We start from the raw sequence: 66,091 nt of genomic DNA, 5'->3' as shown, positions 1-66,091 counted from the left end.
ACGGATGTAGGTACGGTTCGAGGCGATTGAGCGGGTTGCCACGCGAGAGACGGCCTGTTTAAGGATGGTGTTGATGAAAAGTCAACGGCTCCGGCCGTAGCCGCCCTCTTGGCGCCTGCTGGATTCCACCAATCGCTGTCCTTTGCACCGTCTAAGCCTTCGCTCCCATCGATGCGCTCTAGGATCTCGCCCATCATCTTTCCTCTTCCGGTCCCTCACACCCGTAAAGAATCCTGCATCATCAGACATGCTCAGAAAGATCATCCAGTCGTGTCCGTTGAGATGAGATGCACCAGATTCCCGGGACTTCCCCGGACTCGCCTGCGTCCGGCATCCATCGCTTGGTCGGCTGATGGATACAATAATCAACCACAGAACTGCGACGATTCATCAAAAAGATGGCGCAAGTTGCTTCACTGCACGCACGATGACCAGGAGGGAGGTATGAGCAGCTCAGTAATATTTCACTACAGAAAAGAAGTTGAAAAGGTTTTTACAGGTTCAAAATCAAAAGGCTCTGCTCGAGCAACCAATGGAGTTTTCAGAGACCAATCCCCCGTAAGTTCACGACGGACGGCGGCTCGCGGGCTGTGTGTTCTGGCGCTTGGAGCGAGGCGCTTAGCAAGAAGCACCGTCGGGGACACCCTCGCACTCGGTCGAGGCCTCGCCACCGGTGACGTCGGCCGACCACGTCCAGTCGCTGCAGGCACCGTCGGCGCAGAGGATGTAGACCGGGACCGCGTCGTCCTCAACGGAGCCGGTGACGCCGTCGATGGTGAGGCCGGTGATGGGGACACCGTCGGTGGGCTCGCCCGTGGGCGAGCCGTTCTCGTAGTCCTGCTCGATGACGATGCCGTACTTGGTGATGCCCGAGAGGGTGATGTCCGAGTAGGTGACGTCCGAGACGGAGCCGGTGGCGTCGTAGACGGTCTTGATGCGGACGCCGTTCTGCGAGTTCTTGACCGTCATGCCCGAGATGGTGACGTTCTTGACGTCGTTGTCGTCACGGCCACCAACGGAGCCGATGGACAGACCGTGGCCGCCCGAGCAGGAGCCGTCGGTCATGGAGATGGACTCGCTGGGATGCAGTCAGCAATGTGAACAGGAATGTGAACAGGGAAAGAGGAGGGGCAGACTCACCCAGAGTTGATGGCAAGGCAGTCATCCTGGTTCTGGACGTTGGCACCGGAGATGTAGACGCCGGTCGAGGAGCCGACGTCGAAGGCATCCGTGTTGTGGCCAAGGGCGTCGCCGTCGTCGTTGGTGGCATCGCCGTCGGTGTTGTCGATGGTGATGTCCTGGACGTAGAGCTCCTCGGCGCCGTTGATGGACATGCACTGGACGGGCGTGTTCTTGATGTTCAGGCCCTTGATGGTCGACTGCTTGAGCGAGTGGGCGTAGAAGAACTTGGGCTTGGTGACGCCGCCGTTGGAGCCCTCGCCGTCCCACCACTTGGCACCGTTGCCGTCGAGCACGTGGCCCGAGGCGCCGGTGATGGTGATGCCGGTGCCGGAGAAGGAGACGAGCGGGCCCTCCCACTCGTCGTACTCGAAGGTGGTGGTGCCCTGGAACTCGACGTACGTGTTGTCCTCGAGGTCGGTCATGTCGAGCGTCTCGCCGGCCGGCACGGTGATGTCGCTGAGGATGATGGTGGCGCAGGAGGCCTTGGACGCGCTGGCGGCCGAGGCATCGGTGAAGGTGCACGAGTCGGCGCGCTTGCCAATCTGGGCATCCTTGAGGTTGGGGGCAGCGGTGGGGGCCGGGGCGGGAGCAGCAGCAACAAGGGCGCCAGCGCCGACGATGATGCCCGCGAGGGCGTTGTTGAGTTGAACCATGTTGGCGGAAAAGAGGGAGGTTGCGGGTGCGGTTGCGGGTGAGGCAGCGAGCTTGAGATGGAGAGCGAGAGCAAGAGCGAAGAACGAAGGACAAGGCAGTCAATGCCTGAAGAGGTGTAGTGAAGAATGAGAGGAGCTGATGGTTGCTGGCTAAGAAAACCAAGCTTTGTTGGCGTCTTGGGACTTATATAGCCGGGCTGACGACTGCATGTTCGCGGTGAAACGAGCAGCGGAGAAACGGGCGGTGATGGCAGCCGGGTGAGGTGTGAGGCGCAAACACAGTGCAACGGCGACTATACTGGTGATTGGTGCGGGCGGGCGCACTGGCCGGAGCTTGTCTGTCTTGGCTGGCTGCCGAGATGAGAGGGCGTTTCGAATACAGAGCCGAGCCCCCGCCGCCTCGCCGCCGCCCATATGTAAACACCCTGCCTGCCGCTCCCATGCGGTAGCTGACGCGTCTATCACTCTCCAGGAACCCTCGAACCCCCCGTCCCCGTCGCCTGCACGGCACGCCTGAACGGGACAAGACGTGCCCAGCACGCTTGACTTGGCCTGCGCCTGCTTCATTCGCACACTGCCAGCCTGCACAGCTTGGCTGCGGCACGAACGGCACCGGGATGCTTGCGTCAATCGCTTGGCCGCTGGAACAGACGGCATCGACGGCACGACGGTATTGACAGCATTGACAGCATCAACGCCATCACCGCCATCAACGACAGGCCTCGTCGCGCTCGGGACCGCAGTGCCGACACCGCTCCACGGCCGCCGCCCCTTTCCTCCGTCTCGAGGCGCTGTGCCTGACGCAGCAGTCAATCAATATTCAACAGGGTACGGCACTTCAACGGGAGCATCTATTTCCGTCCAATCGCCGCAGATGGGGCGGGGAGTGAGCGGGGCGGCTTTCTCAAACGTGTTTCTCTTGCGCCATCATTTCACCCAGGACGGCACTACTTTCTCCCCACCACGGCCTGTTTCCAAAACAAAGTCGGCACGACCCGTTTGGGTCGAGACTCGAGACATCCCCTGAGACGTTGGCTATGCCCGAGCTTGCTCCCGACCACCGGCTTCTGCATCGGAAAACCCTCGCTGCCTTTTTCCGATGGCTGGCACGATAAGACTGCCCTCCGCCCCCCTTGTGCTCCCCTCAACCCTACTCATGCGTTCCCTCACTATCGCTTGAAACACCGGAACTTGCCGCGGATTGGCGGAACCGGCTCTCAATGCAAAAGCCGCCAACCAAGGCTTTCAACTACTGGGATAGAGGTGAGCTCGTCGCAATACGAACCCCGGACGTCACACCCTCGTCTCGCCAAGACCATGCAATACTGCTGATCATCGCACGGCAAAGCTTGGGAGTTTCTCCGGAAAGCTTGATATCCAAGCGCCAAATCGTGCTTCTTGTGTTACCTTCCTGAATTGCTTCACCCGGCCAGAACACCATGTTTCTCCAGCGAAGATATGGCCCAGGGTGAATATTGGATGGTGATCGTCTAGCGAACGCGTCCTAATGCATGTACTATGTAAGCTACAGGGGTTGGGTTTACTCCATCGTCACTCACATCGCCAGCCGCCAACATCAACCTCCAAGTGTAGCCGAGCATTGACCTTTTGGCCTTACTTGAAACAATACGATGGCAACAACAAACGCCGCGTTGACTTTAGACATCTACAGCACGTCTTCACCAATTAGCCCCCACGGTAACGTTCCACAAGTCATGGCTCACGCCGTGGCGTGCCACGACTGCCTGGAGGCCCGTGCGTGCAGCCGTCTGACAATTGGCATGCGACTTCACTTCCTGCACATCGTCACTCTATTCTTTGCACCTCTGCTCGCGTATTGATATCTACCCCAGCCGTAATTTACAGGAAGGAGCACTAGCCGCCTCACTCAGCCTTGACGTCTGCCCCCCAGCTCCATGGAGAATCCATTCACACTCGTCGAGTATTCAAGGGAAGAACTGTGCCCAGCATGCAGAGACCTGCCGCCGGTCAAGCATCTCCCAAGCTACGAGCATGTGCTTCATGACAACTTCAATTCGTTTCTTTCGTGTCCCTGTCTGTTCTGTGTCTGGCTTCAGAAGGCCCAAAAGGCCGACCTGACATCCCGTGACCGCGACCGTCTGATCAAGGAGAACCCGGCCGTGTGTTTGTTCGGGAATCTCCACGCCACCCCGCAAACCATCAACCTGGGAAATCAGCTGTCTGATTTGCCCGAAGTGTACCTTCACCTCTTTGCCGATCCCCGTAGGTTGCCCAAAGCAGTGCGTGGAGGCCCCGACTAAAAGGCAGACAAGGCGACCCATGTGCAAAGCCCATACAGGGCAGGGATCCCTTCCCTGACACTCGGTCGGATCAAGCATTCGAGGCCATCAACGGCTGGATCGAGAATTGTGCTTGCAACCACGAGTCATGCAAGCCACCCGATGATACACTCCTGCCCTCGTACATTGTTGATGTCGGTTCGTCTGGGCACGGCTGCTGCCGCCTCCTCGTGACAGGCGGGCAACAGAAGGGACGCTACGCAGCTCTGAGCTACGTCTGGGGCGTCTCGCTGCAGGACCAGCCCGTCTACTTGAGCAAAGAGAGCCAGCCGAGGCTCACGCACGAAATCCCCGAAGACAAGCTGCCCCCGACGATCAAGGACGCGGTTTTGGCCACACGGAAGCTCGGGATCCGGTATCTCTGGATCGACGCGCTCTGCATCCCCCAGGATGACGAGGCCGTCAAGACGGCCGAAATCGCCAAGATGCACCGCATCTTTGGCGATGCCTTTGTGACCATACAGGCAGCTCGCGCCAAGTCGGTCAAAGAAGGTTTCTTGCACCAGATGCCACCGCCGTCAGACCTCCCTCACCAGAAACTACGCTACGACGGAGTCGACGACCCGGACCCTGGATTCGTTTACATGAGAGCCGCGCCGGTCTCGACCCAGGAGGGGCCGGTCGGCACGCGCGCCTGGTGCTTCGAGGAAGGCGTGCTGTCGAGACGCGTCCTGCAGTACGCCAAAGAGAGGATCACCTACGAATGCCTTGCGGGGAGGAAGTCCGACGACGGGAGTTGGAGGCCGAGAGGGACCTACACTGCCTCCGGGCCCGGCTTCTTCAGCCCGGCCTCGTGGCATCAGGGATCGCCCATTTCCAACGACAAAAAGGTCAAAGATCCCCGGTTGGACGTGCTTAGGGCGTGGTACATGTGTCTGGACAACTGGTACACGCCCAGGTTCCTCACCAAGAAACGGGACCGCTTACCTGCGATTGCGGGTGTAGCACGCCGTATTCAAGACCGCGTTGGTGGCGGATTTCTGGCCGGGTTGTGGGAATCGGACATGATCTGGGGTCTCTTATGGTCCTCGCGCCGCCTGATTGGGGTCAAGTTTTTGAACAAAGATATTGAGAAGGAGTGGAAGGAGAGATGGGGGGCTCAAACGCTTATGGTGCGTCCTCAAGGCGATGCTCGCGCACCTTCGTGGTCGTGGGCTTCTTTGGACGGGCCAACGTTCCATCCCACACCTAGACGATGGAGTGGAAAGCATTGGTCTGTTGCAGAGATATTGCATTATCCAGTAGCAGCCGTTGGAAATACCCTAGGGAAGTTGGATGATGACAGACTTATACTCTCCGCGCCCGTTCGACGGGGACATGTTGTCCTGGATGGAGAGCGGAACACGGAGTTGCAGCTCCAGGTCAGATCATCTCCACAACAGGAAATCAAGGCCCTGCTGGATGAAGCCAGCGAATCGTTCATCGCTCTCGGGAAATTCGACATTGAAAAGAATCTTCCGCAGACCGTCTGGTGTATTCTCATTCTCAACTCCATGGGTCTCATCCTTGTGCCGCACGGTGGCAATGAAAGAACTTTTAGGCGAGTTGGTACTTTCGACCCAGTGGTTCCCTGGGAGACTGAGAGCAAGATGGAAATATGCATTCGATGAGCATACCCGTCTCAAAATCCCATGGATGTCTCATTATACGCTGCTACTACGTGGTGTTCGTATAGGTGAACGAAAGAAGGGGTACCCAACAAGGGTGTTGTATAAGATAACACGTTGCTAAAGGTTACCCTGTTGGGTTGATGATGACGATGAGCCTCGACGCTATTGAATATACGTGATGTCCAACAGGTTTCCATGTCAAATTCGAAAGTCGGGCGTGCCTTGTTTTCCGCTGAAAGAGACTGGCGCAAGTTAGGTCGGTCATTTCCACTCTACGGGGTGCGAAAATGCATTGTTGTCCTCCTTGTCTCGTAATTCCTCTTATGGTGAGGTTTTCCGCCACATCGTCATTGGCATTTAACTCTGGCTGAGCAGCCGACCGACTCCTTGCCATGATCTTCGCAGCTGTCCTTTTTACCGTCATCATCACCACCCTCTCTGGTGGAGTCTTCAACTGCCCTGTGCAGTAAGTGTGGTGTCTTTAGCGGGCCACGAAAGAGCAGAATCATCTGCAGCCCACAGTGCACGCGGCACCTATCTGCCACCAGAAAGAGCGGGTCTGCCAGCGAGAAAGGGGACACTGCGTTGAGTGTAGCGTTGAGGAAGTGAAAAAGTCTCAGCGAAGTTCTTCGCGGAACAGTTGAGGTCACGGACATGGCTTTCTATCCATCTGCCAACGGAGCTCGGAGAACGAAATAAAGTTTGGGCATGCTCGGGGTCGATTCTTGCGCCCAAATCGCGCAGAGGCGTTGGGTCCGGGCGCTCGGCCGGCCACCGGGAGGGACCCGGGCGACTTGGCCACGCTCTCTGTGGCCGGTGAATCGACGGAAGCATCAGGTGATCGCCATCCGTGCGGCGCGAGCACTGTCCGGCGCGGGACCACGGCGTTTTGGGCGTGAGTTGTGAGATGGCCGGTGTCGTCGTGGTGCTCGGCCGATCAGACCCTGGCCGTGAGCGAATTAACCTGGTGGATTCGCACCATGCGCGCTCGGTCCGTACAACGAGCTGCAGACTGGCCGACAGGTGAGCACTTGAGGTAGCACCTGACCAGATCGGGACGGCTGAGTCGTGGGCTACCGGAACATAATCCACTAACCGTATCCGGTATGTGCAACTAGTCATGTCCAACATCTCCCGTGGAACACATATGAAGATGTACCGCTACGATTGAAAATTGGCTGAGTATTTGCCTCTAGCTTAGCAGGGACGTAATCTCTGCAATGTCGCCTACTTCAGGCAGTCTCCACAAGGCCTCCGAAGCTTCTTTGGCCTTTGCATCCCCAAGGACTGGAGTGCATTGATCCAGGAACTTGTCCTTGAGCTGGGAGTTTGTCATTTTCACCTCGAGACTTCCGACAGCATGCTCAATATGCTTCTCCTGTACTGAGCCGTCGTTGAACTCAACCCTCACATGAGCCTCGTCAGGACGGAGACCATTGTCGATTGTTGCATTGACCTTGTCCCGCAACTCCACCACGACCGGGTCCTGCACGACGGCATCCTCGTACTGAGCTGGAGTTGCTTTCCCATAGAGTAGTCCTACGGCAGCGCCATGGAAGACGCTGAACTTGGCTTCGAGGCCCGTTCTTGGCCATTTCTTTCCGGTAAGCTCCAACACGAGGGGATGGACGGAAACCTCAGTTTTACGGATGTTCGAGACATCTTTTGCCATGTCCTTGGAGAAGTCTTGCCTCACTTGAATGCAGCCATCAATAATGGGATGGATGACGATGCCTGATCAGCAGTCAGTGGCTACAACCGGAAAGGCTTGGCGTACCATCATCATGCAAATAGATGAAGTAAAACGAGCACTCACCACAGGGGAAGGGTTTGAACGAGTTCTTCTCGATCTCCCACGTCTTGCCCAGGCCCTGCATCAGAGCGTCAACATCGTTGGAGGCGCTCACCACGTTGACCCAGCCGCGCTTGGCCTCCAAGGACTGCAGCGAGCTGTCGTATCCGTTGGACGCAAGCACAGCTGCCAGAAGGCCGTTCTGAGCAGCGCGGCCAGGATGGAAGGACTTGGTCATGCTGCCAAACTGCTCTCTCAGGCCGGTGACTTGGGTGGCAGCAATGCCTACCGCCCACTGCATCTGCTCGACGCCAAGGCCCAGGAGCTTCCCGACGGCCACGGCAGCGCCAATGGAGCCCGCGGTGCTCGTGATATGCCAGCCGATATCGTAGTGGTCCGGCCACACAGCGAGCCCGGCTTTGCATTCCGCTTCGATGCCGGCCACCAGGGCCAGGACGAAGTCGCGGCCCGCCACGGGCCTCTTCCACTCGGCGGCAGCTAGCAGAGCGGACGCCACAGGACCAGACGGATGGATGATGGTATCAAGGTGGGTGTCGTCGTAGTCATGGACGTGGCTGCTGACTCCGTTGAAGAGGGCGGCTGACTGAGCATCGGCACGCTCTTGGCAGCCAAGAACCGACGATGTCGGGGCGCCAGCGAAGGGCGCCAGCGAGCGGCGGGCAATGGCTGCGGCGGGGTGGTGGGCGCCGCCAATGGCGCAGCCCGCCCAGTTGTAAAAGCTTCGCACCGCAGCATCGACGACGGGCAGCGGCAGGCCGTCGTACCGCAGGGCCTGGGCCCAGGCAGCCAGCTGCTTGGTGGCCATGTCGAGTTAGATGAGGCTCGGAAACGAGATTATTAGAGTACAGGGCCGAGCTGAGCGGTTCGCGGTGACGCCAGGCGCTCCCGGCTGTGTGAGACCAGGCCGCTTGCGACCACTGCGCAGCGGCGGCGCGTGGTGATGTCGAAGGCTGCTGGACGTTGAGCCGTCGTGGATGACGCAGTGGCAAAGATTCGGCCCCTACGGCAGAGTGAGAGCGCAGGCGGGTGCAAGGCGCGTGAGGTCGCGGTGCCCCTGACAGCAGCCCGACCGGCGACGGCACATCGCGCATGCCGGCTGCTGCAATTTGCCCGCCGCCTCCGCCTCCACCGCGCGCTTCTTTTTCTACCCAAGCAACCACCACGAGAGCCCGCTCCAGCAGCTCCAGTCCGGCTGTCCGCACCCTTCTCCCGCACCCAATTGACGCCGGAGCGGTCGCGCAGCCAGCCCCAGCCCGAGCAGCGCCCCGCCTCAACCAGCAGCCAGCAGCCAGCAGCCGGCAGCCAGCCGCGGCGCGTCGCAGCAGGGCCGTGGACGAGCGGTTGCCCCGACGCCCACTCGCAGCCATCGGCCGCACCTCTCCCGCGCATCCGCAGACAGACTCCTGCACGGTTGCTGCACGCCGAAGGTGAGTGTTCCCTTCCCTGTGATACCCGCTTGTTCTCCGGCGCATCCGGCCGAAGCGCGTTTTGTGCCGCCCGCCCCTTCGCCGCCGCCGTCCCGCATTCCCTCGCGCCGAAGCCCTGCTGACCGCACCCTCTCCTCCCCCAGACTCTCCACCCAAGCAGCCCTCTCTCGCACCGCTCCGTCCGACTGCCTGCGCGCCTCGCCCACGCCCTCCAGCGCAGAGCTCGACCGCCCCCTCCCATCACCTACCGGTCGCCGATAGATTAGAATCATTTGCAATGCCTGCTCGATCGATAAACCCTTTCGCCAACAACTCCTCCATCTCCACCTCGCTCGACGAGAAGGCCTCGCGCCGCTCCTCCTTCTCCAAGGCGAACAGCAAGTTCTCCTCGCTCTTCTCCACCTCGCCCAAGCCGTCCGCTCCCGACGCCATCGCCGCGCTCCGCAAGGCCGTCGTTGCCCAGCAGCAAGCTCTTCTGGACAACCCTTCACCGCCCCCCGGCCAGCCGGTCAATTCGCCCTCGCTGTCGCTGCCGACCATCTCGCTGTCGACCGCGACCGGCGAGAAGTACAACAAGATGGAGGACTCCACCGCCACTACCACAACCCTCTTCCAGCCACCCTCCCAAGACGAGAAGCGCCGCCTCGCCAAGCAGCATGCCGAGTTCGGTCCTCTGGGATCCAAGTCGCATCTGTACTCGAGCAAGTTCCTGGACGACAAGTTCCCTGATCCCATCGAAGACGAGCCGCCGTACTACTTCCTCCTCACCACCTACATCAGCTACCTCGTCCTGATCATATTCGGCCATGTGCGTGACTTCTTCGGCAAGCGGTTCAAGCAGAACAACTACAAGCATCTGAGAGCGCAGGATGGCTACGCGCCTCTGAATAGTGATTTTGACAACTTCTACGTGAGGCGGCTGAAGATGCGCATCAATGACTGCTTTGCGAGGCCTACCACCGGCGTCCCTGGCCGCTACATCACCCTCCTGGACCGCAAGTCTGACGACTACAACCTGTCCTTCAAGATGACTGGCACCACCTCGGAGACCTTGAACATGAGCTCTTACAACTACCTCGGATTCGCTCAATCAGAAGGTCCGTGTGCCGACGCTGTGGAGGAGGGCATCAAGAAGCACGGCATCAGTGTTTGCAGCACTCGCGCTGATGTTGGAACTACTATCCTGCACACCGAAGTGGAGGATCTCGTTGCCAAGTTTGTTGGGAAGCCTGCCTCGATGGTTTTCTCCATGGGTTTCGTCACGAACGCCACCACCTTCCCTGCTCTGGTCGGCAAGGGCTGCTTGCTAATTTCTGACGAACTCAACCACTCTTCGATTCGTTTTGGCGCTCGTCTGTCTGGCGCCATGATTGAGATGTTCAAGCACAACGATATGCGTGATCTGGAACGCGTGCTTCGCGAGGTCATCGCCAACGGTCAGCCTCGAACCCACCGCCCGTGGAAGAAGATCCTCATTGCTGTTGAGGGTCTTTACTCGATGGAGGGCACCATTTGCAACCTTCCCGCTCTTCTTGCGCTGAAGCGGAAGTACAAGTTTCATCTGTTCATTGATGAGGCGCACTCGGTTGGCGCGCTCGGACCCAATGGCCGTGGAGTTTGCGATTACTTTGGCGTCAACCCTGCTGAAGTTGATATTCTTATGGGCACTCTTACCAAATCTTTTGGAGCCAACGGTGGTTACGTGGCGGCCGACAAGGCCATCATTGATAAGCTGCGCGTCACCAATGCTTGCAACATCTTTGGCGAGTCGCCCGCTCCTCCGGTCCTTGTTCAGATTCAGAGCTCTCTCAAGTTGATCATTGGAGACCTTTCGCCCGGTCAAGGTGAAGAGCGTCTGCAGCGTCTCGCGTTCAACTCCCGCTATCTCCGTCTCGGACTCAAGCGCCTGGGATTCATTGTCTATGGTCACGACGATTCGCCCATCATCCCGGTCTTGCTGTACAACCCTGCCAAGATGCCCGCCTTTTCCCACGAGATGCTGAAGCGCAAGATTTCGGTCGTTGTCGTCGGCTACCCAGCAACCCCGCTTGTCTCGTCTCGCGCTCGTTTCTGCGTTTCTGCGGCTCACACCAAGGATGATCTGGACCGGTTGCTTGCTGCTTGCGACGAGATTGGCGATATCCTGCAGCTCAAGTTCTCCAGCGGCATCGCGGGCGGTGCCGAGCCCCTGCCTGAGGGCCTTACGAACCACATGGAGCAGGAGTACAGGAAAGAAATGGAGATGACCGGGAAGCTGCCGCAGGTCACACCGCCCAGGTGGAAGCTTGCGGACGTTCTCAAGCGCGGCGCGCAAGACGTCAAGGTGCCTTTGAGATAAGGCACAGACGCCCGGCTCCGCTGATTCAATCAGCCTTGTCAGCCCGCCCTCAGCGCCCTCCACTTGTGGCCCCCATCACGATCAGATCACGCAGCGGTACGCGTCCCGGCGTCCCGCTTCGGGACCATGAATCTGGGACATACAAATAACACAACGTCGCGCGCGTTTTCGCACTCAATGTAACGATATCATCACCTCGGATGAAGCGTGGGGGCCAGCCAGCACTTGTCGGCCATCAACCCCCTGCTTCACATTTCGCTGTTCCCTTCATGATGTGCAGCCTAGTCGCATGGACTGCGCTATGGATAATTACTAATATTTTAATGAACCTTGGACAGATTCCAATGTACATTGAGACGGAGGTTGAAGAGAGACTATTATTTAGACCGCCCCATTTTGGACGACGGTGAATGAAAACCAAATCAACACAAAGCTCTATGCGAGTTGTGGAGCAATGAATCAATTGAGAAAATTATTTGTTATCAATGGTAGATGCTGTTCAATCTTTTGCTGTGATGTTGTTTGTCAATTCACTCCCGTTCCCCGAGACTGGTTCCCTGCTCGACCCCTATCCTTGCACGATCTTGCGGACTTGCCTGAAACATCCCATGGCAAGGCACATTAGACGCGGCGCAGTCATCTCACCAGGAATCTCCCGATTATGCAGTACGAGGTACGCAGTTGCGTGCTTATTCTGAAACGCTCACCACCAAGGCAACCTTGACCTCAGTCATTTGGTGATTGGAAACACCACTGAAATAGGTGACCAACTCTATTGTTTTTTCTCCAGTCTCTCAGCCTACCCCGTCCAGAATCTCTCCAGCAAATCGACGATGAGGGAGTCAGCCATGCATGTGCATAATCTGCAAGCGCGTCCAAAGGAACGGGCTTCTTGACCGGTCAAACCCAAGGAAGGCCACTCCTGCCCTTTCCCTTTCCCAAAACCGACTTACCGTAATCCCCCACACACAGCTGGGCCGTGATCCTTCTCGTCGACTACCTACCCTGCTCTGACAGAACAATCGTGGCCCCCTCCCCCTGTCCACACCACTAGGCAGCCGTTGCCAGCGCATAGCCTCCTTCCTCCCTTACTGCATCTCGCGCGCGTGAGAACGAAGACGCATTTGGAAGGGGAGGGAGGGGGGGAAAGCTATCGGCAGGGAAGCACCCTGATTTCGTCCCCTCTTGCAGCAACGGAGGATCGGGGGGCTGGCTTGCATGCATGCATAGGTCCTCTCCCCGACGCCCGACGGCCGCCGCCCGCCGCCGCCTCGCTCGCAATCGCGTTTCGCTTAGCGTCCCGATAGGGAGGGGATGATGAGGGCATGGTAGTACGTATTTTTATTTTATTTTTCGGTCCGTCGCCGCCGTCGCCTCCGCGGATGACGACAAGCGTCAGGTACGTACTTTAGCGACTTGCATTGCGCGGGAGTTTTTTTTTTTTGAGGCTCTGCTGCGGGGCTTCTAGGGCTGGAGGTTGAGTTAATATTTCCGGTCCTGGGCTCCGTTGCCATGCATATGCGCACTTCTTCGCTGCTGAGAGATGGGACAGCAGAGGGTCTTCTTGGAGCAAATGATTCGGTCATTTGTTGTGGAAGGCAAGGCAAGGCTGAGGCTGAAAACAAAGAGGGGGTGTAGAGGAAAGCAGCTGGAGGGTCGGCTGCGGAGTGAGCGTCATCATCGTGCTGCTCGCTCTGCTCCCGCATCTCGTCGGACGGCATCTAGCTCGACTCCAGGTCTCGTAGTTAGCAGTGCTTTATTCAGCAATCCCTTTTATCCTCGATTGCGCGAACCTGCTCATCGCCATTCTTTTGTTCTTTCTTCTTCTTTTTTTAAGTCAGCCAGCCCGCTCCGCACCCACGGCCGATGTACGTGTGCGTAAAGTTCCCCCCCGGCTCTCAATCCCTTCCCCACCTCAGCCTTGCCGCCACCCTCCCCACTTTTTAAGCCGTTATCCACAACGTGCCGCGCCGCTGCCGCTTATGTCTTCAGTCGGGGGGCGTTGTTGTACGTGCGTTGGAATGTCTCAGCTCGGCAAACGACCTGCCGCGCGGACAGGGCTGGCAGGATGCGGTGCGAACAGGATGGTCGTCGTGGGCATGGAGCTGGTGCTGCTGTCGTCGTCGCTCCTGCAGCCGCCAATCCAGCTTCGCTTCATCCCGATAGGTTGCCTAGAGACAAAGAATCAAGGCAACGGCGCTAAATTGGGGCGCAATCGCGCGCGTGCGCAGTCGCGGGGCGGTGCTGCGTAGGAAGGAGTTGCGCGCTACACTCTTTCGTTGCCGTCGATCTGACGGAGCCAAAAGCAAAACCTCGCATGTAAGCGGCGCCTCTGTATCTATTCCTTTTTCTTGTGTTGTACACATAGACACTAGAGAGCTTTGTGTACCTTTGTTCCTTGGAAATGTAGGGCGGTTCGTGCAACACCGTTGTATTATCGTGTAGTACACAAGCAGAAGCGTTATTTATACGTCTGTTGGGGCGCAGTCATCTTCAAAATCTGCCTTTCCATTGCACCAACTTTTATTTCGCTCATGTCTCGCAAGATTTGGAATCAGAACAATATACAAGGCGCAGAGGGCAACGTTACAGCAAAGGGCGTCGTCAGGGATCAAGGCAGCTGGACCAAGAGCCGAGGGCGGGCTACGCGGCTGCTGCCTAAATGGCGTTTCTACTGGCCTTCCTCGGTGAGCCAGAAGTGAGCTACCCTGGTCGTGACAAGTCTGATTCGCGAGCGAGGTGATTACGCCGATTCTCTGCGCGCAATCGCGCACATGCGGCGGCGGCTGCGCGCAATCGCGACTTTGCGCTGGCAGGCGGGCTCTTCCGCCTTGACTACCCTTTTCTCTTTCTTACTTGCCCGGTTCCTCCGTTCATTCTGCTATTGGAAGAAGGGGCTCGATGTCTTTCGCGTGGCCGTCTTGTGCTCAAACACGTGCGTCTGTGTTGGATGCTTGGAGGCGGTTCTTGCTGCGTCTACGCCCCGTTGGGTTATCATTTCCACCTCGCCCAGAAACAAGGAAATCCGCCGCGGCTGGCGGCGCCGTCAGGCAACATTGGCACCGTCTAAGCTTGCAGCAAGGCCGCATCCCAAAGTTGAACTCATGACCGCGCAGCCAGTGACTTACCCCGGGCGCTTGCTGTGAAATCTCCAGCTCGCCCTTCTGTCGTATCATTGCTATCTCTGGCCCTTTTAGTTAGCAACAAGGGCAACAGGATAAGCCGCGATCATTGGCCCATGACTGACCGGTGAGGGGCGTGCGGCTCTTAAGCAGCCTTGTTGCTTGCCGGCTTTTGCAGATGGAAGGACGTTTTGCCACCATCACTAGCCGGACAGGGCTGGTGACCCGGTTCATTCTGCAAATTCCTTTCCGGGCATAAGGCAAATGTCTTTCAGCTGCCGCTCACCGGTTCAGCGCCATCCAGCCCCAGTAGCACGGCAGATTGGTTCGCAAAAGCGTGCAACTTCCAGGGCGAGGCTGTCATGGATTCCGAGTGGTCCGCTGGCTGGCTAGCTGACTTGCCGGCGATCGATTGGCGTACCCAGGCAGGGCCGGGCCGGGCGCTCGCGATTGCGTAGGATTGAGGAGATTGTTGTGGTCCCCACGAAAAAAGGAAGTGATATAGCGGTACCGCAGTTGGGGGTGGAGGAAGAGCCGCGGAGAGCAGCTATATAACCCACCTGAATCCGTTGACGCCCGACCAGCCAGGAAGCCTTGCTCTAACAATCAGCCTCACTAACCTTCGATGTGAGGCGAAGCACACATCATCATCCCTGATATCCCGTCCTTATCACACATACCTTCGATATCTCCATCCTCATACGCCGCATCCCTCAGAGATCTGCCCTCTAGATCCGCCCTGCAATCAACCTTACCTTCCGCCTACAATCCTTTTATTGTTTTTTGTCTCCATCTTCTCACCGGTGTGGTTTCTCTCCCGCATCGTCTCATCGTTGCCCAACTGCGCCCCGTCTGCCTCGTTTGCCATATCAAGGCACCGCGGCTTGAGGCACATCATCTTCCGTCATGGCAGCCGTCTACGGTGACGGGCCACCACCGCCACCTCCACCTCCGCCCCCTGTCCCTGGTCCAGGCGGACCCGCGCCCGGTTTCGGGGCCCGCCCACCACAACAAGGAGGCGGAGCAGCAACAGGCATGCATGGCGGCCCTGGCGGTCCCGGTGGGGGTATGCCTGGCCGTCCGTTCGGGGGTGCAGGTGGCATGCCACCAGGAGGCGGACCAGGAGGCCCCGGAGGCCCTGGAGGTCTAGGAGGAGGATCAGTAGGACTGCCCCAAGGCCGGCCGGACGCCAACACTCGCCGGCCGATGGACCACCAGCTGGCCGGCAACGCGACGGGCCCGGTCAGCCTCAGCTTCCACGGTTGGTCGTTCCGCAAGGACCGCGAGCCGGGCGTCGAGGCGTCGTGGGCGCGCGCACGCAAGACGGCGCTCCCGTACTCGGGCGACGTGCTGCAGCGCATGGTGAACCGAACGACCTCTCCGTCGGGCTCGTCGTCGAGCAAGAAGGGGAAGGGGATGACGGTGTACGAGCAGTACAACTCGCTGCGATCGCCGCACCAGCGGGCCCTCATCGACGGCCTGCTCGAGGCCGTCAAAGGCGAGGAGCGCAATCCGAACGCCGAGTGGAGTCTGGCGTGCATCGAGCAGGAGGTCGCCGAGTACATCCGCAAGGGCTTCGGCAAGGTGCGCGAGGTGCGCGAGATGCGCGTCGTGCTGAGGAGGGGGGGCAGGAAGGACATGCCCGCCGCCGGGCCGCTTGCTGGAGACGGCTTGCCTGGCGAAATCGTCGACTTGATTCACGGGCAAGGGCAGGGGCCTCATCGGTCTTCACAGCCTTCACAGCCTTCACAGCAACAGCAGCCGATTGGGATGGGCATGGGCATGGGCATGGGCCGCGGTGCTGCTCCTGGAGGCGGAATGCCGTTCGGCGCTGCCGGTGGTGGCGGTGGAGCAGGTGGTCCTGGACCTTTTGCAGCTGGTGGTGCGCCGGGAGGGGTTGCTGGGGGACCGGGTCCGATGGCCGGTGGGTTCGGACGCGGGGCTGCCATGAATCCTGGAGGGCCTCCTGGTGGTGGTGCATTCCATGGTGGTGGCGGAGGTGGCGGCGGGCTTCCTGCGATGGGACCCAACATCAACATGGCGCCTCCACCTCCACCTCCACAGCCAGTCCCTCCCATGGGCCCCCCTAGAGGCGGCGGTTTCGATGGGAACGTTCATGCTGGTCATGATCCCTATAAAGGTCAGAAAGCAGGGAAAGGGCCCAAATCGCCACGTATCATTCCCGAGAGCGACTTCTCTGACGAATTCGACGACTTGGACATGCGTCCGGAAGTGGTCTACACCAAGCCGCACAAGGCCGGTAAGGGTAAGAAAGGTGTCACCATTCCTCGTCCTCCGTTCCCCCCGAGCCGCAGCCGCTCAAGAGAGGGGGCAGGGAAGTCGCCCAAGAACCGCGAGCCCGAGCTTCACCGTGTCCCGACCATCATCAACAACACGATCAAAATCCCGCGGGCGCACAAGGGGGACCGCTTACGCAAAATCCACAGCCGTCCAAAGTACGAACACCACTACAACAGCAGTAGCGACGAAGACCACTACATCCTCACCCCCCGTAGCAGCGACGATGAGACGTGGTCAACATCGCGGTCCTCTACGTCGGGCTCGTCACCTGGACGTTACCGCCGATCCCGCAGCAAGGAAAGGCACGGCTACCCTCCCATCAGGACGATGCGGGAGCACAAAAAGCCAGCCCCACAGCCTCGGTCTATCCTGCGGGAGCACCATCGGCCATCCGGGAACCACCTGGTGGATGCTGAAGGGTACTATGAGCACGGCGGGTACGATGTCATGGAGCATCGTCTTGAGGATCACCGGCGGTACCGTCCTACGGCCCGCGCTCTACCGTCGAGAGACTACATGGCGTACAGTCCACCGAGGAGAGGGTACCATGAGAGGTCTCGGTCGCGGGAGAGGGCGAGACTGCCGCCAGCGCCAGAGGTGAGCACGTATGACCCTCCGTGGAGAAGAGCAGCGGCGGCAAGACGAATAGAAGAAGAGGAATGGCGCGAGAGGGAGGAGGCAGCGCAGGCAGACTTGGAGATGCACATGCGGAGGGAGAGAGTCCGAAACTTGGAGGCGGCGGCGGATGAGGTGAGGGGAAGGAGGTATGGGCGGAGAGGTGATTGGTGGCCGTGAGATAGAATCGTCAGAGAGGTGACAGAGTGGGAGCAAATTGGCGTCGAAGAAGACGGATAGTTCTGGCACCCTTCGGTTCTTGCACCTTCTTAGTCGAGATAGAAACGGCCTGGCTCTTTCGTTCCGAATGCGATTTGCTGTCTTCTTCCAGACATGAAATGACGAGACGCTGTTGTTCGCCCGTTGGAGCATGCAAAGGCGGAGCTCCCACACGACATATATCTGCTGGCAGTCGGAAAAAGATGCATCATATCGGACAGCAGTCCACAGGACGGGTGCCAGCTCATGCGTACATGCTGTTGGCTGGTAGGCGAGTTGAGGTGGCGCAGGCGAGGCTGCAGGGCCGGCCCAAACAGGCAGAATGAGCAGCGAATGAGCAGCGAACGAGCAACACGGGCAGGGCGGATAGACGCAGATGCTGGGCGGCCCAGCGGACTGCCGAGGTGATGGATGGGCGGACTTCGCAGCGAGGTGAGTTGTTCGGAGCTGGCAGAGGCATCGGGACGCAGCTCCTAAAAGGCCCGAGACCGGGCTGCCCCTCCCTGCCAGGTGCCCCGCCATGACGCTTTGCAAAGCCTCAGGCCCAGCTGATCTCACATCATAACAAAACCACCGCTCCAGCACCACCCTCTCCCTATCTCATTTCCCTCGCCCATTTAAGCTCCATCTGCCGCCCCGCCATCCATCGCCCACTGATACCCCTACTGTTTCCCAGCAGACCTCAATCACACACAACCGCCAAAATGACTCGCCAATTCTTCGTCGGTGGTAACTTCAAGATGTGCGTCCAAGTTTTCCCTCGCTGCCGGCATCGCCCGGCGCTGGCTGCTGCTGCTGCTGCGGCATCTCGCTGACAATGCCTCGCTCGCAGGAACGGGACCAAGGAGTCCATCAAGAGCCTGGTCAAGAACCTCAACGACGCCAAGCTCGACCCCAACGTCGGTGAGTAGCTCGTGCCACCTCAGCCCACGGCCGCCCGCGCCGTTTTCCATTGACCACCATCCCCCACTACATCCGTGACGTGACGAACAGCGGCTGATTTGCATCGACAGAGGTCGTCATTGCCCCTCCGGCGCTGCACCTGCAGCTGACCCGCGAACACCTGCGCCAGGGTCTTGAGGTCTCCGCCCAGAACGTCTACGACAAGCCCAACGGCGCCTTCACCGGCGAGATCTCCGTCGAGCAGCTCAAGGACTCGGGCATCACCTGGACCATTCTCGGCCACTCGGAGCGCAGAGTCATCCTGCAGGAGGACGACGCCACCGTCGCCAACAAGACCAAGGCCGCCCTCGACGGCGGTCTCAGCGTCATCCTGTGCTGCGGTGAGAGCTTGGAGCAGCGTGAGGCCGGCAAGACCATCGAGGTTGTCGTCAACCAGCTCAAGGCCGTCGCCGCCCAGGTCAAGGACTGGTCCAAGATCGTCATCGCCTACGAGCCCGTCTGGTGAGTTTCTCCATCGAACAACGCCAGATGATCCAATGCTGACTTCTGCAGGGCTATCGGCACTGGCAAGGTTGCCACCACTGAGCAGGCCCAGGAGGTCCACGCTGCCATCCGCGAGTGGCTGAAGAAGGAGGTTTCCCAGGAGGCCTCTGACAAGACCCGCATCCTGTACGGCGGCAGCGTCAGCGAGAAGAACTGCAAGGAGCTGGCCAAGCAGCCCGACATTGACGGTTTCCTCGTCGGCGGTGCCAGCTTGAAGCCCGCTTTCGTCGACATCATCAACGCGAACCAGTGAATGCATGGAAGAGGGAATCTGTAATGACTGAACGGAGATAAGCATCATATCATGATAGCCCAAAATATGAATCAAAATATTCTTTGCCAGATGCTTTTTTTCTACTTTTTTTTGGGGGGGGATGAGCTGTCAGCGCTCTTCCAGTAGCATTCCGTGATCCATGAATATGTGTATATGTACAAGCCGAAATCCAAGTTGATACGCCGCCCATGCCGTTGTACGAAGTTGTCTTCCGTGCTTCTCAACCCATCAACAATCCTCAGCAGCTCAGCTCTTCTTGCAAGCCCATTATATTTGGTACTTGGCGCCGTGGAAGGGACTCCAGATACCCCTGACGCTCTCGTTCATACTCTTGACGGGCTTGTTGATGGTACGGCGGTTCCGCTCGCCGGAGGCGTCCCGCAGCAGGTTGGCCTTTTGGAGGATTTGCTCCTTCTCGAGCTTGCGAACACAGATGGCCTTGATACGGCCGTTGATATAATGACCCTTGATGACTGGTTCCTTGCGCGGGCGGGGCGACACGGTTATCTCGATGGACGGGTTGGCTTTGGCGAACGAAGGGAGCGTCTTCTCAAGGAACGTCTTCATGCCCTTGGATGAACCAGACCAGTCGCAGTAATGGAAGTCGAGGCGCTTGCACTGCCGGATGAAAGCGCCGACGCCATTCTATAGACAGAGCAAGGTCAGCTACGCGGTCTGAAATTATCGTCTTCAGGATGCCGGAAACATTGAAGAGCGATTGGGCGCGTGCGCCCAGCTCCAGCATCCTCAAGGGCGGAGCAAACGTACTTGACCCTTGGCCACGGTGTTCAAAGCAGCGAGAGGCATGGTGGGCGGCGTGAGGCGGTCGGATGTTGCACTGCGTGACGCTGGCGTGGTGTTTTCGGGCGACGGCGACTTTCTGCCGGCGGACACCGCCCTTGGGAGCTCGCGCGTCCTGTTCTGTCGTCTGCCTGTCGCGCCAACAATCCACTTCAACCACCTTCATCGCCCCCACAACCCTCACCGGGGCCCCGCGCAACGTCGACGATCTAGAGAGTCTTCACTCTCACCATTCAGTCGCCAACGCGCCTCTACCGCAGCCACAATGACGGACAAGCTGCCCCCCAACCTGCTCGCGCTCTTCGCGCCGCGCCCGGCGTTGCGCTACCTGCCGCCGTCCGACCATGCGCCCGAAGCACGCAAGACGATGCAAATAGATGGCGTCGGCGGTTACCTGCAGGCCCTCAAGGACTACGAAGACGATTATAAGCCCACCGAGAGTTGGTTGCAGCGCAGGGACCGGCTAAAGCAAGAGAAAATCGAGAAGATTGAGAAGACTCTCACCGATGGCGTCGCCAACTGTTCGCCTCACCTGTCATGAGTGTTTGGAATGGGAGCTAACCGACATCCCAACAGTCAAGCCTGCCGATGATCCCAACGTGCGCGGCGACCCTTTCAGGACGCTGTTTGTTGCCCGGTTGTCTTACGACACTGAAACCAAGGACTTGGAGCGTGAGTTCGGTCGCTTTGGTCCAATCGAAAGGGTAAAATTGCATCCACTCCTTTTGCTTTCCATTGTTCCCGTTACCGACAAGACTGGCAGATCCGCATCGTACAGGACACAACCAAGCCTGAGGATGCGCCTTCTAAGAAGAAGAATAGAGGCTACGCATTCATTGTATTCGAGCGCGAGAAGGATATGAAGGGTAAATCCTCCCCCACTACATTTTCCCCTACCTTCCAGACCATGTTCCACATATCAAGGTAAAACATGTAATTGTTCGACTGACACAGTGGCCACTTGGTCGTCTTATCATGCAGCTGCCTACAAGGAGACCGATGGAATCCGTATCAAAGATCGCAGAGTCCTGGTCGATGTCGAACGTGGCCGTACCGTTTCTGGCTGGCGTCCTCGCCGCCTTGGTGGAGGACTTGGTGGACGTGGATACACCAAGGCGCTGCCTGCCCGCCCTTCGGGCCCCGGTGGATTCGGCCCTCCATCAGGGCCCGGTGGCGGCTTCAGAGGAGGATTCGGCGGCGGCTTCCGCGGCGGCCGCGGCGGCTTTCGTGGAGGTGGCGGCTTCGGCGGAGGCGACAGAGGTGGTGGTGGATTCCGTGGCGGTGATCGCGGATACGGGGGTAGGTCGGGTATCGGCTATCAATCGAACGGCTGGGGTGGCCAAGCGCCCCCGGAGGGAGCACCAGCAGGCCCTCGCGGCGGCGGGAGATCGGGCGGCTACGGCGGCCGCGATGGCCCTGGCGGTGGATACGGCGGCAGCCGCTATGGCGGCGACAGAGGTGGAGGCGACAGAGGCGGAGGCGATAGAGGCGGCGGCGACAGGTACGGCGACCGGGACCGCGGCGCCAGCGGTAGCAACCGCGAGCCGGTGGGATCGAGGCGCGAGTACCGCGACCGCGATCGCGATGGTGGGTATGGCCGCGACGATTACTCATCCCGCAAGCGCGGTCACGACGGCGGCGACAGCTACGAAGACTCCAGGAGCAAGCGGAGGTACTGAGCACGGCTTCAAGCCCGTTCCAGCTCAGCTGCTCATGGCGCTATGGGTTTGTGCGAACAAAAGGTTATCATTTCCTTCTTCGAACTTTTGTCGCCTCCATCCAACATCTACCCCCCTTCGTCAACAAGGGTAAGGCACCATCACCTGGAGACTCATGCGCACTGCGTCAAGAGGCAGCCATTTTCTACGGACCAACATGCTCTCAATCGCGTTTGTGTTCTGCCAGTCATTCAGGGTAAGGCGTCACAAGGTATTGCTACGTCTGAACGCCAAGATACAGAGGCGCTCAATGCCTCCTGTTGCCGAACCATCCTTTGATACTGCAAAGGACCAAGAAAAGAAAAAAAAAACTCCCCCCGGACAAGTCGTGGGACATGACTCTGTTTGGGTAATTCGGCTGCCAGTTCTCAAGCGCTGCGCTCGGCCCCCAAGGTCTTCCCTCTTTTTCCTGGGCTGTCTCAATAACGTCCCTGCCGTCAGCTTCAGAGTCTCAGCGCATGACCTACCGCTTTGGTGGCCTACATCACGATTCTTCAAAAGCTAGTTTCAACTCTATTTTTTCTGGATTCACTGCCTCGATTTATTTCCTCAATGCAGAGAGCGGTAGGTATGATGCTGGTTGGCCGTTTACGTGCCTAGTTGGGTAGGTAGTCGTTGTGGTAGTGATATCCCCAGGGTACTGCTTTTGTTCAATCGTGCTCATTAGAGAAGGTAAGATCACTAAAGTAAGTCAAGTATGCATCTAGCAGGTCTTTCTTGCGCTCTAGATGTGTTGTTTTCTTGCTGGGACGATCTTACCTACTGCTGGGTGAATTCCCCTTTTGCTATCCTGTGCTTCGCCTCGTTGATCTAAAGGCTGGCTTTTTCTTGCGTGGCATTGAACTTCAACGCAATCCTACCTTGATGAAGAGGATTTGTGTCGCTGGGAAATGCGAACGAATGTAGAATAGGTTGGGCACAGACTAATCAGGTAGCGCGAATGATACCGAGTCTTCTTTCTTTCTGATCATCTTCACCACCATGCTTCTGGGCTTTTATCGACACTTTTTCCATTAAATATTACAATCCAGATACTCCCCCTTCGTCTGGCAACACCTCCAGACGTCCTAATCATACAACTCCTCTCCCCCCTCCCCTTCCTTGCCCCTTGCCCCCCCACACTCTCTTCTCAATAACTGCACCTCACACTGCTCGCCCTATGCTTCTGCCCGAACTCCTCGGTGTTGCGCGAGCCGGGGTGCCTGATGCGGAACGTGGGCTCCGCCCCGCCGCAGTCGGGCTCGCTGTGCAGCACGCAGTAGTGCGGGCCCGGGTCCGGCCCGAACGACTGCACGTTGTTGTCCCAGCCGCCGGCGAAGTTCATGCACTGGCCGACCTTGAGCCACGTGTGCGCGCACGGCGCCCGCCAGTCGGTGCTGCGGCAGTAGTAGATGCCCGCCCAGCCCGTGTTGCGCTTCGACTTGTGGTTCGGAATGCCGGCCGGTGCTGCTGCTGCGGAGAAGTCGGCGGGGATGAGGGCGACTTCTTCGAAGTGGGTGGTGTTGGTGGTGGGGATGGCGGTGGTGAGGGTGGCGAGGAGGGGGAGGTAGATGGCTGCAGTGAACTTCATGTTTTCTTTTTTTTTCTTTCTTTGGATGGTTGGTTTTGGTTCTGGATTCGGTGGTTTGGATCTGGTGAAAGATAGACTTTGGTAAGTGTTGATTGGTGTATTCGAGGAAGAGACGTTAGGAAGCTATGGGGACGGGAGTGGGATCTATATCTATAGGAACACACAAAGAAGAGCAGGTCAAAGAGATACGCTCGAGAACCGAAATTTGGTGGCAGTAGCAACAATGAACTATCACCGCCACCATACAGAACAATACTAAGGACAATGGAACGGGAGCCTTGGCGGCTTACCACGGTATGACGCCTACTCTAGCTACAGCTGTGCACTCGAAAGAAAAGCAGTGAGAGTAGGTGGACAAACGATCCAGTTCAAAATGGTCCAGTGTCGCCAACGACCGTCATTTTCGAATAGCAATGGTGCAGTGTTTCTATGGCTACATGCATGTCTATTTGCAAAACATGGGCCATAAGGATCCGAGATGATAAAATGATTGGGGATCCGTTTCCAAGATAATTATCCCACAACGCTCTGAAATTCATGTCGCTGCTTGCCAACCGTGCTCCTCATCTTCTCACCGATCCAGCCCATCGAGTTCGACTAGTTTTCTCACGATTCCCACAACATCGCTGTTCGCCAAGTCCGTAGTTGGATCGTCAATTTTCCTTGCCAATGCCTCATCCAGCATCATGCGTAGCCTCGAAACCAAGACACCGATGCGAGCCCATCCACGCAGACGCAACCACCCATCGACGACGATGCCACGGCCCAAGGTATCAAGGGTAATTGGGCCAGAGAACAGCAGCAAGGAGTAAGCATTGAATGCTGTAACCGTGTGGTTAGTGGAGTGAACTGTATCAGTGGGAAAAGCATCCGTGACCGAAACTTACGCGTCAAATCCCTCATGAAAACCTTGCTCGTTGCCATCTTCGTGAAGTAACTCATGAACGTCGCACCACCCGGGAATCCTTGGGCATCGAACACGGTCGAGCTTGGGTGAACAAAAACTCTACCGTTCTCCTGGTTGAAGTACTTGATCGTCTTGGCTTCAGGATCGAGCTCTACAGCACCTGAAACAGAGGCTGCAAACTTCTTGTCCGGAAAGTCAATGCGCGCGATCTGGGGGTTGAAAGCACCAGCAACGAGGGCGCGGACGAGGGCGTCATTTGCACTGTGGCGATTGAGTGAGGCAACTTCCTGTGCGCCAACGTCACTGTAGGATGAGTAACGCAGCGGGATGAAGCCCGTTTCTTGTAGGGAGGAGAGATATTGCCGCCGAGTAGAGGTAATATCGTTGAGGGTCTGAAGACTGAGGAAGTTTTGTTCACAAAAAGCACGCAGGTCGCGGAACGAAATGCCCTTCTCCTTGAAGCCGCTCCACTGCTCGTAGGCACGAAGGTCGGCAATGAGGTCACCTTGGCCCTTACCGAACGCTGAACGGGCTGCCTTCGATTCTTCTCGCTTAGCCTGGGGCGAGACGAAAGGACTGCGGACGGTGAGAATCGATGCGATGGTGAGGCAAGACTCGAGACAACCAAACGTCGCTCCGTACACCATAAGCTTAGCACATCGAAGGTCAGCAGGGACAACAGCAAGATGTCTGCCCAAAGCAGTCATTTCATCGCCATCAATGGCTCCCATCCGTCCGAGAAGTTCCAAAGCACCCTCCACCGCTATGCTGTCAGGTGGTGTCAGAGCGCCTGCGAGGAAGCCCGCTACGTCTTTGACGCCCATTGCCTTGACGGACAGACAGAGTTGCTCGAGAGGGACTCGTCTGATCTCAGGATCAGGTCTCTCCATCATCTTGTCCCTCTCGACGTTGCGTGTGTATAGTTTGTAGCATGTTCCAGCTCGGACACGGCCAGCACGGCCGCGGCGTTGCTTGCAAGCGGCACGAGATGCCCACGTCTCCGCAAGCTTGACCATGTTGTTTGCTGGGTCAAAACTCGTTTCTTTGACTCTACCAGTATCGATGACGGCCACGACATCCTCAATGGTAATTGAAGTCTCAGCGACATTGGTGGATGCAATCACTTTTCTCGTGCCTTTAGGTGGCGCAAGGAAAACTCGGCGTTGTTCCGCCGGAAGCAGAGATGCGTGAAGTGGAAGCGCATGTACGTTTGGCATGGAGCGGAGAGCCTAGTGTACATTGTCAGTGTACAGTCAACTTATGTAGGTACGTTCCTGTGCAGCTTACCTGTATCGTTCTGTCGATCTCCATTGTTCCAGGGAGAAAGATAAGAATGGCACCGTCTTGGGCTCCCAGCTCCGCGTCAATGTGGTACACTGTTTGCGCGATCAAATCATAATTGATCCGCATGCCAATACTCCTCAGTGTGCCACCAATGTTTTTCTGGGCCTCTTCGTCCTCCCAGTCTTCGTCTGCCGTGTGGCCATTGAAGCCAGACATTCGAATGACATCGTCAACGTAGTAGTCCGTTACAGGGTGCGTACGGCCCGCTATCTCCACCATCCCAACCTGGCCCACGGCAGGCTTGAAGAAAGATGCAAACACTTCCGCATCAAGAGTAGCACTCATGAGAATGACTCGGAGGTCGTTCCGCTTTTTCAATACATCCCTCAGCAGAACGAGCAGGAAGTCCGTGTCCAAGCTCCGCTCATGGACTTCGTCGACGACAACATGAGTAATGTCGGCCAAGGAAGCTACCACATCATCAGGGCGGCCTCCCGACGTTTGAAGCCGGCGAAGGAGGACACCAGTAGTCATGAATGTCAACTTGGTGACTCCAGGCTTTTGTCTAGACTCGCCACGGATTGAGTAACCGACTTCGTCGCCCACGACAGAGCAACGCTCATCGGCAACTCTGTCCGCCAAACCGAGCGCGGAAATTCGCCGCGGCTGCGTACAGACAATATTGGCTGATTCGCCAAGCTGACGTTGAATCAGGTCATCGAGGATGAATTGAACTGACTGAGTGGACTTTCCAGACCCGGTCTCTCCCGAAATGATGACAACTTGGTGATTCTTGACTGCTTCGACGATGTCCGGCAGTAATTTCCAAGCAGGCAGATTTTGCCGCGCGCGGAGCATGCGCTGTTGGTCCGGAGAAGTCTGCTTGATTCGCCACTGCTCGAGCATGCGTTGACTAGCCTGAGAGCCTGGCCGTAAGTTGGCTGGCTTAGGTCGACGCTGTCTCCTTTCCTTCTGTTTGATCGCTTCAGCATGAACACCAGTATCCGCCGCAGATATGGCGGAAGAAACATCTGTAAGTCTTCCGGGATTGTCAATGATGGAGGGTATTTCATGTTCCAGCCAGTCCACAATATTGAAGACCATTTGCTCGCCGAGAAAGTTCTCCTTGGCGTGACCTAGTGCTTGTCTGATGATGCTTAACCGGATGTAAGCCGGAATTTTTGCGTTGATCGAGATGATTGGTAGGGCGTTCGGATACAGCCCTACAGGCTTGCGCACGTTCAACAAGAATTCGGTCTTGGTCCCATTGACAATTTCCAGTCGGATTTGGCATTGATCCTGCCCAGCTGTGGAATACTTCTCGTCGTAAATCGAAGCCAGGATGATCTGCTCTTCAGCCCAAACGTCCTCTTCCGGCCCAGTCTCGTCAACAATGGCTGCACTAGATAACTGCTCTGCAAGCCCGTCATCACCTAAAAGTTGTGCTTGAAGTAAGCCTGCCGCTTTAGCCTCATCGCCGTCGAATGTATCAAGAGCTTCTTCACAGAGCTCCGTGGCGTAACCAGTGGCCGCAAGGCGCTTGATAGCTGCCTCCCGCTTGAGATTTCCGCTAGCCATGCTGATGCCGGCAGTATAGCCCTCAGGTAAACTCCAAGGTGGAAGGTCGTCTTCTGGGACATGGATGAGAAGCCATTCGAGAATTTCTTCCCGGTCTTTGCAGATTTCCGCAGCTTCGTCAACGTGGCTTTTGCGGAATCCCAATTTGACAATCTCATCAACGAGGGCAGAGCGTTCAGCGGATGATATCTTAACGCTGTGAGGGTTCCACACAGCATCCCGCCGAATCAAGCGCTCAATCTCTGCTCGAATCCTCTTGCCCATGTCGAGCTTCGGAACACGAGTCCAGCCGCGCATGATGTTGTTCGCACCACTGGGTTGTCCATTCTTCGCCTTCTCCCGCTGCTTCGCGACTTCCTCCCGCTTCTTCTCAGCCTCAGCCTTGGCTTGTTCCCTCTCCTTCTGGGCCACGAAAGGGTCCGCTTCGTACATCCAAGCTTTGCCGTTCTTGGCGTCTTCCTTCTTCATGTCGGCAAATGCGCCTTTCCACAGGTCCTTGTACGTCGGAGGCATCATCATGTGGATATTCTTCATGGAAGCGATGCGGAACAACGTATACGTGGCAGCGAAGTGGCGGGCTTCGAGAGCGGTTGGCTGCACGGCAAGGTCTTGCTTTTCGATTGGAAGTCTGATGGGAGGTAGGGTGGTAGTTTCGTGGGTTTTAGGGTTGGTAGCCTTGAGAATTACATGGGAGACGAAGCCATCTTTGACCTTGGTCTGCACAATCATCAGCAATCCAAAACACGCGACCGCACAGGAGAGCTGATATCTACCATTGTATATTCGGGCTTCGCCCATTTCTGCTTCTGGCAATGCTCCGAGAGCATGTTGACGGGCAGCTTCCCGGTCCATGACGCGCCACCGATGACGGTGCGCACGTCGGGTTTTTTAGGCGCATCCTCAGGCTGCTCAGGCGCGCCCTTGGACTTTCCCTTGCCCTTATCGCTGGTGTCGGGCTTGGCGGCGTTGTCCGCCTTCTTGCTTTTCTTTGAGTCGCCCTTCGAGTTGGAGAAGACGATAAAGCTGGTATCTTCAGCGCCCAGCGGCGGGGGGGCGGATTTTTTGGAGCTGCCGCCTCCACGCGGAGGGTGAGGATTTCTGGGCATCCTCGCGAGTGTAAGGCAGACCGGGGTGACGAAGGTGCGGTGGTGCAGCCATCTTGGTGCACGGCGTGGGGAAAAGCTCAAGATCGGCAACCCCGTCAACGAAATTCACGGCCCGCACGCGCCTTTCCGCGTCGGGTTGCCGCTTCCGTCTCGCTTTCTCCGCCCCGGCCGCACCAGCGGCATAAACCCCTCCGGCAACCATTTACACAGTCCTTGCCCGAGCTCGTAGGGCTGAGTGGGCAACCCGAGCAACAGCCCATGACGCAAATTCCGTTGCTCACCCCATTTTCTTCTCGACAAACACCGTCCTTGTATGACATAGAGACACTACCGCTGACGCGAGCGTCTCATCCAACAACACCGCTCAAGCCCTTCCAACCATGGCGGGCGCAATTGGCAAGGAACAAGAGAATCCCGCCACCGGCGAGGAGGTGAAGGGAGAGGCGGTGGTTGACGCCTCCAGCTCCACCGGTGGCAAGCGCCCTAATGCTTGTAGGCATCTTGGAAATACTGCAGAGTTCACATTCTGAGTGTTGACAGTCACAGAGCTCATGTCTCGCAAGCAGCCCAAATCGTCGAGCAAAACGGCCAAGGAGAGCCGCAAGTCAACATCCGTCGGCACCAAGGTATTTCCAGGCATGTATGGGCTGGGAGCATACATCGAACACCCTGAGCAGTTCGAGAAAGACCGCGTGATTGACTACAACGACGAATTCGTCATCATTAACGACCTGTTCCCAAAGTCTGTTATCCATTGTCTGATTCTGCCACGGGACAAGACAAAAACACTCCTGCATCCGTTTGATGCGTTCGAGGACGCGCAGTTCCTTGCAGCCTGCAAGACCGAGGCGGAAAGAGTCAAGAAGATGGTTGGCAGTGAGCTTCGCCGCAGGTACGGACAGTTCTCTCGGCAGGAACGGGCGCGCATCGAGGCCATGGAGTCGGAAGATCCGCCAGACGAGGACAAATTGCCGCCAGGGCGGGACTGGGCGGCGGATCTGCTCGTGGGGATCCATGCCGGCCCGTCCATGGCCAATCTCCATGTCCACGTTCTATCTCCAGACCGGCACTCGCCCTGCATGAAGCACCGGAAGCACTACAACAGCTTTTCGACGCCCTTCCTGGTCCCGCTGGATGCATTCCCTCTCGCGCAAGACGACCCGAGACGATTTCCGGGCGAGGAGGGCTACCTCAACAGCGAGTTCCAGTGCTGGCGGTGCGAGCAGAGCTTCGGCAAGAACGTGCAGAAGCTAAAGGCGCACCTGGCGGAGGAGTTCGAGCAGTGGCGGGGCAGGTAGTTTCGATTACCCCACGGAATCAGCGGAAGCCGCGGGGTGGCTTGCCTCCTTGCTTGGATCGGTTCGGTGACAACAACACGGGCGGGCTCACGATGGGCGGATGCGGAGAGGGGCACGGGCGTGGGCGACGGCGGCTACTGCATGGAAGGGCTTAGACTGGCAGCGGGCACATCACGATGGCAGCATTGCCCAATGGCCGGCAGGGGCGGCTGGCTAGAGCATCCTGCCATCTCCAGTTGACTCGTCACAGTGTGCACCTGCCTCTTTGACGGGCGAGGAGAGCTTACTTCGCGCATTCCGCTTGTTGCCACGCCTTGCCCGTCTGGCCGTCGCGTGCATAAGGCGGGCGGGCGCACCAGAGCGACTCGTGACTCGGCGCTGACCTGAACACACCTCCTTGTTTTCGCCATTCGCGTCCTCAGCACCGCTCACAGCACGCAATTGGCAGTGGGTGCGCGGTTGGGGCATTGTCGATGCGCCGTTTCTACCCTCGGGCGACCCACCTGTCGGCACCGGCGATCGCTGCGAACCCCCGCCTTCGCAGCCCTCTCTCTGGAGCTTCAGCCCGCTGTGCCGTCGCAAACCGAGTCGCTGAACCTCGACGCCGCCATGTCAAACTCAACGCCCTCACACAGCGCCCAGCACGACAGCGCCTCGCCGCCTGCGAAGCCAGGCTCGCAGCAGGGCCAGCATACCCGTACCTACCAGGCCTGCATCCCCTGCCGCCGTCGCAAGGTGCGCTGCGACCTGGGGCCTGTCGACAACCCTCACGACCCGCCATGCGTGCGCTGCCGCCGCGAGAGTAAAGAGTGCTTCTTCTCCGCCACCCGCCGCAAGCGCAAGCCCCAGGATGGCGGCGAGGGCTTCGAGGACGAGGAGCCTGCCGACTTCGAGGTCCACAACGGCCGCAAGCGCCTCCGCGAAGATTCTGAGACGCCGCGCCGCCCCAGCTTCGTCCAACAGCCACCCATACCACGCCCGCTGACACCCGGAGGCTCGGTTGGCCGCCTGCAGCCCCTGCGCCGTCCCAACGCCAATCAGCAGTCCTCACACGATGATCAGCAGCAAGTGAACAATGAGACCACCGCCATCCTGCAGTCGAAAGAGGTCTTCAGTGGCCATGACGCCCTCAACCTGCTCTTCGAGGCCGCCGGCCGCACCGGCGACATGGAGCACCACAGGTCCGACAGCAACACCATGCACCAGCGCACCATGAGCACTGCCTCCATGACCGCCACCACTCCAGGCTCCCAGCCCAACTTGACCAGCCCTGGCGTCAACAGCTCTCAGCCATATCCGAGCCCGGCCGCCCACTCCACCGCCGAGCCTGCGATAGACCCGGCCATCGCACAGGGCCAGCCACAAACCGAAGCGAACAATCAGGGTGGCTTTGAGCAGGCTATCAAGGCGTGGTCACGCTTCCGCTTTGTCCGTGCAGGCTGGTTCACCGCCAGAGAAGGCATCGCATATTTGGACTACTTCTACAGGTACCTGTCGCCGCTAACACCCATTGTCGTGCCCAACTTCGAGAAGTATGAGTCCCATGGCATTCTGCTCACCGAGGAACCAATGCTCGTCGTCACCCTCCTGACCGTGGCCTCCCGCTACATGTCCTTGTCTGGCCCTGGCTCCAGCTCCCGCCCATATGCAATTCACGAAAAGCTATGGAGCTATCTGCAGGGCATGATAGACCGCATGATATGGGGTCAAGAACAGTTTGGCGGCGGATTCTGTGGTGCTGGTGCCCAACAAAGCTGTGACGTCAATCCACTGTCTCGAAAGGGTCTCCGCACTTTGGGAACCGTTGAGAGCTTAATGCTCCTCACCGAGTGGCACCCCCGCGCTTTGCACTTCCCTCCAGGAGACGATGACGACGAGCTCATGGCTCCTGATGAGGAGACGATGGCTAACATGGTCAACGGCTGTTTGTCCGAGGCGGTCAATGACCAATACAGAGGACTAGGCGGTCAGAGGATCGACAGCTGGCTGGAGCCTTGTTGGAGGAGCGACAGGATGTGTTGGATGCTGCTTGGAAATGCTCTAGCTTTGGCCTATGAGATCGGCGTCTTTGACGACAAGAGCGAGACCGACTTCCACGAGGAAAACAAGCACCTTCCGCCCACGAAAGTCGAGGCGTACTATCGACGGAAGAACCATCTTCGCGAACTCCTACTGATCTACATTACTCAAACCAGTGGTCGGGTCGGGCTTACCTCAATGCTTCCGCGATCGCAACGAGACAAGACATTCCTCAAGAGCCCTGATGACCGCTTGCAGGATCGATTCTCGATGCTCAAGAGAACCGGGAAAATCATCCGTGAGGAGGCTGGTAGTTCGCCGAGCACAGAGAGAAGGATTAACAGCCAGGAAATGGTCTTGTATTTCTGGATGGAGATTGCCGTCATCATGGAGAAGGGCAACCAGGACATGTTCTCCAACCGCCGCCGCACGCGAGAGCTGATCAGGACGCAAGAGTACAAGAAGCTCTTGGCCGAGTTTCAGCCAATTCTTCAAGATTTTCGCTTGCATTTGGATAGGTATAAGAGCATTAGTGAGTAAGGCGTTTCCGCAGTCTTCGTACGCGCTGCTGATAAGACAGTTCCCAAACTTATGCACGACGTCCTGGCGATCGAATACGAATACAGCAGAGTGTACATCAACTCCCTGGCCCTCCAAGCCGTGGTGGAGAGATGCGTCACAAATACACATGCTGCCGCCGCCGCCGCCAATGGGGCGAATGGGTTGGGCTCGTTGCCGACTGGCACGATTCCACCTCACATGCTTGTGCGATGGTACGGCGATGACCGCCACTTCATTCGGGAAGTCATTGATGGCTGTCGAAACGTGCTGCAAATCGTCACCAAGGGTCTGGAACCTGGCGGCTATTTGAAGCATGCCCCGGTACGGACGTTCTTTCGCATCATCTCTGTCACCATTATACTGCTCAAGACCTTTGCGCTCGGCGCCACAGAGGACGATGTTGCGCTTTCTCTTGGTCTGATGGAGGAAGCCGTCTCAGCATTGCGCAACTGCATCGTCGACGATGTGCACGTTGGCAATCGTTTCGCAGGCATGCTGATTACATTGATTACCCGTATCAAGTCCCGCTTTGTGCGCATGGCGGGATCAGGCTCCGGGAGAAACTCACTGCAAGCTAGCCGCGCCACAAGCCAAAGCCCAAGCCTGCCCACTGCAGGTATCACGTCCAACCAGCATAGCTACAACAATCCCATGATGCCACCTCCCCACGCTGGCGGCCAAGGATACAACCCCAACAGCAACAACGGTAACAATCCCCAGTGGCCCAACTACAGCTCTAGTGGCCTAAGTGGCCCCGCCAGCCCTGTCGCTTCCAACGGTCGTGCAACACCAAACTCCAACCACCCACTTTGGGGTATCAGCACTGAGACATATGATCCAGGATCGAACAACATTTCAATCATGCCGCCACCGACATTTGGCTCGCCTTACAACTCGCACAACCAACTGTCAAATAGCAATGGCGGGAGCGCGGATGGCAACAGCGGTAGCAACACTAACAACAGTCAGTTCCCTGGGTTTGGTAGCGACAATGGCGACTACGGCGGTTTCGGGAACGGCGGCGCCGACTGGTTGGCGCTTCCCCTGGACCCACTTCTGAACTCATATGGCGCAGACGTCAACAGCAATGCCTATGGACCAGATGTTGGAGGCTACGACTTATTGGACGTGCTATTGAACGGGGCAGAGAACATTGGTTGAGATCCCAGGAACATGGCACTGTCACGACGAGAATGAAACCAACCAAGAGGGTTGGGGTTTGATAACGACATGTACGACACGAGCTTGGCAGGATGATCGCATTCGTAGGATTTGGTATGAGCCTCAAAAGAAAATGGGATACTTTCACAGATGGCTTATTCGGTTTGAGCTTTATGGCTGGCTACTGTTTGTATTCAACAACTGATACCCCAGGGTGGCTTTACTCTTTTTCCTTAAAAGACTACCCTTGGATTGTTCGGAGGAACCCCTGCTTTTTGCTTTGGGTGTGTTCTTTCGCCGTTTCGTTATCTGGCTTGGTTCTTTTTTTTTTTCCCTTCTCCTTTATTCTTCACACGGCGGGCAAATTCACTTGGTGTAAGTTCTAAGAGATCAGTTGCACGTTATGCTTGCTAGAAGAGATCTCCTTCTGTTAAGCTCACTACGAATATTTCAATGAGATCACTGCGATATACCGTCTCGTGTGTGACTTTGCTAGCGTACCCGCCCAAGACGAAGAACTGAGAGCGCAGTGGCATGATCTCCACCCCCGACCAGGAAGAACAATACAAAAAGCATGTCTACGTCACAAATCATCCGATGAACAACAAATGCCTCATTGAAAGCAAAGGAATATTAGAGAACTGGAGCTGCGAAAAGCACCATCAGTCGACATATTCTCATGCGCCATGTTGCGGTTCTCTTTAGCTGGTTACTTTTCCATCTTTTACTTTTTCCTTGCAATTTCCTTTTCATGTATGTATGTACATACATACCATTGATGCAAATAATTAGCTCAGCGTTTTCCTGCTCATTGCTTTATCCGCAAAAAAGAAATTGGAATAACGTTAAGTGTTTTTTCTTCCTCGTTTATTAAATTACATGCAGCAAATACATATGACTTTTGCTTTTGCATCTATGCATGCTGCATAGATGTGGGTAGCCAACTGCAAGCCGATATCTTTTTTTTTCTGCTTTTTTTTTTGACACTCGCTGTTGAACTCGAACTGCAAAATCTTCCCTAGTACGCCATGCCGTCACGTTTTGTATCTTTCTGAGTGATGACTACCCTACGTAGGTCTGTTGAACAGAGCAAGGGCAATAGTAGACAACCCTTTAGGCAGTGTAGTGGGATAAGTTGCCGAAAAGAACAAAATATGATTGCGAGGTCAATTGATGGGTTTTCCAACCACAGGACTACAAGACTTGCCCGCTATACCTTAAGGTCCAACACAATCTACTTCCCGTACATGGCTTGATAGCTGCCCGACCTCAATAGTCACTGGGCTTGTCCGTGTGCCTACAGCGCCATCGACCGTCGAACCCAAACAAGACGTCTGACACGCCAACCCAATAACAGCGGTTAGTACGTACAGCCCTAACGAACGTCCAACTTAGCGTGTCCGCCCGCCAGCCGCCCTCGTCCTCATGGCTCTGGGCCCACCCCCGTCCGCAGCATGCGCAGCCCTCCCGACCGGCTCCACCGCCCTCGTACCGTCAGTAGCACCGCCGCCGCCGCCGCCGCCGCCGCCGCCGCCGCCGTCTCCCTCGGTTATTTTCCCGCCCAGCCGCCTGATCACCTCCACTCGTTCCGCTTCGTCAAAGTCGTTGCCCCACATGATTGCCTGGCTGGCCGCGTGTGCCTCGTCAGTCCAAGGCGGCGGGACGGCAACCGTCTCCTCGCCTTCAGCATCGGTCGAAGTTTTCCCGACGGCCGAGGAAGGGTTCTGTGCGGATAGCGAAGATGGCATAGACCCGTTAGACGTCGTGCTGGTGGCGCGACCGAGCTGGCGGCGGCGCTGCCGCCGGTTGGTGCGGGATACGCCGCCAGCGGCATTGTCGGAACCGGCGGATGCGGGGCGGGAGGGTTCCTTTTGCTTCTTTTGAGCTAGCAGTGCAGCAATGGTGTTGTTGAGCTCAGTGTTCGACCGGCTGCCGGCTTGTGGAGGAGCGGCAGCAAACGACGGCGTGATGGTTTTACGGCCGGTGAGGCTGTCGGAATGCTGCGACTGCTTTTGCTGATCTGCCGGTGATACGTCTGTGGGCCAAGGGCTTTGGAGTGCGTTAGCGTCCGAATGCGACAACTCCTGCAGATGTTTTGGCTGTGAGGCGGCGTCATCATCGGGATAGGGAGGCGCCGGATCGTCCGGGACAGCCGCTCTAGTGGTGCCGGCGCCTCCAGCCTCGTCCTCGCTTGCCGATTCGTACAACGGTAGAGCTGGTCTGCTCGTACGAGCTTGTTTCCGTGCACCAGGTTCCTTGATCTCTAGTTCCGAACGGCTTGTTTGTCGTTCCAAGCCGTGGCGATCTGGCGACGCGGGTTTTGATAGTGTGAGTTTATTGTGACGACTGTGCTCTCATTCTGCGTCAGCAACACTTCACGTATGGATGACGTATAAGCCGGGTGCAACACGGACAATTAGAGTTGACCATGAGAGACGCAATTGTGCCCTCAGAAGTGCATCTCCATCGTAGAGACGAACACCGTCGACCAAAATCAGCTTACCGTTCTTTGGTAGAGACGTCCGCGCTTGTTGCAGAGCTCTTTCGCGTCTGTGGCTGCTGCGGTGACTCCCTGAATATTTCGGAAGGCAGACGCACCGCATGCGCTTCAAATGGTTGCCGCTCGCCCGTGGAGATGCAACTCCACAGCCAGGACGGGGTTACAACGGGGATAGAACGCTCTAGACAATACTTGGCTTTAGGGTTCTGGGACGAATCAGAGTTGCAGATCAAGACCGACACGGTTTCTTTTAGCACTTCGTCATAAGTGGCACCTGGTCAGGATTGGGTCAGTGCACCTGACTGACAACAAGAAGAATGAGACTGACCAATCAGTTTGACAGCTTTCGATACATGCAGGCGGTCGTAATCAGCAAACGAAGTCGAGGATATAATCAGGTTTTCAAAGCCTACTAGACGTCAAAGATGGTCATGATGAAGTAGCAAACGGCTTACCTGGAATTGGAAGCTGGGGGAAAGGCTTGCAAATCACTTCTTTGGCAGGATCGACGATCTTCTTCTGATAAAGACATTTCTCCACCCACCACTCATTGACGCGCGTGAGGCCCTCGGCGATAATTGGCAGGTCCTCAAGCGCATCGCGAGCAATATCTGAAGGAGTAATCAAAAAGCCAGTCCCTAGTTCCGAGTCCTCGTATGAGCAGAGCTGTTCTGGCGTCACAACAAGCTGAGCTCCATTCTGATGAAGATGTTGCTGAAGAATCCCGGTCTGTATCCTGGTGAGCAACGTATCCTCAAGCCTGCTCGGCAGGGGGTTAACAAACCCTGACGCGGCCAAAGCCATGCACGAATACGATTCTGCCATCGAAACAGCCGCCTACGTTTCGCTGGTACCGAGGTGGCTGATCGTGTGCACCATCCGATTGATCCACTCTTGCGCTTCCGTGCATGTCGACTTTGTTCGTGGTAGGGATCACCTCATTACAGCCCACATTGTCGGTTGCAGATTCCTGCCAGGAATTGTCTTCTCGCTTCACACCAAAACTTCCACTTGTGATGTCGTTCCAGATAGCCGAGCTCTGACTTCCCAGCTTGGTGCTTGCGGTCCGCCTCAGTTTTCGCTTGCCCTCTCCCTCATCAGCAGCAGGTGTGCGTAAGCGCTTGCCTAGTGGCGTTGTTTCGGGCGGTAATTTTTTGAACGCGCCCTGTCCACGCATTTCTTTCGGCAGGAAAGGGTCGTAAAATGCTTCATCAAGGGTCATTCGACGTTCGATACTGTCTGTGAGCCACTCCAGCGAAACGGTCTTGAGACCCCACTGTCGAGCAAAGTCGAACTTCTTGCCCGAAGGGGCTGCCGCGATAAGGTGCGTGACGGCTCTTGTTAAATCGCCGTGGTACGCCCCGCCATGAGCGGTGACGGTCTCTTCGAGGTACTTTCGTTGTTGTACTGTCTACCGTCAGCACCTGTATCTCCATGATAATGAGGCTGCTCACAGTCCTCAAACCCGGTTATGCATATGCGCAGGCCATTGAAAGTAGGCACGCGATACTCCTCCTCCAGCTTTTCCACGTCTGTTTCCCCGCCTTGTAGCCAGGACTCTCGCACAGCTGCAATCCAGGCAGGTAAGACGACCTTGACATCGGGACGCTCCTTGGCAACATATTTGTACTTCTGGGTATCTATGTGACCGACGACAAGGTGGGTTACGTCGGAGGTAAGATCGTACTTATGGACGGCGCCCATGTCGGTTGCCCAATTTGCGAGTTCATTCTATCAAACGTTCAGGATGAGCGATTACGATTGGGAGGGCAGCATGGGATATGTCGTACTCTCTGTTCGAGGCCAATGGAGGTGCAGCAGAGGACGACACGCAGGAGGGGCGATTGCGCCCGAGCTAGCAACTATTAGCGACCGTGCGGCAGAGGAATAGCGCAAAAGCAAAGGAACAGCAGGAGCCTACCCTGATCTGCCTGGTCCGGCATGCTGGCGCCTGTGGGAGAGTTTCAGCGTTGGCGTTGCGGACGGGTTGGAGTCGGCTGCGACGCGACTCCAGCCCTGACGCGTTCGCGCCGCGGGCACGTGAGAATCTCTCACTGACCACCTGCACGCGCTGGCCGTTCGCCGCACCTCGCCGCTGCGGCACGTAACACGGCGCTGTCTTTTCCCGGACTGGCTGCAGCCAATCACGACCAGCACCGGCTCGCGTGCCATTATCAATGCGCGGCTCGGATTGGTCGTCATGCGGGCTGGGGAACCCCTCAGACTGCCTCTTTTGCGGAGAGCGGAGCAAAGGGCAGGCTGCCAAGCTTCCGCCATGGCAGCCAATGTCGTCAGGCGCAGGAGATCAGTCACGGTGGCTAACGTTCCCCACACCATGTGCTTTTTCATCCTTCGTCCCGAAACGAAGAAAGGGTCCACGGGCGACGTCAAGCCCACGCCGCGCTACAGAGGGTGGCGGCACAGCGGTCAGGGCCACAGGGCCTGACAATTTTCAGGGCGCGCAGAGAAAGGCGAGGCGGGTGTTGCGCGAGTCGGCGGTATACGATCCGATGCTCGTCATACGGGGCCTGGCACGCTGGGTCGAAATTTTTCATGCAGGCGGGCGTCGCGACACCTGCTCCTCTTGAAAAAGGCTTCCGATCGCCGGAGCTGCTTCGAGAGCCGTCTGCTGAGCACACATCTGGTTGGGTTAATAAGCGCAGATCCGGGCGTGTTTGGGATGGCGGAGGGCTGGGGGACAGCATCCATGGGGCCTGGCGCGCCAAAGATCGAGACAGGGGCCGCTGGTGCCTCGGCCGCACTCCGCACTTTACGCTGTCGCATCATGCTGCGTGACGTGGGCCACTATGGACGCCGGCCAGGCTGCTTGTCAGGATAGCCTGGGCTGGCGGCAGCGCAGCGCTTCCGTCGAGCCCTCCAGCTTTGGGCCGTAGCGTCGCCAGCGTGGCTCCGGCGCAGCACGCCTCATGGCGGAGCGTGTGCGTCCAAGACATGGCAGCGTCGTGGCCAGAATGCAGCACCCGGAAGGCTCGGATGGGCGGCCGCGGCACTGGCAGGCGCGCGTTGATCTTGTGGTGAGGTCACCGTCCTAGGCCGTTCTGGGCTGGGCGCAGTGCAAGAGGGAATCGTCGGTCTTATTAGGGAGCGCGCTGCCGGGGGATTGGCCATCAGAGCCCTCTCTCACATCTTGCGACAGTGCACTGGCACTACTGACGCCGCCCGCCCTCCACTCGCGATCTGCCGCCGACTTGCCTGTTCGGCACCGCAAAAGCTTCGCTACCCTGCGTCGTCACTATCCTGTTTCCCGCCGCCCGTCGCCCCAGTCATTTTAAGCAGGGAGCAGCGGTCCCAGTAGTGGTTTTTGCGTGGACCCGCGCATGACATTCCACGCCGAACCAGCAAACCCTTGACCGCCCGCGCAAAAGGCACTCTGAGCTCACCGGCATGCTGCATGCCTGTCTCCGTAGCACCGTTAGTCGTTTCCCATATCGTCTCCCCAGATCTGTAAGTTCTCATCAGCCCCAGCCCCAGCCCTCAGCCGCTGTCCTCCCACTCTTCCTTTGTCCGCTCTCGTCATCTCGCACCGCGTCGTGCCCGCTCTCACGCGTCGCCTGCGGCTCACCTGCGGCTCACCTCCGCCCACCCTCCTCTTATTTGCTCCGAAACCCACTGTCGTTGTCGTTTGCGTCCTTGTCCCTGCTGCCGCGCTCTTGCATGCCTGCACGCGCTGCCCTCGCGCACGATTGACGCTCACGCCAATCGCCATCATGACAGAGTATCTCCGAGTCCACACCGAACGCGGTCGCCTCAGCTATCTGCCCGACGAGCCTCAGCGCAGTAATCGCCACTCAGTGTGCACCTCGACTCCTTCGGCCTACCTCCAGACCCGAGGTCCCATCTTCAACCCTCGCAGCCGCCGGCCCCAACGCATCCACATTGCCCGCGTGCCTCCCGATTTCTCTGTCATCCGTCGCAAATCAAGGAGAAGCCGACCAGTGGTCATAGAAAAACTGGCAGGCCCACGAGAGAACGCAAAGCGTTTCCTGCGCTCCTTCATCGCCTCTCACGGCGACAAGGACAAGACCTCGCCCTCTCCCACCCGCGCCCCCAGCTTCGGCAGCGGAATCAACGAGCCCTCTTCGGCCGAGGGCCAACGCGCTGTGAGCTGTGATACCATGCGCACAATGCCTCATCCCGCCGTTGGTGGTCCAGTCAGCGGCATGGTTTCGAGACCGGTGCTTGCGGAAACCGTGCGTTCGGCGTCTGGCCGATCCATTGGCAGCAGAAAGAGCGTGGTGTCCTCCATCACCCAGACCATTCCCGATGACAAGCCCCTGGCCTCGGGCAACGGAATTAGCGTCGGGATCGCGTTAGCCGAGCCCGTCCTCTTCTTGCAAGGTTTTGAGCAAAACGAGCATTCGGAGAGAAGCACTGCCATGCTGCGCGGTAGCCTGCATTTGAGGGTCACGAAGAGTGCCAAGATCAAAGCGGTGACGCTCAAATTCAAAGGCAAGGCCACCACCAAATGGCCCGAAGGTACTTCCACTCCGCGCTGCAATTGACAGACCCGCGAGACTTACGCAAGGCAGGCATCCCCCCGAAGAAGACTGACTTTGAGGAGACGGATCACATCATGAGCCATACCTGGCCCTTCTTCAACGCTCAATTCCCCACCGCCGAACACGGCAGCTGCGCCGATCACGTGGAACTTCACGAGCGGAAAGAGAGCACTCTTCAAGTGCCCATAAGTGGCAAGGATGGAAAGCTATCCTTCGACTTCTCCCGTTCGCCCATGAACTCAAGTACGAACCTCAGCTCCAAGGACGCGAAGCGGCTCTCGTTGCAAGTCAATCAGTCCAGAAGTTTCGGAAAGGGAGAGTCATCATCTGGCGGCCCATCCGTAGCCCAAAAAGGTTACCGAACCTTCCAACCGGGCGACTACATCTACAACTTCGAACTGCCGCTCGACAGCCATTTGCCAGAGACCATTGACGTCGATCTCGGCTCTGTGAAGTATGAGCTCGAAGCGGTAATCGAACGGTCAGGTGCATTTAGAGCCAACCTTGTCGGGACCAAGGAAGTGGTTCTCATCAGAGCACCTTCAGAAGGCTCTCTCGAGCAAGTTGAACCTATTGCAATCAGCCGGAATTGGGAGGACCAGCTGCACTACGATATTGTCATTTCGGGCAAATCCTTTCCACTCGGGTCGCATGTACCGATTGCCTTCAAACTCACGCCGTTGGCGAAAGTGCAATGCCATCGGATCAAAGTGTTCGTTACGGAAAACGTCGAATACTATTGCAACAACAAGCGTGTGCATCGGATAGAACCTACACGAAAAGTCCAGCTCTTCGAAAAGCGAGCCGACGGCCCGGCAAACAGCACATATCCAGGAAGTACCATGAGAATCATTACCGGGGGAGGTGTACCATACGATCAGCGAGCCGCTGCCGCAAGGGGGGACATGGACAACATTAACCTGCAAGATTCTACAAATCTGCTCGGCAACCTCGACGGTGAGAGCAATATAGGACCGACTGAGATGGAATTCAACGTGCAACTGCCGAGTTGCCACAACCAGCGCGAGAAGGATCAGAAGCTGCACAAGCTGCACTTTGATACGACATATCAGAACATCCAGGTACACCACTGGATCAAGGTATGTTCATTTTTCACCGCAGCGCAAGACGAGCGGCTACTGACATGTGTCCCAGATCGTCATGCGCCTGTCGCGGCCCGATCAGAATGACCCAGCGAAAAGACGGCACTTTGAGATTTCCATCGATTCGCCATTCCACATTCTTTCGTGCAGAGCAACACAGGCAAACACGGCGCTGCCGGCGTACACATCCCCTGAGGCGGGGGAGAACATCCACACGATGCCGGAGTGCGGGTGTCCCGGGGCACCCGTTCGGCGCGGGTCGCCTGCATCATTCATCCCGACGATCAACGCGCTCAACAGCGCGCGCACGCACAACAGCGTGCCAGAAGTGCCTAGTCCCCAGCTGGCTCGACCGCAGCAGGCCCACATCGGTGGACCAACGGACCCACGTCTTTCACGACCCATTCACCTCCTGCGCCAGCCGTCGTTCAATCCGCCAGCGTTCGACGACGAGCAGCCGCCACCGCCTCTTCAGACCCCGCCGCCGCAATACGACAGCATTGCCAGCCCGACGTCGGGGCTTGCCGACTACTTCTCGCGATTGTCAGACGCGTACGACGAGGACAGCGACGGTGAAGGGGAAAACGCACGGACGCCGGGGCGGGTGGATGTGCCGCTGACGCCAGGCAGTCGAATCAACCGCAGCATGGACGAGCGGCGCACTTGGCTGCCGCTGGACAGGTAGCGTGCACAGAAAAGGGCGTTGTACAGCACGATTTACGATTTTCTTCACGACCAGTAGACGATTTTGGATACGACATAATTTGGTTGGGGTTCATGTTCGGAACGAGGGGCGGGGATTGTGCCTGGCTTAGAAGGGGGGGGCGAGAAGGAGCCGGACACAGCATGGTTCAGCCGGGTGCAGTTCCGTTGGTTATGTTCTCTGTGCTATATTTGCACGACTGCACAGCTGCATCTTGGGCGTTGGATTGTTTCTAGACGTAGTCATTTCCACGAAAACGAGGGCGAGCGCGGGGCGTTGAGCTGGCCTTATTAGTTTTGAATCTTCAACGCATGGCAGCCGGCGTGCTTGGCACAAGGTCCACACCGCATGGCGTCGGGCGGGAATAAGGTAGTTCCAAGAATATATGGCGTGATTGGCTGGCTACTGGCTACCTAGCAACGGTGGGAGCTCGCATGGGTTGCGGCCTTGGATATTGGGCCTCGGATTTTGGGCCTTCGCTTGCAGACGCGCTGCCCAGGACACGACGTCGAGCACCCCGCGCAGTGCGCATCAGATCCCGATATTAAGCAAGATGGGCGGTCATCTGGAAGAGGGATGCAGCGATCAGCACGCGCTTGCTCTTGTCGTCGGGGCACGAGGCATGGGTTCTGTGGCTTCTTATCTGAGGCGGTCTGCTGCGGTGGCAACAACCATGGTAGCCGTCGAGCGGTTGCGAGTCACCTACCTACCAGGCGCCAGGCTCGAGATGCGCAACAGCCGTCTCGGCGTTCGAACCGAGAGCGCCTGGTGGAGCACAGGTCCGGGGCACAGGTCCGGAGCATCGAAGCTGCGAGGCGAGCAAGGCAGTGTGGGCGGCGTGGGCGGCGTGGGCGTGCTCGGCAGGCGGGGGATGCGATTTGCTGCGGCGCTGCAGCCAAGGCTTCGCGGGCTCGGGCTAAGAGCTCCGCCAAGGTGGGCGCGGAGACAGCGGTGGAAGCGCGATGGCAGCGCGGCGAATACAAGTAGGCGACGCGGCCGGGCAGGTCCACGGTATCCCACGGTATCCCACGGTAGCGGTCGCGTATCTCACCAAGCCAGCTTACCTCTTCTTTGCTTCTTTGCTTCGCTTCGCTGGCAGCTTGGCGCGGTCGGCACCAGCAAAAGGGAATCAGAGCGCGCGGTGGTGTGCCGCTTGAACCGTGGAGGAGGCTCTGCACCCCGCGCACAGAACAGCAGGCGGCGGGGCGCGTCTCCGTCATCGCCCAGCGAGTAAGGCCGAGCGGTGGGCTCCTCCCACTGGCCGTTGCTGCGTCACCCGAAGCGGCAAATCCATGTAAGTACGGCTGGAGTCCCGATCCTAGTTAAACATTGCGCGCCCGCCTCGAACGCTGCGCTCTCGCCGCTGCTGCTCTCCTGCGTCTGCACGACGACCAGCCCCGACTCCATTCCCCGTCGTGCCGCGCCGCCGGGCTCTCGCAGACCACGCAGCCTCGCAGCCTCGCAGACCAAACGCTCGGAGCTGCCCGCGCCCCTCCAGCACATTCGCTGCCCTACAACACGCAGCGCCGATTCTACCAGCAACTTCGACCGCCGTCACCGCCGCGAGCGCCGTCGATACCTACTCCCTGCCACACCGCCCGCGCGGCTGAACGGAGCGGCGACTGGGCGCAACCAGTGGCTACATGCAGTCAACCCCGGCACACCAACCAAGACCGTCTGAAGGCGTCGACCATACGGCGCCCTCCGTTTTCGTTGGCACATAACCGACCGCCCAAACCCGCGCACCACCTATCGGACGCCAGTCGTTACCGCTACACAATTCGCTTGATAGGACAGACTAGCCCGGATCAGTCACCATGGCCTGGGAACATCTCTCCATCACCAAGCCGCACTTGGTGTACATCATCCTGGGCGGCTTCACCTCGCTGTTCATGCTCTGCTCCTCCGTGATCAAGGAGCGCCTGTACATTGGTGAAGCCACCGTCGCCACCATATGCGGCATCATCTTCGGGCCCCATGCCGCCAACCTGATCAATCCGCTGGAATGGGGCAACACCGATCTGATCACCCTGGAGTTCTCCCGCATCGTCCTGGTCGTCCAGTGCTTTGCCGTCGGCGTCGAATTGCCCAAGGCCTACATGGAGCGCCACTGGAGATCTGTCACCGCCCTGCTGATCCCCGTCATGACCTTCGGCTGGCTGATAACGAGCTTGTTCATCTGGGCTTTCATGCGTGACCAGCTCAACTGGCTGGACAGCCTTTGCGTTGCTGCCTGCGTCACCGCCACTGATCCCGTCCTGGCCTCTTCAGTCGTCGGCAAGGGAAAGTTTGCCAAGCGTGTGCCCAAGCATTTGCGTGATCTTCTGTCCGCCGAGTCGGGCTGCAACGATGGCATGGCATTCCCTTTCATTTACCTGGCCGTCTACATCATCCGTTACAGGCACCATCCCGATGAGGTGGCTCTCCACTGGTTTTGCTACACCGTCTTGTATGAGTGCATCTTCGGTGCCGTTTTCGGCGTCACAGTCGGATACATTGCCCGGCGCCTGATCAGATACTCTCATGAAAAGGATCTCATTGATCGCGAGAGTTTCTTGGTCTTCTATTTCGTTCTCGCGCTCTTTTGCGCTGGGTCCGGAAGCTTGCTCGGTATGGATGATTTGCTGATAGGCTTCGCCTGTGGCGTTGGCTTCAGTAACGACGGCTGGTTCTTGGAGAAGACAGAGGAAGCTCACGTATCCAACGTCATCGATCTGCTTATCAACTTGACATTCTTCGTTTACTTTGGAACCATCATCCCCTGGGAGCAGTTCAACTCGGACGTCATTGGAACCAGCCCCTGGAAGCTTGTCGTCATCGCAATCCTGGTCCTTCTATTCCGCCGGATCCCCATCATGATGCTCATGAAGCCTCTAATTCCAGACATAAAAACGTACCGAGAGGCGCTGTTTGCCGGTCACTTCGGACCCATCGGTGTCGGCGCTATTTTCGTCGCCATTCTTGCACGTGCCGAGATGGAGACGGAAGAGACGACGCCACTGGCCGTTCTACCAGAACCCGGATTTCCGCATATGAATATCATCGAGCTGATCTGGCCCATCACGTGTTTCCTGGTCATTTGCTCTATCATTGTCCACGGCTCCTCCATCGCTGTTTTCACGCTGGGCAAGCATATCAATACCTTGACGCTGACCTTGTCTTACACTCAAGCGAACGAGGACGGACCGAGCTGGATGGACCGTCTGCCTCGTATTCAGTCTCGTTCCAAGAGCTCCATGTCTTTGCGCCGACCTGGAGAAGCCGAGACGGACTCGTCCTGGGATGAGAAGGGGGAGAAGGGCGAATACGGATCCGAAGGCTTCCTCAGCGTACCCCGCGGTTTCCTCGGCAGGAAGAAGGACGATGATGCTCAGAGCCGATCATCCAGCCGTAGGCCAACCAGAAGGAGGAGAAGCATGGGTCCAGGTGGGCCTATCAGCCAGTCTGCAATCACTCCTGCGCGTCGCGAACACGATGCCGCCGATGCACCCTCCAACGGCCGTGAAGATTCGGACACTACTGCTCTGAACAGCGACGAGTCTCCAGAGATCGATAAGATCAGGTCCCCCGAACAGGAAGTCTACCAGGAGGGTGACAAGATGATCTTCGAGGATGAAGAGGGCAACGTGTTAGATGTACGCGATATCCCGGACAAGTCTGAAGCCGAAATCCAGCGAGAAGCCAAGAGAGATGGTCGCAAGCTCATGAAGGAGAAGGATGTAGAGGGTGGTGTTGCACAAACCGAACATGATGAGAGTGCTGATGGAGGCCACCATGCGGCTCATGAGATCAAGGATGCCGCTGAACATCCGAAAAAGCACTGGCGTGGAATGCTTCATCGTCGGCACACAGGCGCCGAGGGTGAAGAGACGCATCATAAGAAGAAGCGTGGGCCCGCACTGGCCTACCAGTTCGGCAACACCATTATCGTGGAGGACGAGGACGGTGAGGTCATCAAGAAGTACGACATCCCGCCAGACGCAGCGAGACAAGGCGAGAAGGCCCCTGTCAGCGACAAGACCCGCCAACGTCTGGCCCGCATGGGTACCTACCTTGGCATGTCTCATAATGAGGCGGAGGCCGCTGCCAGCCAGGCGGATGTCGCTGGCGAAAGCAGCAAGGCCGCCGCCAAGCCGCGCGAGGAAAAGAAAAAGAAGAGGATCCAGGAGGAGCAAAGCGATGACGAGCGCATCCGCTTCACCGTCAATGCCGGTGGCCGTCGCATGAGCAAGGCCGAGTTCATCCAGCAGATCCAGCAGATGGACCCCAAGGCGCGCACAAAGTTCGTCGAGAACAGCGACGTCCCCGAGCCCGTCAAGGAGGAGGCTCGCAATGACGCCAAGGACCATGCTCGCCTGCAACAGCAACAACAGAAGGCAGCCATCGAGAGCGCTCGCAAGGACCGCGCAAGCGACTCGGACGAGGAGGGCGAAATCCCCTTCCACAACATGCGCGACACGCTGGGAGGCCGCGAGACGGCAGCAGAAGCCCGCCGCCGTCAGATGGCGAGCACTCCCTCCGCGTCGAACAACAACAACAACAACAACAACAACAACAAGGGCGGCGGCGGCGCATCGTCCTCGCTCTCGCCGGGCGCGTCGCCGGGGGGCGCCAGCCCGCTCAGCCGGCCCAGCACCGACGGCTCGACGTCGTCCAGCCACCGGGGGGGCGTCGCCGGCGTCAAGGCGGGGGCGGCGGCCGCCGGCGCCGCCGCCGGCCGCACCGAGACGGGCGAGAAGTCGCGCGCGCAGCCGACGCACCTGGACGAGGGCGAGACGGCGGCGGAGCGGCGCCGGCGCGAGGGCGCGCTCGGCCTGGGCGGCGCCGACGACGACTCGACGGACAGCGAGAGCGAGGAGGAGGACGGCAAGGGCATCCGCCGCAACATGCCCGTCGAGAAGAAGGCCGAGCGCGAAAAGCAAAAGGCCGTGGCCGCCGCCCAAGCCGCCGCCGTCGCCGAGGTCGCAGAGGTCGACGAGGAGGAAGTCGCGGCCAAGGAGCAGGAACAGCTGCGGCTGCAGCGGCAGATGGAGCTGGAGCTGGAGCTGGAGCTGGAGCAGAAGCTCGAGTTGGAGCGAGAGCAAGAGCGAGAGCGACAGCAAGAGCAAGAGCAAGAACAAGAGCAAGACTCGGAAGAGCCGGAACAGCAACAGCAGCAGAAGGCTCCTGGCATCAGATTCGCGGAACCGACCCGCCCGACGTTGCAAGAGGACGGCGGCGAACAGGGTGCAGGCAGTGGCGAAGGCGACGCCGGAGAGAGTGGAAACGGCGGTAAAGGGCACCACAAGAGGAGCTCGAGCGGGTTGAGGTGGTTCAAGAAGTAAGAGAAGGGGGCGGGGAGGATAAAAAAAAATAGCGAAACGGGTAATACGACTGGTACGAAGATTGAGGATTCTGTGGGAAAACGATGGGAAACCTGATCGACTGGGGATGATGGTTTTGACGACGATGACGAGGGGTCCGGCTGGGAAGGAAACTTTTCAAACGCTTCTTGTATCCTAATTTTTTTTCCGTCACTCACCTTTTTTTTTCCTGTATGGTTTACTATTGCTATGGTTCGTATGAGAACCGTATATGTAATGCGCAAGCTTTATTTCACACTCGGGTATCATGGGGAAGAATGGACACGTTTTCGATGGGACAGTCAGTAGGAAAGGAAGGGGAGAGCAATCAGGAACGAGGGAGGGCGGCGGTGGTGGTTGGTGGGGATCGAAAAGATCATCATCGATAATGGATTCGTCAAAAAAAATAGAAATTGAAAGAGTTGCGAAGTTTTAGATTTCTGGTTCGCATATAGAAGATAGATTTCGATTTCGATGATATACAATGCTTTAGCCCATCAGGTCATCTGCACTATGAGTGATGTTGTATTATGACTTAATGACGGAAGATGCGCAGAGGTCTGCCCATAGCTGACCTTGTGGGAAAGGGCTAGTGTTCTGGCATATCCCAGAGTAGGTAAGTGTTCAAAGCGAAGTCCCCGATGCTCGATTCGTCCACTCCCATAGCAGGAAGAATACAGACGGACAATCTTCAAGAAGGCATACGGATTAATAACAGAGCGGGGCAGTTTTCAATTGCTAATTGAGCTTCCAGGCCAGCTATTCGATCCTATTTGCTCAAGGCATCTCTTCCCTACTACAGCATTCCCGAATTTCTGCTGACATGCCATGTTGATACTTACGAGGGCGCTTTGGGTGTCCAATTCTGGTACGCAGTCTTCCACCCCCCTCCATGTTCCTATCCCGTTGTCGACGATTTTCTCGACGACCGCCGCTATGCATCACCCTGCTTCGCGATGATAGTCCTGTTCAGGTTGATCTTCTCTAAGATGGCGGCGGCGCCCTTCTCGACCAGCGCCGCGGCGACGGTCCTACCAAACTCGTCGGCGGCTTCCCTGGTGTCGATCTTGGCCGTCAGTTCGACCTCCGCGGCCTCGGTGCCGTCGAGGCTGGCGACGATGGCGCGCATGACGAGGTCGTCCCCGTCGTCGGCGACCCACTCGGTCTCGACGCCGATGGGCACGCTGCAGCCGCCCTCGAGGGTGCGCATGAGGCTGCGCTCGGCGAGGCAGGCGCGGGCGGTGCGCTCGCAGCCGACGCGCGCGAGCAGGTCTATGGTCCTGGAGTCGTCGGTGCGCACCTCGATGGTCAGCGCGCCCTGGCCCACGGCGTACAGCATGCCGCCCTCCTTCTTGCTCAGCAGCGCCGTGATGCGGTCGTCGAGGCCCAGCCGCTTCAGGCCCGCCGCCGCCAGGATCAGCGCCGTGTACTGCACCTCGTTCGGGTCGGTGCTGTCGAGCTTGGCCAGCCGCGTGCCGACGTTGCCGCGCACGTCGGCGAAGCGCAGGTGCGGGTACAGCCGCTTCAGCTGCGCTGACCGCCGCACCGACGACGTGCCAATCACGGAGCCGGCCGGCAGCGAGCCGACGCTCGCGTACTTGGAGGCCGTCGCCGGGTCGGCCGCCAGCGAGGCCTTGAGGACGAAGGCGTCGCGCGGGTCCTCGCGCGGGAGGATGGCGCCAAGGGACATGCCGGGCGGTAGCTGGGTGGGCATGTCTACGTACGGTCAGTGTCAGCTATGTGCGATTGGAGAGCCCCATGGCTTTCTCATCCCCGCCCGATGTCCTTGAAGAGAACAAAGAAAACCACGGGGGACGAGCAGAGTCTCAAGAGATTCCAGATGGAGCAAGCCCGCGTGCTCTGGGGGCGATAAAAGAGAAAACCAGTATAGCCCACCTTTTAAGCAATGCACAATCATATCCAGCTCCCCCTTCGCCAGCAGCGCCTCCAGCTCGTGTGTCCACAGGGCTTTGGCCCCGAAATTGTGCAGCGCCGTCGTCTGGTTCTTGTCGCCCATGGTCGCCATGGCATGGATGGCGTACTTCCTGTCCGGCCACGCCTCCTTCAGCATCGCCTCCACAAGGTCCGTTTGCACCCGCGCCAGCGCGGATCGCCGCGTACCGATGTTAACCACGGGGAGCTCTGAGGCGGCGGAGGACGAGGTTTGGGCGGCCGGCGCCGTTGCCGTGGCCAGTTCGGTGCCTTCGGTGGCCATTGTCGAGCGTAGGGTTTACCAAAAACTGCAGGGCCTGCGGAAAAGGAAATTGGAGTTGGCAGGAGGCGGCACGAAGGCGTTTTGGTAGCGGTTGAAGTGGTTGCGGGCAAGCTTACGTGTGAAAGGTTGCAGTGGGCAAGGTGGGATGCGCAGTTCGGATTGACCGCGGGGCACGGCTGTTCTTCGCCGCATCGCAGCGTCGGCCTTCCCGAAACAGCAGGTCCACCCTCCGAGTATCCGACATCGCATGTTTTATATCCCATGAACACGACTACGTTGTGCAGAACATGGCGCCTTGAAAGTTTTCATTTGAGCCGTGCCGCGACGTATATGCCGCTTAAGTGCCTCGCGCAGCCCCTTAGCTAAGCACGTGATTGCTATCCTTGATGACCACCCTTTTTTTCCCCTTCTCGCGACTAACCCATTTCCTCCTCTCAGTGCTGCTTGACTTCATGTCTGGTAGAACCTCCTGTTGCTGCGTGTTCTGACGGCGGAGTTCAGTCAAGCAATTACGTCGATGGCCCTGATACCTTCCCCTTTGGTTTATGTATTATGCATCCCGCGCTTTGTTGCTTTGAGCGTGCTCAGCGAGTTCATAACCGCCTTGATTTCAGCAACTCGATCCACTATTCATCATGCGATCATTCCGCATACCCGGGAACACAGCTCCTCAGCGTCTAGGTGCAAGCCACTTGTTCACCTCGTCCCAAGCTGCGCCATCTCTCACCAGGCCGGCATCACTCGCCTTCTTGATACCGGCGTACACGGCATCCCAAAGCTTGAAGGCAATGTCGAGATCGCCGATGAAATCAATGCTCTCAGGGAACCAATCACGCGCCGCGCGAGTCTTGGTGCTGGCCTTCGCTTCAGGAGTCGTCGGGTCGGGCTGGATGTGAAGTTCGTCGAGGTAGGACTTAACCGCAATGCCCATGGCGCAGTCGTTGGGAATGCCAAACGGCAGCTTGATTCCGAGGTCGATGTAGTCGCTGCGATCACGCTCGGCATCTCCGTTGAGAAGAAGCGTCGTAAGACTGACCTCAGCGAGATCACGAAGGCTGCTGCGTACCGAAGAGATGACCGAGTGGTAGCCAAGCAAGTGCCTGCTCAGTGGGCCGGTGAAGCCGATTGGCCTGTGGCGGAGCCTACCCAAACAGGCGACTCGAGACACGAGGAGGTTGTTGCGCTTGTCGGTCTCGGAGCCACGGATGGGCGGGCCGCCGTACGAAGGGAACATGTTTTTGGAGGTGAGGATGTTGAGGCGGGTGAGCTCCATGGCGATGAAGACAGCCTCTTCCAGCTCCGAGCGCCCATTGAGCGCCGTAATGGCCGCGTTGAGAGCCTCACCCCACGGCGTGAGGTTGTGCTTAGAGTCAATGAATTCACGCAGCTGCAGGAATCGCCAGACGGAGTTGTAAATCAGCTCGTCACTGGCGCTCAAAAGCTTCGACGTGTCCCTCTTGATCAGTGTCTTCGCAGCAAAATCGGCATCCTTCAGAGATTGGATCGCGAAGCCAATCGTCTCCGCTCCTTCCAACGACTTGACCTTCTCTTGGATCAGCGCAGCCTTCACATTCCAATTAGCAAGGATGGGACGGAAATCCGACATATCCCTCAGAGAGATGGTCTTAGCATTGTTGCGGTCGAACCATGTGTAGAGCGAGACGTGCTTGTGCTGGTAGAAGCGATGCAGCGACGACGAGAGGAGGGAGATGGCAGTGTTGCGAAGGGGAACAAGCTGGTCGCGCACGAGCTCACGATACTCTAGGGATTCACCGCCGTCCAGCGGGGCAATCTCAATAATCTCCGCGGACGTGCGTGCAGTGAGAACCCTCGAGCCAATGGCACCCCTGGAGAGGTAGAAGTAAACTTCATCGGGAAGACGCTGGCTCATGAATTCGTGGACATCGCTAGGTGCGCGGTCATTGTTGAGGACTTCGACCTTTCCATCGAGGGTGATGATGATATGGTGCTGAATGGACATCTTGGCCCGCATAAACTTGTCGGTGTAGTTCATAGAGCGGAGCTTCGGGTCATCCTGGTAGTTCTGGCAGACGGACATGCCGGTGCGACCTAGCGACATCATCATCTCGACGGCGCTCCTAATCTTGGGCTTGTTCCTGCGAGTTTCGAGCATGGGCAGGGGAGGCAGTAGCTCAGAGCCTGCCAACAGGCACGCGTCGATGAACTGGTCGGGCCCCAGGTTGCCCAGGTCGCTCATGCATTGCCGCCTGCCCATCCATGTAAACTCGCCGCGCTCCCAGTCCCACGCCGTGATCACCCTCTCGATATCAAAGAAGAGCAGCTCGGACGGACCAGCAATGGCTTGCCAGAGGTGCTTTGCGCTCTTCTCGAGGTATGCAAGCTACAGCACAGTCAGCTGATGGTTCATGTCCCGCCAATTGGTGCACATACCTGGGCCCACGCGGTGTAGGGCGCGACGATGAACTCGGCGCCAGCTTCGTTCAAGAGAAACTGGAAGTTGCGCAGGTAGTCATCGGTCCTGGTTGAAGCTATAGCACAAAACCCATGTCAGAATGCGTCTCTTGCGGCAGGGACATAGGACAACATACGAGCCTCCCCAAATGTCTGCACTGCGCGTTCGGCCTCACTCTGGTTGTAGAGCTCCCAAGCTTCGGCGGTGACGCGCGAGGCGTCGTCTGAGGTGCGGAATGATCTGTCGCGCTGGCCAAATTCCAGACCGTTGAAGACGAAGAGCGGCGTGATGTTGTGGTTCTTCCAGCGCTGCAGGTCGTCGAGCACAAGGCGCTTCATCGAGAATGGCAGACCGCCCAGGGCGGGGAGCAGCGGCTCCTTCCATTGCGGGTCGTTGAGCAGACGGGTGAGGTGGTCGGCGGCATCGATAGCGACAGAACAGCCGGAGAGCTCCTCTAGCTTGGAGTGCTCGGCCAGGTTGGCGGCCCAATCGTCCTGGGTAGAGATCATGGTGTGAGGCTAGGCAGTCCGGGGGAGGACAGGGCGACTGGCAATTAAAGACGGGGCAACTTGAAGGAGAGGATGCGCAGAGGGAGGACGCACTCCGCCGAGGGCAACGGGGCGGATGAGCAGCGGGGTGGTGGAGGGCGGCGCCTTGAGGCTGCTGCTTGGGGGTGGTTGTCGAGGAGCTGGCGCAAGCTGCGTGGTCAGTGTCGCACCGCCGAGTTGACGCCCGCAACCGCCAGCGCGCGCTACTTGGTAGGGACCGCCCGCCCGCGCAAACATGGCCCCTGCGCTCAGCCCTATGACCGCCGCCGCTCTCAACACCACGCATCCACCCCGCTTCGCCATGTCGTCAACCCCCGCCCTGATCCCCGTCATTGACGTCGCGTCGCCCACGGCCGAGGTCGCCAGTCAGCTGCTCGATGCCGCGTCCACTCACGGCTTTGTCTTCGTGAGCAACTACGGCGCGATCCTGCCGCCCGAGCATGTCCGATCTCTCTTCGAATTGGTAGCCCAGAAATCCACATCATTTCCAGGCCGCGATCTGACGTCTAAAGTCTCGTAATTTCTTCAAGTCGCCCCGCGAGGTGAAGGCAGAATGCTCCTACCAGAAAGGCAAGAACCAAGGTTGGGTTGGCATGCACACCGAGACTCTGGACCCCAAGAGCCAAAAGGTAGCTACTCCCACCAGCAGAGCCAGATGAGCTATTCACACTTCGTTCTGACTTGTGGGGGTCCGTCTGCCCGCAAGTGACTTTGACTTGTCCTAACAATCTTGCAGCGCGGTGATTTCAAAGAGTGCGTCTCGCTTCCCCCAAACTCTCCCTGAGCCAGCTCTTATCCAGCTATCAGAGCCTTCAACATCGGTGAATACACACTCTCGAACCAGGCCCCACAACCGCTCCCTGCGCCCCTGGCGCCCCACGAATCTCAACTTGGTGACTTTCAAGCGCGGTGCCACGCCCTTTGCAACCACCTGCTCCGCCTCTTCGGCCTCGCTCTACGCATTCCAGCGTCTGACGGCGGCGACTCCTGGTTCGCGACGCGGCACGATCGGTCTGCAGGCCCGTCCGGCTCGATCCTCCGCCTGCTGTACTATCCGGCGCTGCCACCCATCGACAGCACAGACATCCGTGCCGGCGCCCACTCCGATTACGGCAGCGTCACGCTACTGTTCCAGCAGCCGCGGGGCCAGCCCGGACTCGAGATCCTGACGCGCGACGGAGCGTGGGCACCTGTTCCTGTGAACCCGACCGGTGACGATGCGCAGCCGCCCGTGCTCGTGAACATCGGGGACCTGCTAAGCTACTGGACGGACGGGCTGCTGAAGAGCACAGTGCACCGGGTTGTGTTTCCGCCGCCGGAGGCCCACGAGGTGGGAGAAGACAGGTACAGCATCGCGTACTTCTGCCACCCGGTGGATGATGCCAAGCTGGTCCCAGTGCCGAGCGACGTGGTGAAGGAGCAGGGTGGGAAGGAGGGGGCAGGAGAAAGGACTACGGTGCTCACGGCCAAGGATCACCTGTTGGAGCGGTTGGCCGCGACGTATTGACTCTAGTAAGGCTTAGTTGCCCAACATCATCATGTCATCAATTTTGGGGGGAGGAGCGTGTTCACTCCGCCCGGGGCCGACATTCTCGGTTGCGTGCATTCTGAGCGGTGGCTGCCTTTCCTTGTGTATGGCGGCCGTTCCCCTCCCGGTGGTCCACAGCCCTCATTCGCTGATAGCTCGGTTTTCCAAGATGCTCCGAGACCGAGAGTTCTCATTCGCCGTAGCACTTGAGTGCCGCTGCCGAATGAGGATTGCCGCATCCTATGCCGTCTCGGCATGCTGCCGGTTAATGTGCACCACCCAACAGCAGCGTGACAGCCGGTAAGAACCGGTCCGGATTGAAGCGGGCCCAAGCCTCCAAATAGCCTGCACAGACAAATCTCACGAGATCATGAGAGGATAATCGCCCATTTCATCAGGGGAATACTTAACCCTCCAGATGCCTGTCGCTGAGCCGCTGAGCCCCGACCGTCTCCCTTACCCTGCTCCGTTTACCTCGGAGTTCCGTCCCTTCATACCGACAACCCTTCACGCTCGCACTTGAATAGGCTACGCTGCAAGACGCTCCTCTGAGACTGTGTCTGACCTACAAAGCTTACAATTCAAACAGGTAAGAGAGCGACATGACACGAGTCACGTTAACTTCACATGAAGGCCCACACGTATGCAGCCGGAAGCGTATGCGAACGCATCAGCCGCCATCTTGATAACGTCCAACCATCGTTTCGACTCAGGCGTAACAAAAGCTGTACGACCTACATCATCGACCCTGGCCAACCGTGGCTTCCGAGCTTGCGTTTACGTACCACTCGTACCACTACTGTCGTGACAATTCCAATACTATACCTCCCGACTTTCAATCTGCCATACGACCTGACCGAGTTGCTGGAACACCTGCAGAGCCGGATGCGTCAGAGGCCTTCCTGTGACAACACGTCAGCAGCTTGTCACCTCACGCTCGATCAGACCATCGACGTTGTACAAACTTCCGGACCTCGGTGTCGAGTTGTAATGCTTGGCATAGCAACCCACATTCATCTCTCCAGTGTATGGACTAGACTATGTTCGTACCCGAACGAAGGACCTGCAAATACCGACTCGACGAAGTAAAATCCAGGGAGTTGGAAACTCCGATGGCGAGCGGGGATAAATTTATGCTTTGCAGTAGTTGCTGACGATTCGGCAAGCTACTCCACTGACTAGGCCTTTTCATTCTTGCATGGGCTGGAATATGGATCGTCGCAGGATTGTCCGTGGACATGGCTCCAAGTGCTCCTTTGATACGGCGTCCATGACGAACGGTCAAGGATCGGGTACGTTGGGCAGCTAACAGTGCGGCAGGAGTTGAGAACTGCATTTTTCCAGGGCCGAACACGGAGAAATTATTTTTTTGGCAACTTCCTAGATTCATAGGAGATTAGAAAGGTCGAGACAACTCACAGGGCCCAGGCTGAGAGCATCATCATCACGCACCCGACAGTTGCCGATCTCCGCGAAGAGCACGATCACGACTCTGGCGCTCGGTCCTCAAAGGAGACGAAAACCAACCGGCGAAAGCATCCGCTGAAAGGGGAATCCTCTGGATCTTCGTCATCCGCTCGTTTAGCTCGATAAGGAACGGGCGATCTCCCGGGCGTTCACTGTTCTCCACAACCCCTGCTTGGGCTCATTCTGGCGACAACGGCGCCGAGCGGGATCTTGTGCCTGAGTGCACAAGCACATGCTTGTGTGTTCTTGTCATGGTCGCGTTGACTCAGAGGATGAACAACAAATCCCTGCTTGCGGGCCCGGTCATCTCGCTTCATCCTGGTTTCTGCTGCAGCGCTCAAAGCGACAGCTGCTCCGCTCCCCTCCCCCCAAAAATAAAGAGAAAAAGAGGGGAGAAAACAGCGCATAGGCAAGGTGAGAGTGAGGGAAAAAGCAAATGTCTCACCCAATGGCACTGGCGCGTTAAAAGCGGTGATTTGGCGAATCACTGGCCAAGCTGATATCTGTGAGCGGTAAGTAGGCATGCAAGGCCAATGTAGGAGGAGCCAACAATTTCGCGGCGATTCGTGGGCGGAGGACAGAGGCGCATCCGCTCGAGCCCTGACACGTATTGTCGGTGAAGTCTCGCAAACTCGGGCTCGTATCTCGACAGCTCGTTGTGTTGGACTGGCCTCAGACGTGGCGCGGCCAGAATAAGTTTTGCAGGCATGGGCAGAGCCGGTCAGCCGAGGATTGTGGCACAGTGCGGCGACAACAGGAACGCCCAGGGGATCGACGAAGGGCGTGGCCTAGACGCGGGCCGGCGAACGGGCGCTAGAACAAGGCACGAGGGCTTCTGGGACGAAAGTCGGGCGGGCTCGGTGCTGACAAGGCTTCGAAGGGGGCTCTGCTCTGCGCAGGGGGATGGGTTGATCGAATGAGGCAGCATCACTCCACCGACTACAGATGCGACACGACGGCTGGGGCTGGGGCGGCGCGCGATTGGCCGGGGAGGCGCGATACAGCTGAGGGCGGCCCGTGCGGGCAGAGGATCACCCTACTTTCTGGCGGCCCCGAGACGCGCCCGACGACTCCCGATTCCTCCCGTTGGTACACCTTACGCACACCTGCGTCGCACATCCCGATCTCACGCTTCTGTGTCTCTGCCAAAAAACCACTCACGCGATAAGCCAACAGCCTCCGAACACGCCACGGCCGTGCGAGATGCATGCGAGACGGCCCGCAGCCCTTGCTTGCTCCTATTATCGGCCGCCTTAGCACCACCGCAAGCCACCATGTCCTACATATATACGCCCGCCCAATGCGGACACTGCTACTTCTGCTCATCAGCAAACAACATCATCACTGCACACCAGTCAATCAATTGGCAATCAATCAAGCAAGCACTCAACCTTGGGTCTGAAAACCAACACCATCCATCATGGCCACCACCACCACCACCATCTCGGCCAATCAACAACAGCCGACCACCATGACTCTTCGCGGCGCATCACCACCACCACCAGCAATGCCCGAACAGCAGCAACAAACCTCGTCTTTCCTCCGCCTGCCGGGCGAGCTCCGCAACGAAATCTACGAGATGCTCCTCACGCCGCCCGACCTGACCGAGCAGCAACGCCGCGCCGCCAGCTACCACTCGTCGTCGTGCCGCAACCTGCCCAAGGCCGACATCCACCCGGCCATCCTCGGCACCTGCAAGCAGATCCACGACGAGGCGACGCGCATCCTGTACGCGCGCAACACCTTCTCGGCGCACAGCAGCCTCCTCACCAAGATGCCCTTCCTCATCGAGCCCAGCCGGCCCGTCCTCCGCAACTCGGTCAGCTCGCAGATCCGCAACTGGCGCATCAGCATCCGCCTCGACACGGACCCCTTCTTCACCGCCCAGGACGTCGCCGCCGCCTTCTCCGGCGCCGACTCGCTCGAGGTCGACTGCTGGCAGGCCCAGTTCGAGGCCTGCGACTACAGCGTCCTGCGCCTCTTCGAGGACGTCCGCGGCGTCGGCCGCGTCAAGGTCACCGGCAGCGTCGAGCCCGGCTTCGCCCACTGGCTCGAGCTCGTCATGGAGAGCCCAATCGAGACCGACGAGGAGATGATGAGCGGCAGCTCCACCCCCGCCTACGTCGAGATGGAGGGCGAGGACGGCAGGAGGGCCGCCAGAGGCCCCGGCGGCTTGCCGCTCTGGGTGTTCCACTAGAGAGAGAGAAAGAAGGAGAGTGCATGGAGAGGAGAGAGCGGAAACGGACGCGACTCTTTTGGCGATTCCTAGAGCAAGACGGTTGATTTTCCTTCGACGCGAGATACCACGGACTTTGGCGTACTGGCTTTAATTATTTTCGGAAGCATGAAAAGGGAAAAACGGCGTTCTATCATCAGGAAAGGGAATCCGAATGGGAATACTCATTGAGCGAGCTCTGGTAGAGAAAGATAATTATAGACGAGCCGCAAAGAAATCAACATTTCTTCTGATCAGTTTTGAACCATCTCCAGTGATCCACTGACGCCTCAACCGGGCTGAGCTAGCATCCAGTGTGAAAGCAGCAGTGGTCTTACAACAGTCGCTCGGTTAGACAGACTAGTTCGCACGGTTCGGAAAGGGATATTTGAGACTGGGTCGCGCCAAAAACATAATTCGAACTTCTTTTGATTGGAATGAGCTACCGTATATGGTAGCTGCTATATCTGGGTCGGACAGCCGTTCTTTCCATCTGATCGATACAGAAATGGCCCGCCACCAACTTTTTTTTCGTTCGCTGATTGTCGAAGCCCGAGTAGCAACTATACACAAAAGAAGCCCGTTACCCGACCATCTAACGCCGCGTGCGCCGTATCATTCCCATGATTTGTTGTGAGCAGCAGGGAGATCCTCGTTCATTCTCCACCCAACGCATTGTGGCCGACAAAGCGGCACAAATATGACAACGCTGCGCTGCATTTCAGCCCATCTGACCTCCCCCACGAAGACGCGAAGCAAACCCCACACAGCTGCTTCAGAGAGCCTGCCCGGTTCAACGCCTCACGCCCTTGGAGGCCTTGAGCACGGCCTTGACGGCGCCATCGTACGCTTCCTTGTACTCGGCCTCGTCGCCAGGCTTCTCGTCGGCAGCGCCCTTCTTGGAGCCGCGGTCCTTGCAAATCATGACCACGGAGGTGGGGCGCTTGGTGTTGCCGGCGGCGCCGAGCTCGGCGCGCGAGGTGACGAAGATGTAGGGGATGTTGTGCTCCTCGCAGAGGACGGGGATGTGCGAGATGACGTCCATTGGGCTGATGTCGGCGGCAATGACGACGACGGCGGACGGGTCCTCGATCAGCGACGAGGCGGGCGCGTTAGTCGGCGACTTGCGCACCGCCTTGACAACCTCCTTGACGCCACGCTTGAGAGTCTTGTGCTTGGCGGCTGTGTGTGCGCGAGAGCGAGTTAGCGGTGGGTTTTCTGCAAGGACGTGTGCGACGTGTTTGCGCTCCAATGGCGCAGCACACGAGCGGACATACCCTTCTTCACGGTCTTGAAGACCTTCTTGGTGGTCTTGTCGTCGGCCAGCGGCACGGCGAAGGGAACCAGGTTGGCGGCGTTGACGAGCGGGCTGATGGCGTCGTCATCGCTCTCGTCGACGGCGGCGGACCTGATGGCGACGGTGGTCTTGACGTCGGCGCCGGAGCTGGCGTCGCTCACGCTGGCGAGCAGGGCGTCGGCGACGTGCTCGGACTTCTTTTCCTTCTTGTCCTTCTTGCTCTTCTTGACGCCGCCGGACTCGGAGCGCTTCTCCTTCTTCTCCTTCTTGTCCTTGACCTTGTCCTTGGCCATTGTGCTGCGACTGGCTGTCCGGCTGAGAGCGGTGAGAAAAAGGGAGGGGCGGCGGAGGAGGTGGTGGTTGTGGTGGAGCTGGTTGCAAAGGGCCGTCGCGGTCGTGAAGCTTCGGTGCGGGCTCCAAAAATTTCGAGCAACTTTGCGGTGGTTCCGACGTTCTGCCGCCAAAGTCTCTCTCCACCTCACCGCCCGCCAGCCACCACTCTTCTGCCATCCAGCCATGCTCGTCAACGAGTACGGGCCTGCTACACGGACTCGGTCGCCGCATCTACATGCACATACTCCGAATGAGTATTTATCATTACAGCGACCATTAATCTATCTTCGGATTTGCCCTCCCCACTGTTTCCTCGATCTCAACCAGCTCGCGTGCCTCCACCAGCTTCTTGTCCGCCGCAGAGACCATGCTGAATCTGAGTACCACCAGGGAGCTTTATCATCATACAGCCGGAGGACCAGAACAATCGCAACTAGTGTGATGACGCTCACCACACAAGACACGAGCTCGAGGGCCCACCTATGAATTTATAAATCCCACCCTGTGGATTATCGCCGTTCTTCTCTCCCTTCCCTAAATCCGACTCTGTTGATATCTCTGGCCAGCCGGGTGATTCTCGCTCTACTGACGGTTCGGCGAGGGGATTTGCACTTGAGCTAAAATTCTAGAGAGCAAAGTATGACCCAGAATCTTCTTGCGAATCTCGATGGCGCATAAAATGTAACCTAGTTTACCATCAAGTAACAGGAAGAAGAAAGGACTTGGTGTTGTGATAATGACTGGCTCCGAACGGCAAGTGGACTGAGTGCTCACCGTTGAATGCAATCCCCGGTCGCGGCCAGACGAAAAGTCGAGGAGGGTGTCAGCGAGAGGGACGCGCTTTGGTGCCTTTAAAGGGTGAGGCTGAAGTGATTCCAACAAGTGATAATAATTTTATTCCAAGGCAATAAATAGTTCGCAGAAGGCCGTCCAAGTATTCACATCCTGAGACAACCAATATCCTGGCATACTCCTCCCATATTCGTACCCTACACACAATCGACACGAGTATACCCGTACTGGATCCTCCGACCATAGTTCGACACTTTAGCTCAACAACTCTCGGATATCTTCAATCCTCTGCACCTTCTTCTCTTCGTCGCTCATCATGCCCAAGCTGCTCGCGATGAACTTCTTCCTCTCCTGGATCTTCAGCATCTTCTCCTCGATACTGCCCCGAACCACGAACCGCTTGACGACCACCTCACTGAGCTGGCCCATGCGGTGGACGCGATCGATGGCTTGCGCCTCGACCGCGAAGCTCCACCACGGGTCCATCATGAAGACGTGACTCGCCGCCGTGAGGTTCAGGCCCACGCCGCCGGCGCGCAGCGACAGCAAGAGCACCAGGCCCTTGGGTCGGCTGGTGAAGTCCTGAAGCACGGCCGCACGCGCCTTCTGCGTCATGCTGCCGTCGAAGCGGACGAAGGGGATGTTGTCGCGGGCCAGCGCGGGCTCTATGAGGTCCAGGAAGCTGGTGAATTGGGAGAACACGACCGACTTGATGCCCGGCTCCTCGCGGCGGATCCTCTTGAGATGGGAGAGAAGGCTTTCGATCTTTGCGGAGGCGGCGCATTTGGCTCGTCTGAGGGAGATGCGCGGGGTGCGGTTGCCAGAATTGCCGGGGGACGAGTAGAGCGCTTCGTCCTCATCGTAATCATCGTGACGCACGACAACAAACACATCGCGCGAGTTGATGGGCTCCCGACAGTTGAAACAACGCGGAATCTCTCCTTTATCTCGCTGGTGCTCGATGAATTCAAGCAGGCACTGCTTGCAGGCTGAATGCCAACAGCCTGTCACGGCCTGCTCCTCCATCGGCTCTTCGGCGCAAATGGGACATTCAGAGTGCTGCTCTGCTTGAATCTGCCTCAAAACATGCGCACCGAACCTGTTAGCGTCTTGCTCGCCATTCTCATCTTCAGCCTCGAACTGTTGGATCAATGTGTCAAGATCCATGTCGTCAGCCAAGCCCTTTGAGAGATCCTCGGCGTTAGCGGCATCCTCTTCTTCCGCAACAATATCCTTACTGCGGGTCAGTATAGGATGACAGCAGCTCTGCCGCAGACGTAGAATCTGCGCAAAGATAGTGGTGTATGATTTCATGAGTGTTCCCGCCTCGACATTGGCCGCAAATGTCCGTTTCGCTCTGGTGTAGATCCAGTCGTAAACTTCCTTTTCAGCCTTGGAAAGCTCAATCGACTCCACCTCTATCGTTCGGGGCGGGAGTGGCACTAGTGCTTTGCCGTCTGGAGTTTTCATGTCCTTTGTCCGGCGCATGACGAGAGGTTCAAGCACCGTCTGAACGACGTCGAGAGCCCGGATGAAGTCTCCCGATTCGAATGGCACGGTGATGAAAGTTTTCCAGAACGAGAAGTTTGACCACGGCTCCACTTTAAGGAAGTGTACAAGAGAGAAGAGGTCCTCGAGGCGGTTGACAATAGGGGTGCCGGTCAAAACCCACCGGTGCTTGGCAGAGAGTTCGTAACAGGCTTTCGCAGTCTTGGACTGTCTGTTCTTAATGAAATGGGCTTCGTCGAGGATAATGCGGAAATACTCCACGGAGAAAAGACCACCGTGGGAGCCACGGTTACCGTCCATGCCTGCAACCTGGTTGAATTCGGAAAGGACAACACCGTACGAGGTAATTATGACGTTCGGCGCATTCGCCGCATTTGCACCGCAGCATAGCTTCTGGAGATTGGCAGTCTTCTCTGAACCGTAATATACCAGGGTTTTGAGGGTCCCAGGGTTTGAAGCTTTCTCGGCCTCACTTTGCCATTGTGCGAGCAGTGACATCGGTGCTACTACTAACGTCGTTCGAGGAGCCAGTTCGACAGACGACGAATGAGTTGATAAGCGCGGGAGGTTGTTTACTGTTGCTATGGCTCCGTCGGGTGTGGAAGAAGGGTTGGCAGTGTGAGAATGAATCAGACTGAGCATCTCAATAGTCTTTCCTAAGCCCATCTCGTCCGCCAGAATTCCACCCAAACAATTCTGTTCTTGCATTGGGAAGTCCAACGATAGCTCTCCAGAATAAGGGTTCACGTAGAACGCCGGTTGGCCAACGATTTCAGGCACAGGATTATCATCCGCATCCTTGGTAGGCCAGGTGTATTCCTCCCAAAGCGGATGCATCGACATTTCTTTATGGTCAGACTTCTGATCTTTTTCCTTGGTTATCATCCAGTGCAATGCCTGTTTTTGGTATTTCCGAAGATCCATGGCGAAAGTACTTGCGGGTTCTGCTTCGGGGGTATTGAAATCGAAAGACTGCGCCTTCTTGTACAGTGAATCCAGTTGGTCCTGCTCGAGCTCTTGGCCTTCTTCGACTTCGTCCAAGGGAGGCGTTCCCGGCTCGTTGTTGGGTGATTTTTGAGACTTTGAATTGGAGGCTCCGGGCTGCTCATTTTTCTCTGCAAGCTCGACAGCCTTCAGCAGACCCTGTCGCTTGTGCTTCTCAGCCTGAGCGTTCCCACGGGTAGGGTGAAGGTTGATTTCATCGAACAGCTTTACCAGGGCCACCTGGCGCAGGCGTAGGCCGCGCTCCTCGTGGGTTTCTTTCGCCTCATAGAACGCAGACTCACGGTTCGTGTCGGCAGGCCTCACAAACCCCCCTGCATCAAAAACAATTTTCAACAGATAGACTCGGAGCTGGAGGTAGATAGTCTCGTTGGTGCGTATCCTGTCCGGAGTATACACGCATGAGCCTTCGAAGGTACACACTCTCTGGTCAATCAAGGAGGAGATCCAGGCGGCAGACTCGTTCTCCAAGCGGCCAACCTCCTCTCCGCGCTGATTTGTAAACCGTACGACAATGTCCTGGCGTTTGTTTGCAATTTTCTTGCCATTGCGCCCAAGCTTCACGGTCGGTTGGGTTCTTGTACGTTCAATATTCACTTTCTCGCCGAACTTGATCAGGCCGGTCCCGCTTCTGGTTGCCCAACCAACGACACCAAAAGCGCCAATGTACCGCTTGTCAGGCATAGTTGTCTGCACTCGAGGTCGTTGAGGCGTGAGAGAGGCGGGATCGTCGGCGACCGAGCTTACTCGAGGTGAGCCCTGGGGTTTAGCGAAGGATTCCAGGGTGCCGTTCGAGCGAGGAGCCACAGAGGCGGGCGCAGACTCCCACGATCCATCGTAATACATGTTGATGGCTGCACGAGATCTCAATCAGCATTGTGGCACTTGGGCTGGGCATCTGTGCCTACCGCGCGTGATGTCGTTGCTGCTGGCTTCCTGCAACCGCCTCAGCTTTTCTGGCGGCACATGTTCACCCACAATTGACGCGAACAAGTCGGCGTCGAACAAGCCGGTGTCAACGCCCGCAATGCCTGCATTCTGTGCGTCGTTTTCCTTGTCAACGGCAGAAGCAGAAAGCGCGGCGGCTTCGGCGGGCTCGTCTTCGACGAAGAAACGGCGCTTCTTCGCCGGGCGCTCGTCGGAGTCTCCAAAGCTCATGCTTTGAGGAGGGGCGCGTCGTGGCGGTTGGTGGTCGAGCAGAGGCGACAGCAGGCGACAGCGCGCGACGGGCAGGTAGACACCAAGCGTGTCGACGCGCCGCGACGCGCCGCCGCGGACCATCTACTCGGGGCCCGTGCATCGCCCCACGTCATGGGTGCGCAGTCCAATTGCCGTCACGCAAAATCCATTACAGCTCCACCGCCGCCGCAGCCATGCCCGAGGGATCGCTGCTCTTCTCTTCCGCTCCCCGCACGCCTCTCTCCCCTTCTTATGACGCTCCTCCGCTCTTCCTGCCGGACAGGATGGCGCCATGCGCGCTCCACGCTCTGCCAGAGCTGTCGCAGAACATATGCTTCCCCGGCAACTTCGCAAGCTGAGATAGACAAGGCTCGCGCTTACTGCGCCAATCTTTTGCGGTAGCTGCCTGCCCATCTGCTCTCCTCCGTCAATTGCATGCTGACTGCTTGCTTGCTTGCAACCAGCCACTACGATTCCCCGTCCTTCACCCTGCAGACTTTCATCCCGCCCCACGCCCGCGATGCCTACCTTGCCATTCGCGCTTTCAACGTCGATGTCGCCCGCGTCGCCGACCAGACCTCGAACACCACCGTTGGCCGCATGCGCATGCAGTTCTGGCGCGATGCTGTGACTCGCGCCCTACAAGGCTCCCCGCCCAAGGAGCCTGTCGCTGTGCTGCTTGCCCATGCTGCCGAAGCTCTGGATGCTCGCACCCAAGGCCGTTCCCGTCTCGGGAAGTCATGGTTCTTGCGCATCATCTCTGAGCGTGAGAAGACGCTGGGAAATCCGCCTTTTGCCACCTTAGCTTCTCTCGAGTCGTACGCGGAAAACACATACTCGACGCTGCTGTATCTGACCCTGCAGACGCTTCCGCTTGCCTCTGTCACGGTCGATCACCTTGCCTCGCACATTGGCAAAGCAACCGGCATTGCCACCGTCCTACGTGGTCTGCCCTTGATCGCATTTCCTCCTCCACCGAATCACCACTCGAACCAGGCAGCATTCGGAGGCGCTCTGCCCGGCGGCCGACAAGGCGCCGTGTTGCTACCGTTAGATGTAATGGCTGAAGCGGGTGTGAAAGAAGAAGAGGTTTTGCGCCACGGAGCGGATGCGAATGGTCTTCGTGATGCCGTTTTCACCGTAGCTACCCGGGCCAACGACCATCTCATCACGGCACGGTCAATGCTGAGCAGCTTGCGTGCCGGCAGCGAAGTTGACCATGACTTCGAGCATGCCCATGAAGAGGAGCACCGGTACAGCCCTCAACAACTCAGCGCAGGTACTCAAGCACAGCTGCAGGACGTGGAGAAGGGCTTTGGCGCCCTGATACCCGCCGTGGCAACTGGACTTTGGCTGGACAAGCTGCAGAAGACGGACTTTGACGTCTTCAATCCCAAGCTGAGGACCACCGATTGGAAGCTACCATGGAAAGCGTACTGGTCGTTTAGTCAGAAAAAGATCTAATAGTCTCGAAGACGAATGTGTTGAGGCGAAATGGAAAGGGATAGCAATACGCTTGATACCGCTGCCGACCATCGGTGCAGGCATCATCCCTCATGAGCAGAATGATGCAGTGCAAGGTCTTCAGTCTTAAGGTACACATTCTGTTTTCCTGTTGGATTAAAGCTGTTTAGTCGAAAATTCCACCTTCATACAGGACATGAACATATTTACGGCGCACCATTGGCAGCCAACTATTCGCCTGTACCTTGTATTATAGTGTATAAAAGATAGAAGTCAGAGAGCGATGTTCCCAGCTCCAATGTACCGGAATTTAATGAGGACTCTGTGTGATGTGAAGATGAGGTCGACACAGTCTGGATTCACGGTTTTCAGTTTGCTGCCATGAGAAAGTAGACTACCATATTAGGTTATGAGAGTTTCTTTCGTCTTAGACGTATCTAGCAAAGACATTGATTGTATCTTTAAATTGTCGATGAGTGAACACTCGAAAGTGCACTTAAGAGTTGACATCCGACGAAATAATTCAAGTTGTATCCACATCAGATAGACGTAATCTCTCATATGATTCTGGTTGCAGAACGGCAGAGCTACAGTAAGTGACGGAAACCCCCCCCCC

The 66,091-nt window shown here is 57.7% G+C and overlaps 22 protein-coding genes across 22 annotated transcripts; 12 read left to right on the top strand and 10 right to left on the bottom strand.

Moving 5' to 3' along the window:
* Positions 1-618: 618 nt before the first annotated feature.
* BKCO1_8100022 (glycoside hydrolase family 28 protein) lies at positions 619-1,835 on the bottom strand (the record flags this gene model as incomplete). Its single annotated transcript, XM_020279458.1, has 2 exons — positions 619-1,078; positions 1,141-1,835. 2 exons carry the CDS (start codon positions 1,833-1,835, stop codon positions 619-621), a joined length of 1,155 nt encoding a protein of 384 aa, XP_020125688.1.
* Positions 1,836-3,751: 1,916 nt separating this feature from the next.
* BKCO1_8100021 (het-domain-containing protein) lies at positions 3,752-5,766 on the top strand (the record flags this gene model as incomplete). Its single annotated transcript, XM_020279457.1, has 2 exons — positions 3,752-4,096; positions 4,156-5,766. 2 exons carry the CDS (start codon positions 3,752-3,754, stop codon positions 5,764-5,766), a joined length of 1,956 nt encoding a protein of 651 aa, XP_020125691.1.
* A 1,192-nt stretch (positions 5,767-6,958) lies between these two features.
* On the bottom strand, positions 6,959-8,384 carry BKCO1_8100020 (uncharacterized protein; the record flags this gene model as incomplete). Its single annotated transcript, XM_020279456.1, has 2 exons — positions 6,959-7,500; positions 7,583-8,384. The coding sequence occupies 2 exons, from the start codon at positions 8,382-8,384 to the stop codon at positions 6,959-6,961; spliced, it is 1,344 nt and encodes a 447-aa protein (XP_020125690.1).
* An 899-nt stretch (positions 8,385-9,283) lies between these two features.
* BKCO1_8100019 (serine palmitoyltransferase) lies at positions 9,284-11,344 on the top strand (the record flags this gene model as incomplete). Its single annotated transcript, XM_020279454.1, has 1 exon — positions 9,284-11,344. One exon carries the CDS (start codon positions 9,284-9,286, stop codon positions 11,342-11,344), a length of 2,061 nt encoding a protein of 686 aa, XP_020125662.1.
* Positions 11,345-15,372: 4,028 nt separating this feature from the next.
* On the top strand, positions 15,373-17,562 carry BKCO1_8100018 (uncharacterized protein; the record flags this gene model as incomplete). The annotated part of the gene is made up of 1 exon (XM_020279453.1): positions 15,373-17,562. The coding sequence occupies one exon, from the start codon at positions 15,373-15,375 to the stop codon at positions 17,560-17,562; it is 2,190 nt and encodes a 729-aa protein (XP_020125655.1).
* Positions 17,563-18,305: 743 nt separating this feature from the next.
* On the top strand, positions 18,306-19,300 carry BKCO1_8100017 (triosephosphate isomerase; the record flags this gene model as incomplete). Its single annotated transcript, XM_020279452.1, has 4 exons — positions 18,306-18,343; positions 18,434-18,504; positions 18,615-19,005; positions 19,057-19,300. The coding sequence occupies 4 exons, from the start codon at positions 18,306-18,308 to the stop codon at positions 19,298-19,300; spliced, it is 744 nt and encodes a 247-aa protein (XP_020125656.1).
* Positions 19,301-19,588: 288 nt separating this feature from the next.
* BKCO1_8100016 (mitochondrial 54s ribosomal protein mrpl51) lies at positions 19,589-20,128 on the bottom strand (the record flags this gene model as incomplete). The annotated part of the gene is made up of 2 exons (XM_020279451.1): positions 19,589-19,966; positions 20,090-20,128. The coding sequence occupies 2 exons, from the start codon at positions 20,126-20,128 to the stop codon at positions 19,589-19,591; spliced, it is 417 nt and encodes a 138-aa protein (XP_020125657.1).
* A 259-nt stretch (positions 20,129-20,387) lies between these two features.
* BKCO1_8100015 (u1 small nuclear ribonucleoprotein) lies at positions 20,388-21,801 on the top strand (the record flags this gene model as incomplete). Its single annotated transcript, XM_020279450.1, has 4 exons — positions 20,388-20,643; positions 20,699-20,826; positions 20,886-20,988; positions 21,104-21,801. The coding sequence occupies 4 exons, from the start codon at positions 20,388-20,390 to the stop codon at positions 21,799-21,801; spliced, it is 1,185 nt and encodes a 394-aa protein (XP_020125674.1).
* Positions 21,802-22,969: 1,168 nt separating this feature from the next.
* On the bottom strand, positions 22,970-23,410 carry BKCO1_8100014 (short chain dehydrogenase; the record flags this gene model as incomplete). The annotated part of the gene is made up of 1 exon (XM_020279449.1): positions 22,970-23,410. The coding sequence occupies one exon, from the start codon at positions 23,408-23,410 to the stop codon at positions 22,970-22,972; it is 441 nt and encodes a 146-aa protein (XP_020125663.1).
* Positions 23,411-23,981: 571 nt separating this feature from the next.
* Positions 23,982-28,285, bottom strand: BKCO1_8100013 (dead deah box helicase; the record flags this gene model as incomplete). The annotated part of the gene is made up of 4 exons (XM_020279448.1): positions 23,982-24,232; positions 24,298-25,546; positions 25,605-27,896; positions 27,953-28,285. The coding sequence occupies 4 exons, from the start codon at positions 28,283-28,285 to the stop codon at positions 23,982-23,984; spliced, it is 4,125 nt and encodes a 1,374-aa protein (XP_020125658.1).
* A 380-nt stretch (positions 28,286-28,665) lies between these two features.
* Positions 28,666-29,583, top strand: BKCO1_8100012 (aprataxin-like protein; the record flags this gene model as incomplete). The annotated part of the gene is made up of 2 exons (XM_020279447.1): positions 28,666-28,777; positions 28,826-29,583. 2 exons carry the CDS (start codon positions 28,666-28,668, stop codon positions 29,581-29,583), a joined length of 870 nt encoding a protein of 289 aa, XP_020125659.1.
* Positions 29,584-30,192: 609 nt separating this feature from the next.
* On the top strand, positions 30,193-33,324 carry BKCO1_8100011 (fungal zn binuclear cluster domain containing protein; the record flags this gene model as incomplete). The annotated part of the gene is made up of 2 exons (XM_020279446.1): positions 30,193-32,134; positions 32,183-33,324. The coding sequence occupies 2 exons, from the start codon at positions 30,193-30,195 to the stop codon at positions 33,322-33,324; spliced, it is 3,084 nt and encodes a 1,027-aa protein (XP_020125660.1).
* Positions 33,325-34,715: 1,391 nt separating this feature from the next.
* BKCO1_8100010 (brct domain-containing protein) lies at positions 34,716-37,767 on the bottom strand (the record flags this gene model as incomplete). Its single annotated transcript, XM_020279445.1, has 8 exons — positions 34,716-35,670; positions 35,828-36,098; positions 36,153-36,233; positions 36,280-36,553; positions 36,609-37,231; positions 37,279-37,555; positions 37,615-37,679; positions 37,746-37,767. 8 exons carry the CDS (start codon positions 37,765-37,767, stop codon positions 34,716-34,718), a joined length of 2,568 nt encoding a protein of 855 aa, XP_020125661.1.
* Positions 37,768-39,552: 1,785 nt separating this feature from the next.
* BKCO1_810009 (arrestin domain protein) lies at positions 39,553-42,132 on the top strand (the record flags this gene model as incomplete). The annotated part of the gene is made up of 3 exons (XM_020279484.1): positions 39,553-40,321; positions 40,375-41,444; positions 41,500-42,132. The coding sequence occupies 3 exons, from the start codon at positions 39,553-39,555 to the stop codon at positions 42,130-42,132; spliced, it is 2,472 nt and encodes an 823-aa protein (XP_020125675.1).
* A 1,835-nt stretch (positions 42,133-43,967) lies between these two features.
* BKCO1_810008 (na+ h+ antiporter nha1) lies at positions 43,968-47,474 on the top strand (the record flags this gene model as incomplete). Its single annotated transcript, XM_020279483.1, has 1 exon — positions 43,968-47,474. The coding sequence occupies one exon, from the start codon at positions 43,968-43,970 to the stop codon at positions 47,472-47,474; it is 3,507 nt and encodes a 1,168-aa protein (XP_020125676.1).
* Positions 47,475-48,426: 952 nt separating this feature from the next.
* Positions 48,427-49,707, bottom strand: BKCO1_810007 (porphobilinogen deaminase; the record flags this gene model as incomplete). The annotated part of the gene is made up of 2 exons (XM_020279482.1): positions 48,427-49,208; positions 49,389-49,707. The coding sequence occupies 2 exons, from the start codon at positions 49,705-49,707 to the stop codon at positions 48,427-48,429; spliced, it is 1,101 nt and encodes a 366-aa protein (XP_020125680.1).
* A 670-nt stretch (positions 49,708-50,377) lies between these two features.
* On the bottom strand, positions 50,378-52,650 carry BKCO1_810006 (xpg i-region protein; the record flags this gene model as incomplete). Its single annotated transcript, XM_020279481.1, has 3 exons — positions 50,378-52,069; positions 52,120-52,217; positions 52,278-52,650. The coding sequence occupies 3 exons, from the start codon at positions 52,648-52,650 to the stop codon at positions 50,378-50,380; spliced, it is 2,163 nt and encodes a 720-aa protein (XP_020125681.1).
* Positions 52,651-52,924: 274 nt separating this feature from the next.
* On the top strand, positions 52,925-54,196 carry BKCO1_810005 (iron ascorbate family oxidoreductase; the record flags this gene model as incomplete). The annotated part of the gene is made up of 4 exons (XM_020279480.1): positions 52,925-53,152; positions 53,202-53,318; positions 53,426-53,442; positions 53,497-54,196. 4 exons carry the CDS (start codon positions 52,925-52,927, stop codon positions 54,194-54,196), a joined length of 1,062 nt encoding a protein of 353 aa, XP_020125682.1.
* A 2,908-nt stretch (positions 54,197-57,104) lies between these two features.
* Positions 57,105-57,881, top strand: BKCO1_810004 (uncharacterized protein; the record flags this gene model as incomplete). Its single annotated transcript, XM_020279477.1, has 1 exon — positions 57,105-57,881. The coding sequence occupies one exon, from the start codon at positions 57,105-57,107 to the stop codon at positions 57,879-57,881; it is 777 nt and encodes a 258-aa protein (XP_020125683.1).
* Positions 57,882-58,692: 811 nt separating this feature from the next.
* BKCO1_810003 (ribosome biogenesis protein nhp2) lies at positions 58,693-59,489 on the bottom strand (the record flags this gene model as incomplete). Its single annotated transcript, XM_020279466.1, has 2 exons — positions 58,693-59,081; positions 59,177-59,489. The coding sequence occupies 2 exons, from the start codon at positions 59,487-59,489 to the stop codon at positions 58,693-58,695; spliced, it is 702 nt and encodes a 233-aa protein (XP_020125677.1).
* Positions 59,490-60,576: 1,087 nt separating this feature from the next.
* Positions 60,577-64,113, bottom strand: BKCO1_810002 (dna repair protein rad5; the record flags this gene model as incomplete). Its single annotated transcript, XM_020279455.1, has 2 exons — positions 60,577-63,686; positions 63,741-64,113. 2 exons carry the CDS (start codon positions 64,111-64,113, stop codon positions 60,577-60,579), a joined length of 3,483 nt encoding a protein of 1,160 aa, XP_020125678.1.
* A 333-nt stretch (positions 64,114-64,446) lies between these two features.
* Positions 64,447-65,475, top strand: BKCO1_810001 (squalene phytoene synthase; the record flags this gene model as incomplete). Its single annotated transcript, XM_020279444.1, has 1 exon — positions 64,447-65,475. One exon carries the CDS (start codon positions 64,447-64,449, stop codon positions 65,473-65,475), a length of 1,029 nt encoding a protein of 342 aa, XP_020125679.1.
* Between the last annotated feature and the right edge of the window lie 616 nt (positions 65,476-66,091).

The sequence above is a fragment of the Diplodia corticola genome, assembly GCF_001883845.1.
Source record: "Diplodia corticola strain CBS 112549 chromosome Unknown scaffold81, whole genome shotgun sequence".
NCBI classification, from domain to species: domain Eukaryota; kingdom Fungi; phylum Ascomycota; class Dothideomycetes; order Botryosphaeriales; family Botryosphaeriaceae; genus Diplodia; species Diplodia corticola.
This window is presented reverse-complemented; position numbering and strand designations above follow the sequence as displayed.